This window comes from Nicotiana tomentosiformis, chromosome 6, assembly GCF_000390325.3.
Source record: "Nicotiana tomentosiformis chromosome 6, ASM39032v3, whole genome shotgun sequence".
NCBI lineage: Eukaryota > Viridiplantae > Streptophyta > Magnoliopsida > Solanales > Solanaceae > Nicotiana > Nicotiana tomentosiformis.
The window spans coordinates 132,659,446-132,731,534 of record NC_090817.1 but is presented as its reverse complement, the minus strand read 5'-3'; the positions used below and the strand labels follow the sequence as shown (position 1 = coordinate 132,731,534).

At 38.3% G+C, this 72,089-nt stretch overlaps 2 protein-coding genes and 1 pseudogene across 4 annotated transcripts; 1 reads left to right on the top strand and 2 right to left on the bottom strand.

Annotated features, from left to right (window-relative positions):
- Nucleotides 1–33,133: 33,133 nt before the first annotated feature.
- LOC104118997 (DEAD-box ATP-dependent RNA helicase 35-like) lies at nt 33,134–34,664 on the top strand. Of its 3 annotated transcripts, none has more exons than XM_009630385.4 (2): nt 33,134–33,580; nt 33,954–34,664. In XM_009630385.4, exon 2 carries the CDS (start codon nt 33,970–33,972, stop codon nt 34,552–34,554), a length of 585 nt encoding a protein of 194 aa, XP_009628680.1. In that variant the 5' UTR covers nt 33,134–33,580; nt 33,954–33,969; the 3' UTR covers nt 34,555–34,664. The 3 variants fall into 3 exon arrangements, with proteins under 3 accessions (XP_009628680.1, XP_070033935.1, XP_009628679.1); XM_070177834.1 differs by having other exon boundaries at nt 33,166–33,305; XM_009630384.4 differs by having other exon boundaries at nt 33,314–33,580; nt 33,940–34,664.
- Nucleotides 34,665–35,472: 808 nt separating this feature from the next.
- LOC104118998 (pyrophosphate-energized vacuolar membrane proton pump-like) lies at nt 35,473–39,994 on the bottom strand (annotated as a pseudogene).
- A 611-nt stretch (nt 39,995–40,605) lies between these two features.
- LOC104118999 (protein REDUCED CHLOROPLAST COVERAGE 3) lies at nt 40,606–53,083 on the bottom strand. Its single transcript, XM_009630386.4, has 23 exons — nt 52,593–53,083; nt 52,423–52,484; nt 52,197–52,289; nt 51,947–52,019; nt 50,181–50,510; nt 50,023–50,087; nt 49,819–49,950; nt 49,367–49,408; nt 48,749–49,273; nt 48,009–48,163; nt 47,080–47,581; nt 46,511–46,573; nt 46,327–46,428; nt 45,932–46,237; nt 45,771–45,863; nt 45,582–45,683; nt 45,349–45,453; nt 44,759–44,892; nt 44,301–44,484; nt 43,936–44,067; nt 43,334–43,446; nt 43,165–43,243; nt 40,606–42,764 (listed from the first exon to the last, which is right to left on the bottom strand). Exons 1-23 carry the CDS (start codon nt 52,660–52,662, stop codon nt 41,073–41,075), a joined length of 5,154 nt encoding a protein of 1,717 aa, XP_009628681.1. The 5' UTR covers nt 52,663–53,083; the 3' UTR covers nt 40,606–41,072.
- Nucleotides 53,084–72,089: the final 19,006 nt, after the last annotated feature.

Here is a 72,089-nt window from a genome sequence, read left to right as displayed (position 1 = left end):
TTGACTAAGTTTGTATGATATTTTAGGACTTTTGGTATAATTGGTTGAGGTCCCGAGGGGCTCGGGTGAGTTTCGGACGGTTAACGGGTCATTTTTGGCTTTTGGAACATTGTTGATAGCTGCTGGAAATTTTCTTCTGATTTCCTTATATGCGATCGCGTGGATTGGGTTGTGATCGCGTAGGCTTAATTTGGAAGCTAAGAATTTGTTCTATGTGATCGCGTGGGCAAGTCCGCGATCACGTAGGTTGGATTTAGTTGTGCTATACGAACGCGTGGCTAAGGCATCGTTCGCGAAGAGGAAACGAAGCAGAAGCTGACCACGCGCTTAATGCTTCGCGATCGCGTGAGGAGGCTCGCGATCGCGTAGGCTTGCGGAGACTGTGCTTCGCGATCACGTGGGATTTTCTGCGATCGCGTAGAGTTAATTTCTGGGCAGAAAAATTTGTGCTACGCGATCGCGTGAGGAAGTTCGCGGTCGCGTATAAGAAATCACTGGCCAGAGAGTATAAGTTTTCCATTTTTAACGATTTGGAGCTCGGATTTAGGCGACTTTTGGGAGATTTTTAGAGAAAACAACAGTGTAAGTGTTCTTAACTCAATATTGGTTAAATTACCCGAACCCATCACTGTTTTTTATCATTTAATTGATGAATTAAGTTGGAAAAGTTTGAAAACCCTCTTGGATAGATTTGAGGATTTGAGGGCCGAATTATTATCGGAATTTAGAAATTTTAGTATGGGTAGACTCGTAGTTGAATGGGCATTCATATTTTATAACTTTCGCCAGATTCCGAGATGTGGGCTCCACGGACGAATTTTTAATTAATTTAGGAATTTTTATTGAAAATGTAGTATTTTCTTATAGAATTGATTCCTATAATTTTTAGTGATTATATCGAATTATTTTGGCTAGATTCGAGCCAAACAGAGTTGGATAATCGTGGAAAAGGCCTTCTAGGGGATTAAATTGGAGCAAATTGAGGTAAGTCTCTTGTCTAATCTTGTGAGGGGGAAATTACCTCATAGGTGACTAAATTAAATAATTGTTACTAATTGTGGGGGCTACGTATGGACGAGGTGACGAGAGTCCGTGCGTAGCTACTATTAATGCTAAAGTCCGGGTAGTTTAGGACTCAAAGCATGAATTACTTGTGTAAATTATATTCTTTGTTTAATTAATATTAATTGATATATATATATATATGAATATATTGTGAATTCTTTTGATAAAATTATTAAAGGAAGGAAATCTCATATGCTTGATTTTCTGTTTAAATTAATTAATTGTTAAGAGAAATTATTCTTCCTCCCGAATTTAACTTATAATAAATATACTCTCCCTCCAGAGGTACATAAGAAAATGTCCTCCTTTCTTGTGGAGCGGGCCTAACGCAGTGGCAGGATAGATGCATCTATGGATCGTGTCGCATGTCGCTCGGCAGTGTACACGAAACTATGGATTGGGTCGTACGACCTCGGCAGAAATCGTGCTTAATAATAATTATTATATGATACTTTGATAGTTTATTTCAGCTTGCGAAGCTAATTGATAAATTGGAGAACCCTTGGAATTTAAAGAATTATTATTTCTGCTTGCTAAAAAATTATTGGTTATTCTGTAAATGAGATTAATTGATAAATTGGAAATTATTTGAATTGAAGGAATTTAATTAATATATTGAGAATTGTTGCATTTGAAGGAATTTGATTATTTCTACTGGTTAAATAAATTATTGTAAATTCTGTGAATCATGTTGATTTAGATATTCTAGTTTTATTTCAATTATTATTGTTGACCCATAGAGAGTGTCTAAGCCGGCCATCTCGTCTCTACCACTTCGAGATTAGGCTTGATACTTACTAGGTATACGTTGTTTACGTACTCATACTACACTTGCTACACTTTTTGTGCAGGACCTGAGGCAAGTACTAGTGGGGGACCTATTGTCTTACACCCATGTTATCCAGGGGACTAGTGGTGAGCTGTCTTTCTAAGCCATTCTGCAGCTACCAGTGTCTCTCCTTGTATTTTTTATTCTGTCTATTTATTTTTCAGACAGTAGTAGAGGTTTTGTAAAATCTACTAGATGCTCATACACTTGTGACACCAGGTCTTGGCACACACATTGGTAGAATTTGGTGTCTTATATTTTTTTCTTGGATTCAAATTTTAATGATGTATTTCTAATTTATTAGTTGCCTAGCTATGGTGTTGGGCGCAATCACGACCTACAGGCGAAATTGGGTAGTGACAACATGGTATCAGAGCACTAATACTTCGCGCTTAATGCTTCGCGATCGCGTGAGGAGGCTGGAGATCACGTAGGCTTGCGAAGACTGTGCTTCGCGATCGCGTGGGATTTTCCACGATCGCGTAGAGTTAATTTCTGGGCAGAAAAATATGTGCTATGCTGTAACGACCCAACCGGTTGTTTTGACTGTTAGAATCTCGTTCCCCTAAATAAAACTTCCAGTATGTGCTTTTAATGATTTATGACTTGCGGGGATGGTTGGTTCGGGATTTGGAAGTGTTTGGGTTTAAATCGGAACACTTGGTTCCTTAAGTTGGCTTTAAATGGCTAAGTTTGAGTACGGTCAATATTTTGAGAAAACGATCTCGAAATCGAGATTTGACGGCTCCAATAGGTTGGCATGATGATTTTGGACTTAGGCGTATGTCCGAATCGAGTTTTGGATGACCCGGGAGCGTTTCGGCACCTACTGTGGAAGTTGACATTTTGGAAGAATTTCATAAATTTGGGTTAAAGTATATTTCAATGTTATCGATGTCCGTTTGGGATTCCGAGCCTGGGAATAGCTCCGTATAATGATTTTGGTATTGGGAGCGCATCCGGAAGTGGATTCGGAGGTCTGTAGATCATTTTGGAGTCATTTGGCAAAAGTTGGAAATTTGGTTAATTTTGGAAGTTTGACCGGGGAGTTGACTTTTTGATACCGGAATCGAAACTCAGTTCAGAAAATTTTCATAGCTCTTTTATGTCAATTATGACTTGTGTGCAAAATTTGAGGACAATCGGACGTGATTTGATAGGTTTCGGCATCGATTGTAGAAGTTGAAGTTTCAAAGTTCATTAGTCTTGGAATAGGGTATGATTCATGAATTCGACGTTGTTTGATTTGATTTGAAGGCTCGACTAAGTTCATAATATGTTTTGGGATGTGTTGGTATAATTGATTAAGGTCCCGAGGGACCCCGGGTGGATTCCGGGTAGTTAACGGATCGAATTTGGAATTTGAAGAATAGTTGAGGCAGCTGATATCTGGTGTGATCGTGGGTGCGAAAAATCGATCGTGGGTGCGAAGACGCGGGTGTGAAAAATCCATCGCGGGTGTGAAGTCGCGGGGTGTGAAAAATCCATCGCGGGTGCTAAGCCGCAGGTGCGAAAAATTTTGCCACTGGCGCGATGATCGTTAGGCAGTGATTGTTTAAAGCGGGGATTTGAGCATTTTTGCTCATTTCTTCATTCTTGGACGATCTCGGGAGCTTCTTGAGAGGAGCATTCACCTAGCAACTTGGAGGTAAGTTAATTCACACCTAGTGCAAGTTAAATACATAGTTTATATATGAATTTAGACATGAAAATTTGTAGAAATTTGGAGTTTTGAAGAAAAACCTAGAAACTGATATTTTAGATTTTTCACCACGGAAATGGTTATGAAATTGGATGGAAATTATATATTTGAGTTCTTGAGATTATGGGTAATGATTCCCTTCGAAAATTTTCGAAATCCGGGCACGTGGGCCCGGGATAAATTTTAGGAATTTTACCATTTTGGATAGGATAATTTATTTAATAGATAAATGTCAAATTATTGAACGTGTATTAATTATTTTATATAACTTTTGGATAGTTCGGATTTTTCGGCATTAAATTGAGAATTTAACACGACGTGGTGATCGAAAAGTGGACTTAGAGATAAGGTAAGTCTCTTGTCTAATCTTGTGAAGGGAAATTTACCCCATAGGTGATTAAATTAATATTATGTGGGGGCTACGTACGCACGAGGTAATGAGAGTCCATGCGTAGCTACTATTAATGCTAAAGTCCGGGTAGTTTAGGACTCAAAGCATGAATTACTTATGTAAATTTTATCTTTTATTTAATTAAATTATTTGATATATATTGTGAATTGTTAGGGAAAGATAAAAGATAAAAGATATTAAAAGATAAAAATCTCATATGCTTAATTTATGTTTAAATTAATTAATTATTAAAAGAAAGTGTTCATCCTCTCGAATTTATCTTATAATAAACATACTCTCATTCCGGAGGTACATAAGAAAAATATCCTCCTTTCTTGTGGAGCGGGCCGAACGCCTCGGCAGGATAGATGCATCTATGGATCATGCCGCACGTCCCTCGGCAGTGTACACGACACTCTGGATCGGGCCGTACGTCTTCGGCAGAAATCATGCTTAATAATAATAATCGCACGATACCTTAATAGCGTATTTCAGCTTGCGAAGCTAATTGATAAATTGGAGAATCCTTGGAATTTAATGAATTATTATGCCTGCTTGTTAAAGAATTAATTGTTATTCCTGTAAATGATATTAATTGATAAATTAGAAATTATTTGAATTGATGAAATTTAATTAATATATTGAGAATTGTTGCATTTGAAGGAATTTAATTACTTCTGCTGGTTAAGTAAATTATTGTTAACTCTGCGAATCACGTTGATATAAATATTTCTATTTTCATGATTATTTAATATTATTGGCCCATAGTGAGTGTCAAAGTCGGCCATCTCATCTCTACCTCTTCGAGATTAGGCTTGATACTTACTAGGTACACGCTGTTTTCGTACTCATGTTGCACTTGCTGCATATTTTATTGTGCAGGTACATATTTGTCTAGCGGCCTTGTGGGCGCAGAGGTGTGGTTACTAATTGTGGGGACATAGGTGAGTTGCATTCTGTATTACGATCCACAGCCAACAGTCTCCTTCGGAAATATTATATTTTCCTGTATAATTTGTATTCTCGACAGATGTTGTATTTTATTTTTAATTCCCTAGTAAATGCTCATGCACTTGTGACACCGGGTTTTGGGATGATTATGGGTTGCACTGTATTGGAAATTTTTAAAGATATTATTACGTATTTTGTAAACTTCATCTTCTGCTATTTAATTGAGGGGAACAACTATGACTTCAAAAATATTAAAATGAGAATTTATTAAGTATTTATTGTTGGCTTGTCTGACAGCGGTGTCCGGCGCCATCACGACCTTTATGGATTTTGGGTCGTGACAACATGGTATCAGAGCACTAGGTTCACTTAGGTCTCACGAGTCATGAGCAAGTCTAGTAGAGTCTTGCGGATCGGTACGGAGACATCTGTGCTTATCTTAGAGAGGCTATATGGCTGTTAGGAATACTTCCATTTTTGATTCCACATCGTGCGATTTGATTTCCTTTAAGGCTTATGCCTTCATTTCTTTCCCATTAAATCTTATGCGACGTGAAACGCTTGTTATAGATCGAGAATTGATAAATTGTAATGACACTACAGATGTAGTGCAGGATGCTTCTCCCTGTATAATTAATTGGGCTATTGTCGTTGCCTTGCGGAAAGCCGCTCTGTCATTTCAAATTAAGTATCAGTGCTACCTAAGGTTTTTGATATTTGGCATTGATTGTTATAACGATCTGTGCGTTGTTATCACGCAATGTTTATGAAATGGTAAGATGCCTGTCTATGTGTCAGGGCAGTAAACGACTTGAAAGAAGCTTTTTTCCCAGTACATGATTCAGAGGTTCCATGTTTTATTTCCAGCAGAGAAAAGGCAATCGGAATATGAATGTTCAGGTTTGGGGTTGATGGAGTAACGAAGCTTGATAATTTCGAGCATGGTAGAGTTCTCAATTGTGATGTGGTGTCATCGCCGTGTTAAATACGATAAGGTTTGCCGGTGTTATAGTCTCATTCAACTCGCCTTCACGGCGGGGTGTTAGGAATTGGTGTAAGAGAAGTAGTTGTTAGAGGTCACGGTGTGCAGTGGTTCATGATCGAAGCGGTGTTCCTAGTATTGATGGCTCGAGAAGGATGATCCTCGGAAAGGTTTAAAGTTGGTAATGACCTATTGGTTCAAGTGCTCAGAAATGCATTTTGAGTTAAGGCAACAACTGAGCAACAAAAGATGAGGAAGGACATGTGGAAGGTTTCTTGTGGTGGTTAGGTTCCTAGGAGGCCAAGTGTGAGAAACATAAGTCGAGTAGCCACTTAAAGGAGGATGTTTGACCAAAGTGGGAGAGTGGCAAGGTAGCATATGGGTTACGGGGTAGGATAGCTACACGTCTTGAGGAAAGTTTAGAGTGATTTGGGATTTATAGTGGACAGTGACCAGGTCTACGGGCTTAATTTGGAATATTGGCTGCTATATTGAGGAAGATTGGGTATGACAGGAGGGAGTTTCTTGATATGAAGAAGGATACAACATGACTTTGGATAGGAATGTACTGTCGCACCTTTAGTTGACGTCCATGAGGAGTGAATGGACTGGTGCAACTGGTGAATGAGCTCGGAATCAAGATGATCTACTAATTTGGTAGTAATTGCACCCAGTCCAGTAGCGTTGGAATATGTCGGCATGTAATTCCCACAAGTGGATTATATCCTATGAGTATGATAGCGGTCGCGTGGTGTTGACGAAGCTTCTGCAAAGAATTCTACTGGCTACCTAGTAAGAGATTTAATATGTAAATGTGGCTAGTGGTTCGGAGTGTTTATTAAAGGTTAATAGAAGTATTTCGAGAAAAATTGGAGAGTTGCATGTGCATAATCATGTCAAAAATGAAGAAAGAATCTCGATGGATTCTAGAATTTTGTAATTGTAGCTTAAATCTAAGTGGGATAGCCCCACTGTCTATAATTAGATTGCATGGTTGTCTATTTGTGAGGTTTCTGGTTATCCATGTATTTAGTGGGTCATTTCAACTAAGGAAAGAAAATATCAGTGGTAATTATGCAAAGGATTTGGGGGAATGCGTGCCATATTTGGCCTTATCGATTCATGTCCAGGCTTTGGGAAGACTCAGAGTTTATGCTTTGTGTAGATGTAATGCACAGGAAAAGTGAGACAGTCGGGTGTTTCCTCGATAAAGTATTTATGTGCTAGCAGGGCCTTGGAGTTGATCATGTTTGGGAAAAAAATCAGAGCAAGTGACTCTCAATAACGGTCTTACCGGGTTCAAAAATAAATTTAAAGTGCGGTGTCTAAGGATCTCGAGTCCGTAGTATGGTTGAGTATCGAGCTTTTGCAGCCGATTATGAAACGGGGCTTGGAGTACTCTGCGTTATCTTCAGGTCATGGTGTAGCATTTGAGAAACGGAAGAAAATAACTTCGGATTCATAAAAGAAGTATCAGAATGGGTGTACCAGTTGAAGATGAAAAGGTGCGCACAAGGAGGGGTATGAGATGATTTGTGGATTTTGAAACAGCAAGGTCTCGTGAAATAAGGTCACTCAGGATGAGTGTGGATTTGAGTTCGTGACGTAATGAATGGAGCCATTATTATTTCTAAGGCAAGATGAGAATAAATTGAGAAAAAACGGGTCGGCTAACGATGATTGAATCGGCATGATGGTGGCAATGATCAGTGCATTGAGTTATGCCTGTGATTTGTGGCGGTACGTGCGAAGCTTGACGGCTGTCGAAATTGATTTTATTTAGAGGAATTCAAGTATCATGGCTTGTTATGTGTAGAGGGATCCCGGAAGAGTTATGGTGGTTTAGACCACTACTTAAGGCCGGTATTTTTCTGCGGATATGAGGATCCAGTCACGTATTGCAATGCTCTAGAAATAAGTTAAGTGGAAGGTTTCTATATGATGAAGTATTTACCCTATTAGTGGTTCTGGAGTTATGATGAAATTCTTGTACTCCTGCGCATTGGCGTGATGAAGTGCATTAAGTAGCATGGGATTCGAAAGTTGAGGATTGAAGATTTCGGTTCGGTGTTGACAAGGATGTCATGAGCTCGGATGAGCAGGAAAAGGATTTAGATGTTTAAAGTAAGATGATATTGTTTCGGCATCACCTAAGATCGATGTCAGGTGTAGAAGACCTTGTGTATTGATTTGTAGATTCTTGATATGCTTTACGGCATTAGTGTAACTAGTAGCATGAATGTGCAGACTTGTTACCTGGTGCGGAAGGTCGTGGGAGCGTGTCTCACAGAAAGATTGTGTAAGAGTGACATGTAGCCACTTGATTGAGTAAAGATTGAAACCAAGTATGAAGATTGTGGTAATATCATTGATTCGAGAATTTATGACTGGAGGGCGCTCGGTTTATTTGGTTGTGGACTGTGGAAGTTTGTTCCGGTTATGATGATTGTTCTTGTGTGTTATGGGAAAAAAGGTTATTATGGATCCTTGAAAGGTTATTAGCCTAGCACGATGCGATCAGAATCGGCTTGAGGTCTGTGGATGTATTTAAATATGAATATGGGCTCTATATCAGACCGGATGTGTTCCTTCAGTATAGCACTCCTTATGGAGGATTATTCGGACGTTGGAAGTTGTTTCGTCATCGGCTATTTCATGAAATACTATATAGTGCCATGTGACTTGTGAAACGGCTTGATAAATTTCTTAGGTGTTGAGGTTTTGTGTAGCGATGGTGCTATGTGAGAAGGATGAATCTCGAGATTAAGATCATATATCGCACCTTAGTCGTGCTTGAACTTTGTAGCGTATGGCATTGTCGGTCCTTCCAGGGACGATATTATGCACTGAGCGTGCTTGTGTCCGATATTCGGATATTTTGTAGTAATGAGCATTCTAGCTCGGTAAGTATATTCTTATAGATTCTTTTTGTGAAGATCGGGTGGCACGCCGCCACATGTATGTTGTTTGGATCGGGTTGCACGCCGCAATAGTATCATGTGTGGATCGGGTTGCACGCCGCAACGGTATCATGTGTGGATTGGGTTGCACGCCGCAACAGTGTGATGTTGAGTACAGTCCCCTATATTCTATTTTATGTGTTTTGTGTCCCATTTTCTGAGAAAGGTTCATAACTCCTTTCAGTTGTTTAATATGGGCTCATATGACTCCATATGAATATGGGCTCTATATCAGACCGGATCTTTCTATAGTCCATTTTCCTTATGTATCGCAATCGAGTCTGTAGCTTATTAGCTCATTGTGGTGTCATATGAGGCTTTTTGATCGTGTCTAAGGTGGCTTATTGCCTGAGTAGCTTATACTGGGTGAGACGAGATTATTGGATCCAGGATCAATACGATCGGATTATATGAAGCATAATAAAGAGCAACTACCATTATTTGGTCCATAATGAGGCAATGGTTCTTGTCAGAAGGAGAAACTCAATAATTGGTTAACTCGGCAGTTGTTTATGAATTTCTACACATTTCTTCCCTCGTGGAAGCATTGCATGAGTTGGAACAGGACTTATAGGTATCATGAGATGTGTTGTGGATATCAGATTCGTGGAATCTTGACTATTATTATCGGGGATGTTATTATGGGCATGTGAATAGTGTGGTACATGGTCTAGATTCAACAAAGGTATGCAATCTTGTACTTGTGCATCGTGTAGTGATTGATATGGTGTTCATAGGTTGGAAACAGGCATAGTGAAAAATTCTGGATGTTAGAATTTGGCTCTAAGGCTTAATATCCTAAATAAAGGGGAGAATCTTTAGATTTGCTAGAACTAATGTGCTTAATTGGGTGTGGTAGCACGAGTAGGTGCTCGAAGTGTTAAACTGTGATTTTGGACAAGTCCAGAACAGTCCTTAGCACGTTCGAGGACGAACGTATATTTAAGTGGGAGAGAATGTAACGACCCAACCGGTCGTTTTGACTGTTAGAACCCCGTTCCCCTAAATAAGACTTCCAGTATGTGCTTTTTAATGATTTATGACTTACGGGGATGGTTGGTTAGGGATTTGGAAGTGTTTGGGTTGAAATCGGAACACTTGGTTCCTTAAGTTGGCTTTAAATGGCCAAGTTTGACTTCGGTCAAAATTTTGAGAAAACGACCTCGGAATCGGGATTTGACGGTTCCAATAGGTTCGTATAATGATTTTGGACTTAGGCGTATGTCCGAATCGAGTTTTAGATGACCCGGGAGCGTTTCGGCGCCTATTGTAGAAGTTGACATTTTGGAAGAATTTCATAAATTTGGGTTAAAGTACATTTCAATGTTATCGATGTCCGTTTGGGATTCTGAGCCTGGGAATAGATCCGTATAATGATTCTGGTATTGGGAGCGCGTCCGGAAGTGGATTCGGAGGTCCGTAGATCATTTTGGAGTCATTTGGCGAAAGTTGGAAATTTGGTTAATTTTGAAAGTTTGACCGGGGAGTTGACTCTTTGATACCAGAGTCGGAATTCAGTTCTGAAAATTTTCATAGCTCTGTTATGTCAATTATGACTTGTGTGCAAAATTTGAGGACAATCGGACGTGATTTGATAGGTTTCGGCATCGATTGTAGAAGTTGAAGTTTCAAAGTTTATTAGGCTTGGAATGGGGTGTGATTCATGAATTCGACGTTGTTTGATGTGATTTAAAGGCTCGACTAAGTTCGTAATGTGTTTTGGGACGTGTTGGTATAATTGGTTAAGGTCCCGAGGGACCCCGGGTGGATTCCGGGTGGTTAACGGATCGAATTTGGAAATTGAAGAAAAGTTGAGAGGAGCATTCACCTAGCAACTTGGAGTTAAGTTAATTCACACCTATTGCAAGTTAAATACATGGTTTATATATGGATTTAGACATCAAAATTTGTAGAAATTTGGAGTTTTGAAGAAAAACCTAGAAATTGGTATTTTTGATTTTTCACCACGGAAATGGTTATGGAATTGGATGGAAATTATATATTTGAGTTCTTGAGATTATGGGTAACGATTCCCTCTAGAAATTTCCGAAATCCGGGCACGTGGGCCCGGGGTGAATTTTAGGAATTTTATCATTTTGGATAGGATAATTTATTTAATAGATAAATGTAGAATTATTGAACGGGTATTAATTATTTTATATAACTTTTGGATAGTTCGGATTTTTCGGCATTGAATTGAGAATTTAACACGACGTGGTGATCGAAAAGTGAACTTTGAGACAAGGTAAGTCTCTTGTCTAATCTTCTGAGGGAGAATTTACCCCATAGGTGATTAAATTAATATTTGTTGCTAAATGTGGGGAATACGTACGCACGAGGTGACGAGAGTCCGTGCGTAGCTACTATTAATGCTAAAGTCCGGGTAGTTTAGGACTCAAAGCATGAATTACTTGTGTAAATTTTATCTTTTATTTAATTTAATTATTTGATATATATTGTGAATTCTTAGGGAAAGATAAAAGATATTAAAAGATGAAAATCTCATATGCTTAATTTCTGTTTAAATTAATTAATTGTTAAAAGAAATTGTTCATCCTCTCGAATTTATCTTATAATAAACATACTCTCATTCCGGAGGTACATAAGAAAAATGTCATCCTTTCTTGTGGAGCAGGCCGAACGCCTCGGCAGGATAGATGCATCTATGGATCGTGTCGCACGTCCCTCGGCAGTGTACACGACACTCTGGATAGGGTCGTACGTCCTCGGCAGAAATCGTGCTTAATAACAATAATCACACGATACCTTAATAGCTTATTTCAGCTTGCGAAGCTAATAGATAAATTGGATAATCCTTGGAATTTAATGAATTATTATGCCTGCTTGTTAAGGAATTAATTGTTATTATGAGATTAATTAATAAATTGGAAATTATTTGAATTGATGGAATTTAATTAATATATTGAGAATTGTTGCATTTGAAGGAATTTAATTACTTCTGCTGGTTAAGTAAATTATTGTTAACTCTGTGAATCACGTTGATATAAATATTTCTATTTTCATGATTATTTAATATTATTGACCCATAGTGAGTGTCAAAGTCAGTCATCTCGTCTCTACCTCTTCGAGATTAGGCTTGATACTTACTGGGTACACGTTGTTTTCGTACTCATGCTGCACTTGCTGCACATTTTATTGTGCAGTACATATTTGTCTAGCGGCCTTATGGGCGCAGAGGTGTGGTTAATAATTGTGGGGACATAGGTGAGCTGCATTCTGTATTACGATCCGCAGCCAACAATCTCCTTCAGAAATATTATATTTTCCTGTATAATTTGTATTCTCGACAGATGCTGTATTTTATTTTTAATTCCTTAGTAAATGATCATGCACTTGTGACACTGGGTTTTGGGATGATTATGGGTTGCACTGTATTGGAAATTTTGAAAGATATTATTACGTATTTTGTAAACTTCATCTTCTGTTATTTAATTAAGGGGAACAACTATGACTTCAAAAATATTAAAATTAAAATTTATTTAGTATTTATTGTTGGCTTATCTGACAGCGGTGTCCGGCGCCATCACGACCTTTATGGATTTTGGGTCATGACATACGCGATTGCGAGAGGAAGTTTGCGATCGCATATAAGAAATCACTAGGCAGAGAGTTTAAGTTCTAAAAATGGGACTTCGTCCCATTTTCCATTTTTAATGATTTGGAGCTCGGATTTAGGCGATTTTTGGGAGATTTTCAGAGAAAACAACGGGGTAAGTGTTCTTAACTCAATATAGGTTAAATTACCCGAATCCATCATTGTTTTTATCATTTAATTGGTGAATTAAGTTGGGAAAGCTTGAAAACCCTCTTGGATAGATTTGAGGATTTGAGGGCCGAATTATTATCGGAATTTAGAAATTTTGATATGGGTAGACTCGTGGTTGAATGGGTGTTCATATTTCGTAACTTTTGCCGGATTCCGAGACGTGGGCCCCACAGACAAATTTTTAATTATCTTCAGATTTTTTATTGAAAATGTAGTATTTTCTTATAGAATTGATTCCTATAATTTTTAGTGATTATATCGAATTATTTGGCTAGATTCGAGCCAGACAGAGTTGGATAATAGTGGAAAAGGCCTTCTAGTGGATGAAATTGGAGAAAATTGGGGTAAGTCTCTTGTCTAATCTTGTGAGGGGGAAATTACCTCATAGGTGATTAAATTAAATAATTGTTGCTAATTGTGGGGGCTACGTACGTACGAGGTGACGAGAGTCTGTGCGTAGCTACTATTAATGCTAAAGTCCGGGTAGTTTAGGACTCAAAGCATGAATTACTTGTGTAAATTGTATTCTTTGTTTAATTAATATTAATTGATATATATGAATATATTGTGAATTTCTTTGATAAAAATATTAAAGGATGAAAATCGCATATGCTTGATTTTCTGTTTAAATTAATTAATTGTTAAGAGAAATTGTTCTTCCTCCCGAATTTAACTTATAATAAATATACTCTCCTTCCGGAGGTACATAAGAAAATGTCCTCCTTTCTTGTGGAGCGGGCCGAACGCCTCGGCAGGATAGATGCATCTATAGATCGTATCGCACGTCCCTCGGCAGTGTACACGAAACTCTGGATCGGGTCGTACGACCTCGGCAGAAATCATGCTTAATAATAATAATTACACGATACTGTCACGACCCAAAATCCCACCACAGGCATCGTGATGGCACCTAGTCTCTAAGACTAGGTAAGCCGATTTCTATTATATTTTGAAGCCATTTTTGTTTTGAATTAAAAACTAACAGCGAAAATAATTACAATATGCAACCTCCCAATACTGGTAGTACTGAGTCACGAACTCTAACTGAATACATAGAATAATCACGAGGACCGAATATACAATACTGTTTGATTACAAGTTAACAGTACAATGAAATGAAAAGACTCCAAGGGACTGCGACGACCAAGCAGCTTTACCGTGAATCCTTACGATCCCGCTTTAACTCTGCTCAAGTCTGTTATCTTCAATACCTGGCTCAGCACAAAAATGTGCAGAAGTGTAGTATGAGTATGCCACGGTCGGTACCCAGTAAGTATCAAGACTAACCTCAATGGAGTAGAGACGAGGTACAGTCAAGACACTCACTAGTCTAATAACCTATGCAATATAATATACAAAATAATAGGAACCAAATAACAATAGGGCAACATGAAACAACCAGTGATATGCACAACAGACAACAAGAATACCATTAATATCACTCAACAATTACAACAACAACGGCAATAACAACCCAGTAAAATCCCACCAGTGGGGTCTGGGGAGGGTAGAGTATACGCAGACCTTACCCCTACCCCAGCGGGGGTAGAGAGGCTGTTTCCGGGAGACCCTCGGATCAGAGACAATAGATCTGTGACAACAAAACTCAAAAGAATAATCAGCAACGTGAGAGACAGCAAATAAATGGAAAAGCAGTACCACAAATATTATGCAAAAGTGTGAAACACAACATAAATTGCTAGCAGTGCTAGACAAAACACTATCATACTCGTCGGTACAAAGAGGGAAACCGGGACAAATAGGAAAACCGCTCGACTACCCTTTAACCTACAACCCTAATGCTCGATCTCCACACCTTCCTATCAACCCTAATATCGCTCAACAATTAATATGTACAATTACACCCAATTAAATCAAGTCCTTCAAATAAAATTCTTTCACATATAATTCTTCCAGATAGCTCTCTTTCAAATATAATTTTCTCAAATAATTATTTTTCAAATATAATTCCTCAAATAAATATCTTTCAAATACAATTCTTTCATATAATACTTTCTAAGTAAAAATCCTTCCAAATAAATATTTTGAATATAATATTTTCAATTAAAAAGTCACCATGTGACACCTCATTTCATAATCATAAAAATACGGGTCTCAGCCCATTTTTATATTTTTCGTAAACGAGGGTCTCAGCCCATTTTCATATTTTCACGGCACCTAGTGCCCATAATTAAATCATCATATTTTTTCCGCACCCCGTGCCATCATTTTATCTCACAACTGCACGGATAATTCACGTACCAAATATCATTACCATTTCATCACAGCACCTCGTGCCCATATTTCATATCACAACTGCATAGACAATTCACGTGCCAAATATCATCATTATTTACTCACGGCATCTCGTTCCCACATTTTAATTTATAATCTGCCTGGCAATAGCCACAGGTTCTCAATTTCAACATAAAACAGATTGTTATCAATTTACTATCAACAAGACCAATTGCACAAGGCATAAAAATAAACACAAAAAAAATCACAACATCACATAAAAATCATCAACACCACAACCCCACATCATCACATATCGTCCCTGACAATAGCCATATTTATTGTTCCGCCCAGACAATATCAATACCTACCATTATCGCTCCTATTTCTACCCTTATCGCTCCTATAGCCACCCTTATCGCTCCGCCCAAAAAATATTCCAACAAACACAACAACAGTGAAATGCTACCCTTATAACCCCATAATATCAACGGTGAAATGCCACCCTTATCTCCCCAAAATAACAACTCACACAACACAACAATTTACACGCAAAATTATCACAGCAACATAACAAAAATTAATTCATATCACAATTTTTCCAATGGCCACAACCAAATTCCAAAGCTACAACCAAGTCAATTAATTTCACAACAAATAGCCAAAAGCTCCACACAATACGTACAACACCCAAAAACAATCAATAGAGATAGAAATTACTCAACATAAAGCAAAGTCTTCATAAAAATCAAATTTTCAATAATTATATTAACACTTCTTCTTAAGCTCATTTAATTAATTATTTGCAGAGGAAAAAATCCAAAATGAAATTAAATTCCAATAATTATCAAACCAGCAAATTCACAAATTGCACATAAGACTCGTCACCTCGCGTACATAGTTTTCAATTACACAAATTGCACATAAGACTCAATGCCTAAGGGAAAATTCCCCCACTCGAGGTTAAGCAAGACACTTACCTCTTTGAAGTTATGTTGATATTCCAAAATCGTCTTCTTGCTTGAATTGACCTCCGGACAGCTCAAATCTATCCAAATTAATTGTATAACTTCATTAAAATTCATCGAAAATAATTTCGGATAATAATACGTCGACTTAAAAATTTATTCCAAAAAGTCAACAAAAGTCAACCATACCAACTTTATTGAATTCCAATAACAACTCGACCTCCAAATCTTAAAGTTTCATTTTTGGAAGATTTTACAAAAATCTTGATTTCTTCCATTTAAATTTGAATTAAACGATGAATATAATCATAGATTCAAGAAATATAATCACTTTAGGATATAGAACACTTACCCAAGTCAAAGTCTTGAAGAACACCTCCAAAATTTCCCAAAACCCGAGCTCCAAAATCTCAATCGAAAAATGGCGAAATGACCATTTTTGGTCCTTAACATTCTACCTAGTTTCGCACCTGCGGACTAATTTCCGCACCTGCGTGCTCGCTTTTGCGAGTGAAATATCGCTTCTGCAAAAGCCACTGCCAACAAACACATCGCACATGCGGAAATCCTTTCCGCTTCTCCGCATTCGCTGGTGCGAGGCAACATGCGCATCTGCGCAAACAGCCGCTTTTACGCCTTCCTTTCCCGCTTCTGCGCTTCCACAGGTGCAGGATTTTATTCGCACCTACGACCACTGCCATGCCCTTCCATCTTCGCTTTTGCGATGACTTCTTCGCTTCTACGTGGTTGCACCTCCGCCCAAAATTTTGCAGGTTCGATTCCAACAGCTACTGCCATTTTCCAGCAGCTTATTCCAAGTCTGAATTGCTCCGTTAACCTTCCAAAATCCACCTGAGGCCCCCGGGACCTCAACAAATTATACCAACATGTCCCAAAATACAATACAAACTTAGTCGAGGCTTCAAACCACATCAAACAATGCCGGAATTACGAATCGCGCATCGAATCAAATTATAAGTTTTCAAATCTTCCAACTTCTATATTTGCGCCGAAACGTATCAAATCAATCCGGAATGACTTCAAATTTTTGCACACAGGTCATAAATGACGAAATGGAGCTATTCAAATTTCCGGAATCGAAATCCGACCTCGTTATAAAACATTTACCCTACGGTAGGATTTTTCAAAAAATCTTCTATTTTTCAACCTTCGCCAAATGTGTCGAATTGTCCTACGGACTTCCAAATACGAACATACGCCTAAGTCCGAAATCATCATACGAAGCTATCGCCATCATAGAAATTCCATTCCGGGGTCGTTTGCTTAAAAGTCAACTCCCTGGTCAACTCTTACCATTTAAGCTTCAAAATGAGAATTTTTCTTTAAATTAAATTCCGAATCTTCTGAAAACCAAAGTCGATCACACGCGCGGGTCATAATACATATTGTGAAGCTTCTCGAAACCTTAACTCACTGGACGGGGTGTAATTTCTTAAAATGACAAGTCTGGTCGTTACATTCTCCACCTCTTAAACAAACGTTCGTGATGATTTTACTTTCACGCATATACTCACGGTTGATTCCACGCTACCGCATTTGAGATAAGCGTGACAACATCATCTCATTTGAATTTATTTCTTTTATCTATATTTGTAAGCTTTAAGATCAAATTTCTTACACTCAAAACATTTCAAAAGGTCTAATTTTCACAACAACACATGGTATTAGTCTCAACTGGCTATGGAAACTCGTGCCTACGCACACATCAATTTTCTTGATAGTGTTGAAGTACTTCAAAAAAAATCTGGGGTGTTTCATTCTCCCCGCTTAGGATCATTCTCCCTCAATACATAACATAACTTATCTCTTCCTTTGCAAGTCTCAATCCTCCAAATTTTACTAACTCCCAAATTTTTCAGAAATTTCGGCAGAGTCTCCCCTGTAATTGGGCCTATCCACCTGTCATAGTAACACCAAAACAACTCCTAACAACACATCCACAATGTATATATCAATGACACAATCTCAGCGTTACAAACACTGCATTATCATAATGATATCATGACATGAAGCACATTAGATGTATGCTCATTACCACATCTCTGGTCTTAAAGGTTGTTCATAATTAATTCCAGCATCATCAATTTATCTCATATTAACCACTACCTCATTTCAAATTTTTACAATACTGACAACGGAATGTGAGGCATGAAGACCTCATGATTACTTACTCGGATTAATGAGTCATATATAATGCCACCTGGGCACTCATCTCATAGGTCAAAACTCAATGTTTACAGCACCAAAATGGTTGAATATGCATAGAAACATATACAAGAATTATCAAATAAGCCTAACAAGCATGACTCTCTATTAATACTATTGTACAATTAAATTTCACAAAGGGAAAACTTTAAACTCATAAATATTTCACCACAAGAACCTCGTCCTTATATAACTTCCATCGCGGCTTGCAGCCCGGTTTAATTATTTCACACCATATAAAAATACGAGGATCTCGTCCTCAACTCCGAATCACAAGTATTTTGCACATTGTGCCAACTGAAATTTTAATTTTCTTTATTTCTTCTTTTCAATAAATTTCATAAATGGTTTTCACAACACATAATGAACCCTCATACCGGTAGGGCATATAATTCATAAAAATTAGAATCAATTATTCCGAAACACATTAAACCCGCTATAATGAATAATAAAAATTACTTTTGGGCTTATAGCCCTCAATGGTGTACCAAAAATGAAATGATATACATGGGCTCACATCTTTAAATCTCCCCACAGGGATAAACATATAAGTAGATCACAAATTTACAAAGCTCGCCCAGAAGTGGAGCATAATAGGAGGACCCACCTCAATATTCAAAAACGAATCAAATTAAGGAAAATATCCATTTATAATGAAATCAGGATCGCACCTGTAACAACACCATCTGATGTTTTGTCCTCGGCTAAATCATAGTGATTAAATTAGCGGGTCGGGCCTCCACCTCTTAAGATCCCACTACCCGCCTGTCCTCCACCTCTAGCTGACTGTGGACGTGGAGTAACAGCTGGAATAAAGCTTGTAGCTGGAGTGTTCTGATGAAATCTACCCCTCCCAAGTCTGGGACAATCTCTCATGATATGCCTAGTATCACCACACTCATAACAACCCCTCTGAGGTCGTGGCTGCTCGTACTGATTCTGTGCCAGATAATTGGAATAACCACTTTAAGAATCTCGTGTCGGTGGTGCACTATAAGCTGGAGCACTCCGAGTAATCTGATGTGCGGACTGAGCTGACCAACTGCTCGAGCCTCCATAATAATGGGTTCTAGCTGAAGATTAAAATCCACTGAATCCTCCAGATCTTCGAGACCTTTTGGCCTCCTTAGACTCCTTTTCCTCGCCTAAAACACCCTCAATCTTTCTTGCAATCTCCACTACTTGTTGAAATGGAGCATCAGTTTGCAACTCTCTAGCCATGCATATTTTAATATCATAATCGAGCCCCTCAATGAATCTGCGGACCCGTTCTCTGATTGTAGGAACTAAGATAGGTGCATGACGGGCTAACTCACTGAACCTGATAGCATATTCGGACACTGTCATAGTGCCCTGCTGCAACCGCTCAAACTCTGTGCGCCACGCATCTCTGAGAGTCTGGGAACAAACTCTTTCAAGAACATTTCCGAAAATTGAGCCCAAGTTAGTGGTGTGGCATCGGCTGGTCTACCTTCTTCATAGATTTGCTACCACCGATACGCTGCGCCTGACAGTTGAAATGTAGTAAAGGAAACTCCGCTAACGTCCACAATACCCATGGTGCGGAGAATACTGTGACAATTTTCCAAAAATCCTTGGGCATCCTCTATAGATGTGCCACTGAAAGTTGGTGGATCATATTTCTTAAACTTTTCAAGTCTCTTTTGTTCTTCTTCTGATGCCTCGGGCCTGACCTCAGGCCGAACCGAAATAACATGTTGTACCGGTACAACACTCGGAACCTGACCAACGTGAACCTGTTGCTCTGGAGTTGTGATAGGAGTCTGAGCTACTCCCCCAATCTGCGGAATATTTGGTGCAGCAGAGATCAATCCCGCCTGAGTTAATGTACCAAACATACTCTGGAACTGTGCTAAAGTCTCCTGAAGTCCGGGGGTAACAACAGGTGCTTCTGGTACCTGTCCCCCAACTGGAGCTACTAGTGGCTCCTCAACTGTTGTTCTGACTGGTGCTCTAGTCGCAGCACGTGCCCTTCCTCGACCTCTACCACGGCCTCTTGCAGCCCTAGCAGTATGTGCGGATGACTGCTCAGCTAACCCAGTAGCATGTGTCCTCACCATCTGTGAGAGAATGGAGATACAAATGTTCAAATTCCAAATTCTACAAATTTCGCACGACAGAAATGAAAGAAATGGAAATTTCCTAACAGTTCTGTAGCCTCTCGAAGATAAGTACAGACATCTCCGTACCAATCCGCAAGACTCTACTAGACTCGTTCGTGAATCGTAGAACATATGAACCTAGCGCTCTGATACCAACTTGTCACGACCCAAAATCCCACCACAGGCATCGTGATGGCACCTAGTATCTAAGACTAGGTAAGCCGATTTCTATTACATTTTGAAGCCATTTATTTTTTAATTAAAAACTAACAGCAGAAATAATTACAATATACAACCTTCCAAGACTGGTAGTACTGAGTCACGAACTCTAACTGAATATATAGAATGATCACGAGGACCGAATATACAATACTATTTGATTACAAGTTAACAGTACAATGAAATGAAAAGACTCCAAGGGACTGCGACGACCAAGCAGCTCTACCTTGAATCCTTACGATCCCGCTTTAACTCTGCTCAAGTCCGTTATCTTCAATACCTGGGTCTGCACAAAAATGTGCAGAAGTGTAGTATGAGTACGACACCACGGTCGTTACCCAGTAAGTATCAAGACTAACCTCAATGGAGTAGAGACGAGGTACAGTCAAGACACTCACTAGTCTAATAACCAATGCAATATAATATACAAAATAATAGGAAGCAAATAACAATAGGGCAACATGAACAACCAGTGATATGCACAGCAGACAACAAGAATACCATTAATATTGTTCAACAATTAATATGTACAATTACACCCAATTACAGCAAGTCCTTCAAATAAAAGTCTTTCACATATAAGTCTCCTAGATAGCTCTCTTTCAAATATAATTTTCTCAATTAATTATTTTTCAAATATAATTCCTCAAATAAATATCTTTCAAATACAATTATTTCATATAATACTTTCTAAGTAAAAATCCTTCCAATTAAATATTTTGAATATAATTATTTCAATTAAAAAGTCACCATGTGACACCTCATTTCATAATCATAAAAATACGGGTCTCAGCCCATTTTCATATTTTTCGTAAACGAGGGTCTCAGCCCATTTTCATATTTCTACGGCACTTAGTGCCCATAATTAAATTATCATATTTCCCCGGAACCTCGTGCCCTCATTTCATCTCACAACTGCACGGATAATTCACGTACCAAATATCATTACCATTTCATCACAGCACCTCGTGCCCATATTTCATATCACAACTGCATGGACAATTCACGTGCCAGATATCATCATTATTTACTCACGGCATCTCGTGCCCATATTTCAATTTATAATCCGCCTGGCAATAGCCACAGGTTCTCAATTTCAACATAAAACAGATTGTTATCAATTTACTATCAACAAGAACAATTGCACAAGGCATAAAAATAAACACAAGAAAAATCACAACATCGCATAAAAATCATCAACACCACAATCCCCACATCATCACATATCGTCCCTGACAATAGCCACATTTATTGCTCCGCCCAGACAATATCAATACCCATTATTATCGCTCATATTTCCATAATTATCGCTCCTATAGCCACCCTTATCTCTCCGCCCAGATAATATTCCAACAAACACAACAACAGTGAAATGCTACCCTTATAACCCCATAATATCAACGGTGAAATGTCACCCTTATCTCCCGAAAATAACAACTCACACAACACAACAATTTATCACAGCAACATAACAAAAATCAATTCATATCATAATTTTCTCAATGGCCACAACCAAATTCCAAAGCTACAACCAAGTCAATTAATTTCACAACAAATAGCCAAAAGCTCCACACAATACGTACAACACCCAAAAACAATCAATAGATATAGAAATTACTCAACATAAAGCAAAGTCTTCATAAAAATCAAATTTTCAATAATTATATAAACACTTCTTCTTAAGCTCATTTAATTAATTATTTGCAGAGGGAAAAATCTAAAATGAAATTAAATTCCAATAATTATCAAACCAGCAAATTCACAAAATTTCATAAATAATCAAATAACAATCACATCAAATTGTCATATAACAACAGAGTCAACAACAAGGATTTAGGCACGACAATCAGATGATTAAATATATGCCAACAATTATCCAGTTTACTACACAATATGTTCAAGACTTTAACTCAATAAAATTTGCACATATAAACCAAGTACGTACTCGTCACCTCGCATACATGGTTTTCAATTACACAAATTGCACATAAGACTCAATGCCTAAGGGAAAATTCCCCCACTCGAGGTTAAGCAAGACACTTACCTCTTTGAAGTTATGCCGATATTCCAAAATCGCCTTCTTGCTTGAATTGACCTCCGGACAGCTCAAATCTATCCAAATTAATTGTATAACTTCATTAAAATTCATCGAAAATAATTCCAGATAATAATACGTCGACTTAAAAAACTATTCCAAAAAGTCAACAAAAAGTCAATGCGGGACCCGCCCCTCGGAACCCGACATAATTTTCATGAAACCCGAATACCCATTCCGATACGAGTTCAACCTTACCAATTTTATTGAATTCCAATAACAACTCGAACTCCAAATCTTAAATTTTCGTTTTTGGATGATTTCTTCCATTTAAATCCGAATTAAATGATGAATATAATCATAGATTCATGAAATATAATCACTTTAGGATATAGAACACTTACCCAAGTCAAAGTCTTGAAGAACTCCTCCAAAATTGCCCAAAAACCAAGCTCCAAAATCTCAATCGAAAAATGGCGAAATGACCATTTTTGGTCCTTAACATTCTGCCCAATTTTGCACCTGCGGACTAATTTTTGCACTTGCGTGCTTGATTTTGCGAGTGAAATCTCGCTTCTGCGAAGGCCACTACCAACAAACACATCGCACATGCGGAAATCATTTTCGCTTCTGTGTATTCAAAGGTGCGAGGCAACATGCGCATCTACGCAAACAACCGCTTTTGCGCCTTCCTTTCCCATTTTTGCGCTTCCGCAGGTGCGGGATTTTCTTCGCACCTATGACCACTGCCATGCCCTTCCATATTCGCTACTGCAATGGCTTCTTTGCTTCTGCGTGGTCGCACCTGCGCCCAAAATTTCGCAGGTTCGATTCCAACAGCTGCTGCCATTTTCCAGCAGCTTCTTCCAAGTCTGAATTGCTCTGTTAACCTTCCGAAATCCACCCGAGGTCCCTGGGACCTCAACCAATTATACCAACATGTCCCAAAATATAATACAAACTTAGTCGAGACTTCAAACCACATCAAACAATGCCGGAATTACGAATCGCGCATCGAATCGAATTATACGTTTTCAAATCTTCCAACTTCTATATTTGCGCCGAAACGTATCAAATCAATCCGGAATGACTTCAAATTTTGCACACAAGTAATAAATGATGAAATGGAGCTATTCAAATTTCCGGAATCAAAATCCGACCTCGTTATCAAACATTCACCCTTCGGTAGTATTTTTCCAAAAATCTTCTATTTTTCAACTTTCGCCAAATGTGTCGAATTGTCCTACGGACTTCCAAATCCAAATCCGAACATACGCCCAAGTCCGAAATCATCATACGAATCTATCGCCATCATTGAAATTTTATTCCAGGGTCGTTTGCTCAAAAGTCAACTCCCCGGTCAACTCTTTCCATTTAAGCTTTAAAATGAGAATGTTTCTTTAAATTAAATTCTGAATCTTCCGAAAACCAAACTCGACCACGCACGCAGGTCATAATACATATTGTGAAGCTTCTCCAGACCTTAAGTCATTGGACGGGGCGTAATTTCTTAAAACGACAAGTCAGGTCGTTACAGATACTTTGATAGTTTATTTCAGCTTGCGAAGCTAATTGATAAATTGGAGAATACTTGAAATTTAAAGAATTATTATTTCTACTTGCTAAGGAATTATTGGTTATTCCTGTAAATGAGATTAATTGATAAATTGGAAATTATTTGAATTGAAGGAATTTAATTAATATATTAAGAATTGTTGCATTTGAAGGAAATTGATTATTTCTGTTGGTTAAATAAATTATTGTAAATTCTGTGAATCATGTTGATTTAGATATTCTAGTTTTATTTCAATTATTATTATTATTGACCCATAGTGAGTGTCAAAGCCGGCCATCTCGCCTCTACCACTTCGAGATTAGGCTTGATATTTACTGGGTACACGTTGTTTACGTACTCATACTACACTTGCTGCACTTTTTGTGCAGGACCTGAGGCAAGTACTAGTGGGGGACCTATCGTCTTATACCCACGTTATCCAGGGGCATAGTGGTGAGCTGCCGTTCTGCAGCTACCAGTGTCTCTCCTTGTATTTTTCATTCTGTCTATTTTTATTTCAGACAGTAGTAGAGGTTTTGTATAATCTACTAGATACTCATACACTTGTGACACCAGGTCTTGGTACACACATTGGTAGAATTTGGTATCTTATATATTTTCTTGGATTCAAACTTTAACGATATATCTAATTTATTAGTTGACTTGCCTAGATATGGTGTTGGGCGCCATCACGACCTATAGGTGAAATTGGGTCATGACATCCGTACACACGCCTAACTTCGAAATCACCATACGAAGCTATTGACATCATCAAAATTTCATTCCGAGGTCGTTTGCTCAAAAGTCAACTCTCCGGTCAACTCTTTCCATTTAAGCTTCAAAATGAGAATTTTTCTTTAAATTTAATTTTGAATCTTCCGAAAATCAAACTCGACCACACACGCGGGTCATAATACATATTGCAAAGCTTCTCGAGGCCTTAAGTCACTGAATGGGGCGTTAATTCTTAAAACGACATGTCGGGTCGTTACATTTAGATCATTATTGTCACGACCCAATTTTTCCTCTATTGGTTATCGTGATGGCACCCAGTCTTAGGGACTAGGTAAGCCTAACAATAATTGAAACAAAAATATTATTTAAATAGAATCTCTTAAAATTCCCAAAATCGGTAGTACAAGTCATAAGCTCTGCAGAGTGTTTGCTAGAAAACTTCTAAATACAACTGTCCTAAAATAAGAATAAATAGTGCAAAACGAAAACTGGAAGGTGACTCCGAAGCCTGCGAACGCAGCAGCAGGTTTACCTTGAGTCTCCACAACAATAGTCCACACAGCTAGCTAACGAACAAGTACTTGGATCTGCACAAAAATGTGCAGAAGAGTAGCATGAGCACACCACAACGGTGCCTAGTAAGTATCAAGACAAACCTCGGTGGAGTAGTGACGAGGAACAATCAAGACACCCACTGGTCTAATAAACCGAACAGATATAAGTACATGAATAACAGAAGTATGATGTCTACATAAAGACTATGCAATATGGCTCACAATACAGTAATGGCATTAAAGCAAGAAACAACAATTATCAGCAGAATATCATGAAAATGACGCAGACAAAGTGAATGGAACACAACCTAAATCCGGAATCACGAATACACCAAGGACAAGTAATAACTCAGTAATTACAACCGCTTTTACATCAGGTTTTAGTCAACAACTCCATGAGGTACCGAACCTCGAACAATTCACAACTCACGGGTCTCAATACCCGAACCCTAACACTTGGCATCCTGTGCCCTCATAATACCTCATAACCACACTGACGACTCACGTGCCAATAGAGCCATTCTCACATAGAAGACAAGTAAACAAGGGTGAGCATCTATGCTTAACAATATCAAGAACACCTCTTATCCGATAAGAGTGCTTAACTACGTGTATGCTTGTGCAAGTGTCCTAACATAGTCCATACCAGCAAATAAGCATAAGGAAGAAGAAGAACGGACAACACGTAGAATATTTTCTCGCAGCTTTCACAAGATAAAGCTCACACAGGTACGTATATCACTACACAAATATCAACAACAAGAATGCCCCCAGGCCATAAATCATCACAAATCAATCCCTGACACAGCCCACCTTGTCTCGCCACGTGTGCAATAGTAACATAAATGCCCGCCTTGTCTCGCCACATGTGCATAATAATGTTCCCACCTTGTCTCGCCACATACGCAACCCACACACACACACACATATATATATATATATATATATATATATATATCCAACCTTGTCATGCCGCATGTGCAAATATCAATAGTAACAATAGCACGGCAGAAACCTCGTGCAACCCCATAACAACAACCGCTCGACAGAAACCTCGTGCATTACAATAACAAATACAAAAACAACAATGGAAATAATACAAAGTACGACAAGTAAATCAACTCAAGAACTTTTAAATCACAGGAAAATGTGGGACCAAATCACAAGGAATAACCACAGTCTGAAATGCTAGGCGTAAAGTGAACAGCTCAACAAAGGGAAAACTAAGGTGGAGCAACGAATCCCACAATATACACTTCAACAACAGGGAAGCTAAGACGAATCCAATAATGCCAAATAAAACAAGCCGACTAAGATATAGGCTATCTACTTCTTTTAAGGTTGAGGAAATTACGAAGGATATTCAACAATTCAATTAAGGATGACATCGAAAAAATAATCATAACCTCAATTAAGACTGAATAATTATAGGATGAAATAATATAAATTCCAAATAAAGATAAGCAGTTATGAAAAGATAGCATGACTATAAAAGAGATAACAGTTTCAATTAAGGCACATATGAATCAAGTAACAATAATAGTGGATCATGAAGTAATTTGTTCTAATTAAGCAGGTAGATGTGAATCTAGTAATTAAGATATATAATCATAACAAGAACAACTGCATATTCAATGAATACAAGGACCTAAGAACCCTAAAAGGCCAACTTTTCACAAATAAGTTCGTGCACGCACTCGTCACCTCGTGCACACGAGCTATAATCAACATAGAAGACTCAAATCCTAAGGGAAAATCCCCCCACACAAGGTTAGGCAAGATAATTACCTCGAACCAAGCTCAAACAGTCCGTAAGAATGACCTTTCCTCAATTATCCGACTCCGAATGGTCCAAATCTAACCAAACACAATTGCATATCATGAATACAAGGATAATAGACTCATCCAATTAATGAAATCAATATTTTAACAAAAATTTCGAAATTTTCCCTAAAAGGTCGACCCGGGCCCACGTATCGGAATCGGGTAAAAATCACAAAATATGAACACCCATTCACTCACGAGTCCAACCATATAAGAAATACTCAAATTCGACCACCAAATCCCCTTTCAAAACTCGAAATCTTTATTGAAGAAGTTCTTCCAATTTTTCTCAATTTCAACCCCAAAAATCCGAAACTAAATGGAGAAAACAACTATAGATTAATGCAATAAAACCAAATTCGAGTAAGAAATCGTTACCCACAAGATTCCTCTGAAAATACCTCAAAGAATGGCCTTCTCCCGAGCTCAAAATCAAAAATGGAGTGAAAATGAAATAACCTTCGATTCCAACCCCTTTCTGCCCAGCGATCCTCACACCTGCAATCATTTCTCGCACATGTGGTCTAACCAGTCACACCTGCAGAAGTCACTAACTCCCACAACCTCTGCACCTGCGAGTCTTCTGCACACATGTGGGCATCGCAGATGCGGAACTTCCTCGCACCTGCGACCCCAGGCCAACTCTCAAATTCTCGCATCTACACTTCCATCTCCGCACGTGCGAGTCCGCTGATGCGCACAAATTCTCCGCACCTGCGGAGACTGCCAAGTCCAGCTCTTCCCGCACCTGTGCCTCATTCTTCGCACCTCGACCATCGCACCTGCGCCCAGGGTCCGCAGGTGCGATTACACCATAACTCAGGCCTCCCCAAAACCATGGAAATCATCCGCAACTCGTCCGAAAAACACCCGGGGACCTCGGGACCCCGTCCAAATACACCAACAAGTTCTATACCCTAACACGGACCCGCTCGAGGTCTCAAATCACATCAAACAACGTCGAAACTATGAATCGCACCATGAATTGAACTTATAAATTTCAAATCTTTCAACTTCTAAAACCCGTGCCGAAACCTATCAAATCAACCCGGAATGACGTCAAATTTTGCAAGCAAGTCCCAAATAACATAACAAAGTTGTTCCAACTCTCGGAATCACATTCCGACCCCGATATCAAAAAGTCCACTTCCGGTCCAAATCTCCAAAAATTTGACTTTCGCCATTTCAAGCCTAAATCAGCTACAGACCTCGGATTTACAGTCCGGACACGCTCCTAAGTCCAAAATCACCCAACGAAGCTAATGGAACCGACGGAACTCCATTCCGGAGTCATCTTCACATAGTTCCGACTATAGTCAAAATCCTAAGACTTAAGCTTCCGTTTTAGGGACTAAGTGTCCCAAATCACTCTGAATCATCCGGTAACTGAAATCAACCACGCACGCAAGTCAAGGCACATAATACGAAGCTGTTTAGGGCCTTATGCCTCTGGATGGGACTTAAATTCTCAAAACGAACGGTCGGGTCGTTACAGTTATGTTTGTAGAATCATTAGTGGTATTGACTCTTAAGACCATTTTTTTCTCCTTCTCACACATTTATATTCTTACATATTTTCTTAGTTGTTATTTAATAATTGGCTATTTTTCAACATTACACGAAAAATTAATAAAAAAGTATTATTTGAGTGGGAAAATAGTTTAAATATAAATAAAAAATATATTAACGTGGGGTATCTTTTTCTCAATTTCAACTCTTTATGCAGTCTATTTAATATTATTTTTATTTTTTCTTGGTATTGGACCTATTTTTTCTTATGAAGTTAAATTTATTAAACCTTCCTACATATTTTTAATAAGAATTTAATAGACAATTTTTTTTAATTTTAAAACTTTAAATATTAAAAATTAAGCATAAAAGGTATTGTAGTCCAAAAAATAGGATATTACAGTTATGTCCTTTCTCTATGAGTTCTTCCGCTTAATATTTTAGGGTTATTTTGCTATATTAATATTGTATTTATACTTTTATAATAATATAGGCTATCATTTTTTTAAATAAATTTGGACAATATAATACATTCTCAAATTAAATTAGTAATAGGTCATTATAATATATTTTTAAATTAAATTAGTAATAGAAATTTTTAAGAAGTATATCCTAAAAGTAATAGGATTACATGACTAAAGATATTTACTTGTTCAATTTTATATGAATTTGATATCCCGAAAGTAATTATACTAATAGGATTCCTAAAGGTGATCATGTAGGATTTCTAACGTATAGTATTATGTCCTAATACTAATAGGATTATAAGGTTAATATCTAGAATTACGGTTATGTCCTTTTATTATTAGTTATTATGTTTAATATTATAAGGTTATTTTTATAAAATGACATTGTATTCGCGCTTTAATAATAATATATATTTTATATATTTATAGTTTTCTTCAATTTTTTGCAATTTTACCTTTTTATAAATATTTACTGTCATTAAATTATTTTATAAAATATTAAAAATTAAATACCTATGGGGCTTACGCCCCGTGCCTCGAGGCTTACGCCTCGTTGAGGCATATGTAAGACGTCTCGCCTTACGCACATACCTTTTAAAGCACTGATCAAGCGTTTGATCCTTTTTTTACTCGCCAAATCTGATGCTTTATGTTTACTTATTGGAAATTAGGGGGTGTGGATAAATGAGTTTTAATTTTAGGTAAAATTTTAAAAAGGGGAACCGGGTCGGATGGGTCATATTTTACGCCTTTTTCTTTTTTGGGATTAGTTCATTCAATTAGACGATCCACATGTCATGTCCGTTAAAATTAGGGTAAATATAGAACTTTGTTGGATGGCAGGGGTATGTATGAACGGAAAGTATAACGGGGGATAAGATTCAACAATAAACGAAAGTAGAGGGATATATTTGGCCCTTTTCCGTTACATAAATAATTGACTCCAACTAATTTTGAGATTGAGATATAATTGGATTGTTGTTGCACTATTATTTTGTTATATTGACACTTAGTCAAATTAATTCTTGAGAAATGAAAAGTATCATAAATTGAGATAAAAGAAGTATTTGATTTTGACGTTAAATAAGAGACATTACAAGAAGACAAAATACATCGACAACTTCTTAAAATTGTCCACACTTTTCACATTGATATTTTATCTTAAGTTTGTTCTATTTGAACATTTTAACCAGGCCTTTTGTTTTTATAGCAACTATACCACTCTGCAGCACTTGCCTGGTGGCTAATATATAAATAAAATCCCAAAATGGGTCCAAAGCTTATAAGATGTCCAAACCAAAATAGAAGTTGCATGAAGCTACTAGTTATTAAAAAGATAGAAAAGCTAAAATCTAATGAACTAGCTATTACAACATGATAAGTTGAATGTTTCCTTCTCCTATTAGTGTATGTAAATCCAATTGTCATTGGCAAATACCAAGCAGCACCTATCAAGCTCTCACCAGGTGCTAGGGTATACTGTCCATAGACTAAAATGAATTCCAAACATCTCCACCACATAGTTGAAGCCAGCATAGTCTTCCAAGTGTATCTACTATATGATCTCCATAGACAGTGGACTGATTTTGTCCAAGTATTAATCATGTGCTCACTCATCAAAATTAATGTGTAGAAGAGGAGCCTACCTTTAGGCAGGCTTTTCAAGACAAAAGCCAGGCTTGAGCTGGCTTTAGGCAAGCTTTGCAAGGCAAAAGCCAAGCTTGATCTGGCTTTAGGCAGGCTTTGCAAGGTAAAAGCCAGGCATGAGCTGGCTTTAGGCTGGCTTTGCAAGGCAAAAGCCAGGAATGAGCTGGCTTTAAGCAGGCTTTGCAATGCAAAGGCCAGGCTTTGAAATTGTGTCTTTTTGTGATCATGTAAACTCAGATCCTTCTCTACTAGAACCTTTAATGTGGACATCATTCTAAACATTGCTAAACCATCCTCAGATTGAGCATGAAAGCATGCTAATACCACTGAGAAATGATCCAAAAATCTCCAAAAATACCATATGATGGGTTCAGCATTTTCCTTAGCATTTGGACATATCAGAAGTAGGATAAATTATACCATCCCACACCTTCTTATCGCATTTTTCTGTACACTATCAAAGCACCCTCATAATGAGCATGTGACCACGCTAATACCATTGGAAAGTACCTTAATAGCATACTGAATGAAACAAAGAAACATGCAGGTTTGTGGAGAGTCCAATCCTGTGAAGCCATCAGTCTGGGGTTCTTCTCTTTGCTATCCTAAACCTAAGGTTAGGTGATTAAAATTTGTCTAGATTGATCAACCTCCTCCCTGCACTAGGCTGTTCAGACAATGAATGAAACTTAGATGTACCTGCAAAAGAGAACACAATGTTAGCTATAAAATCCGTCACTGAGTTGCCTTCTCTGAACACATGTTGAAAGATCACATTGAAGTTGTCCTTCATCTCTATAATTTTCTTCACATCCTGTGCAATTATCCAAGGAGGATCTCATTCCCCTTCTATCGCCTTCTTCATCACCAATGAATCAGTCTCCAGTATGAGAGGGTAAAGATCATGCTCCACACAATATTTCAACCCATGAAGAATAGCCTTAGCTTCAGCTACCACATTAGTTGTCACTCCCAGGTCTACTGCCCTAGACAGTCAAAGGCAATGTCGAAATTGACAGTGGAAGTGCTACGATCGTGCATATCCGGGAGAAGTTGATTTCTACGATCGTGCAATTCAGTTGGTCCCGTTTATCCTTTCCTTTAATGCTCTTTTTTTAAGTGGTGAAGCATGATGTTTCGGTGGATAAACTGGTGGAGAAATGAAGTGAAAAGAAGTTGTTTTAGAGGCTATTTTGGAGTGGTATCATGGTAGTTTTAGGGGTGGTTCAGTTGGGTTTGATGGCTATTTTAATGGTGTTTGTTACTAGTTTTTTGAAAGAAAAATGAGGTGTATCTAATGGAGGTTTTCATGGTGTTTCATGGAGGAGTTTCGGTGGTTTCATGGTGCAATACGACTGAATTTTTATTTATTTTTTTAAATTTGGTTTTAGATGAGCCGGTGGGTATGTGATGGAAGTTGGCCGCACAGTTGTGGTAGTATCTCATTTAGAAGATGAAAAGCGAAAAAGATTTTTTTTAAAAAGAATGTCTTTTGTTTCCACCTGTAGTTCGGGCCCACATCAATGGCCTCATATATGCAGTTCACGCTCTTAAAAGAGGTGTGATATACGCGCAATGACATGTTAGTATTTTATGTCTAATTGACACTGACTTAAGATAAAGTGTTAAAATGAAAAGTGTGAACAACTCTAAGGGACTGCCGATATATTTTGCCTTACAAGAATTGAAGTGACAAAGAAGTGGTAAAGACTATTTTTCCTAGTTAGCTAAACATAAATTACAAGCTAAAGGTTACAGTATCTTGCTCTATACTTTCGCTTACAAGTTACAACCAAGGAAATATATGTGAAAATTTCAAGGAAAATTATCTTAAAGAAAATGATTAATATGAGGACATTTATAATTTTGCTTACCGTTGTGGAAATAATCTATTTACTTCTTTGAAGAACGACTTCCTTCTTAACCAAACAAATAATCGATCATATTCACTATTTACTTTTTCTAGTCAATATACATAGATTATATGTTGATTATACATAATTATACACATATTATGCATGAATTATACATATATTATACATCTACTGCTATTTTTAGTTTATAGAATTAGATGGGCGGCTATTTGGGTTAATATGTTTATATTTCTAAATAGATTTCGAGCCAAAGGCCCTTGATAACCGATATCCCTAAACTATTGGTAATTTTGCATTATTTGGAAAGAAAAAACGGGGGTGGGGTTATTTGCGCAAGTAGCCTTTATGTGGCTATTCTTTTATGAAAAATTATGTCCTTGTCCGTTCAATGAGCTGAAGTGATGTGTGAGAAAATTCATCTAACTACTTCTAAGGCGAACTTTTTAATGTTTAGTGGTTATCTAACTTCAAACATTTGGGTGAAACTTCAAACAAAAGTTTCAGGCAAAAAGTAAAACTTCAGATAAAATTTTCAAACACTCGAGTCTGAAGTTGATTTGAAGCCATTATATTTGCTTAGTTTTATATACCTTAAATAGGGGTCCTCAAAGTGGCTATTCCTGCACTTCCCCCAACTTTGGGTCAAAATAGCCCAAACCAAAATAAGGTCGGCTTCTTCGTCCTTTTTAGCTTTCAGATGTTCGGCTTATTTATCTTTTGCTTCGTAAATTCAGTCACATACTATAAATAACTGGAATTGATTCATCCTCCATCTCATATTACGAAGACCGGACCTCGTAGTATCTTAAACACAGCAACATACCTGTTTTCCCCGTCCGGTCGCTGGAATTTAGATCCCTGCAATTACCGAATCTGAAATTAGTTTCTCTGCAATTAGTCACTTTTTTTGCTATTGCTCAGATGGTAGACCACTTAAATATGGTATGCAGCTTCTTTCTCTCTCATCTTTTTAGTGAAAGATTGTATTTTTACCAGTTGGGATACCTGAAATTTGGGGATTTTACTGAATATTTGATTTTGATTGCTTTAAACGCTGTATGGGGTTTTGCACATTTTATTTTGTATTATATTGTATGTACTATGTTGTTTGTTCTGATTTTGGGTCCTCTGCAGATACTGTTCTTTGGTAGGTTGTATTTTTTTTAGCTTTTCAAACAAATTTTCACGCTTTTCTGATTCTGTATGTTAAGGATTGCGCCCATTTTGTTGCATCCGCTTTGGTGCGTTGTACTAGGAAGGAAGATTTGATTTTTTTTATTTCTGTTGTTCTTATTATACAGTATTGTGCTTGTAGGAGATGGAGGAGGAAGATGATTATGTTGATTATATACCAGTGGCAAAGCGCAGGGCAATTGAGGCGCAAAAGATCCTTCAACGCAAGGGGAAATCTGAAACATTTGAAGAGGAAGAAGAGATGTCCTGATAGAGAATATGCAATTGCGGCATTCAAAGCATGCAAGAAAGATGTCTTAGTTGCCACTGATGTTGCCTCAAAGGGGTTGGATTTTCCTGATATTCAGCATGTGATTAACTATGACATGCCTGCCGAAATTGAAAACTATGTGCACAGGATTGGACGAACAGGACGATGTGGAAAAACAGGAATTGCCACCACATTTATCAACAAGAACCAGAGCGAAACAACATTGCTTTATCTAAAACACTTGTTGCAAGAAGCAAAGCAGAGGATCCCTCCAGTCCTCGCAGAGCTCAATGATCCCATGGAAGACGTAGAAGAAATCACAAATGCAAGTGGAGTAAAGGGTTGTGCATATTGTGGTGGGCTTGGTCATCGTATCCGTCACTGTCCCAAGCTAGACCACCAAAGAAGCCAGCAAATTGCAAATTCAAGGAGGGACTACTTTGGGTCTGGAGGTTATCGTGGAGAAATTTGATTCACATTTTCATTTGTTTACTGTAACATGCAAAATGTATTCGCTTGTCTCTGTACTTTATGAACAAATTCAGTAATTTTGCCATAAATGTTGTTCTACTTCGTACTCAACAGTCATTCCATATAGGTTTTATAAGGCTCTTGAATGTAAGACATGGCATAATGTTTGCAGCATGCATGTTAACTTTGTGCCTCAACCGTATCTACTAAACACTAAGCAGGTGAACACAATTCTTAAATGACCAAAAAATTGTGTGTTTGGATTTTCATTATCTGGTTGTGGATTCATCAAGGGAAATAAACATTCCTATTTGTCTGGATCTTTATTCACACGGGATTTTAGATATCAAAAGTGTACTACACATTTTTTGCATTTCCTTTGACTTCTAAATCTGGATTCAGTCTCCCAGAAAAGATGCCCAAACCCTACTGGAAACAAAGTAGCAGTCTAAAATATCAAATTCACGAGGCCTTTGACGTTAAATCTTCGCAGATGCACGCATAATAAGCACATTTAAAGGGGAAAAGAACACATAAGTAGCCCAGAAATTGCACCTTCCGTGTAAATGTTCAATGCCGGCGAGCTGCTTAGGTTGCAGTATTAACATTTTCTTGTTTTCTTTCTTTAGTTTATCTCAACTTCCAAGCTCAAATATCCTTAACTACGGCATCATGAGTACATATTTCGGGATTACTCATAAAATTGTCAAGTATCAGGAAAGCCCCGGTCATCCGGATTCCAGAACTTTGCCTGTTTTCTTATGTTACCCTTTTCCTGTGTTATCCTTTTCTTGTTTCTTTCTCGTTGCATGTTACCATGTCAAAGTTCTTGATTTCTCTTTAAGAATTCTTTCTTCTTGGGTTGTTTTCAGGTTTAGGACGTAGTACTAAACGTGAGTAATGACATTACAGACAAAACTGGAAAACTGAACATTTAGAAACCTGTCTTTCATTACTTACACATGAAAGGCACAAAATTGGAAACCTGCCTTGTGTAACAGAATAAAGGTAGAACGTCGTACTAAACGTGAATAATGATATTACAGAAAAAAACTGAAAAACTAGGTCTACTGACGTATGAGGAAAACTAATAGACTCTCTATCTCAAGACTAGCACAAATTAACTAGTCGTGTTGTCGTAAGTATCTTCTCATCAAAAGTTAAACCTGTGACTAGCTAAGAACTAACTCAAAAATCCCATGCTTGGGGTAATCAGAGTAGAAAGGTTGGTGACAAAAGGAATAACTAATAGAGCTCCGTAAGTCTCCCAACTCTTTACTTAAAAACTCTTGAAAAGTATACCACCATGAGTGGCAAAGAATGGAGCAAAGACAAGCAACTCTACTGCCATCAGCTTGATTAGGATATTGAGTGATGGACCTGAATTGTCCTTCAAAGGGTCACCAAAGGTGTCACCCAATAACCGTAGCTTTGTGGGGTTCCGAACCCTTTGGGCCAAGGGTCCTTGCATGCTCTGAAGTACCAGCCTGGCACAGACTCAATAGTTAAAAGACAGTGTCTCACAAAAAATCAAAAAAAAAATCAGTGCATAGATATGAGCTCTTTACCTCAATATACTTCTTGGCATTGTCCCATGCACCACCGGTGTTTGATGCAGATATTGCAATCTACAAAATGAGACAGATAGAAGCAGATTTAGGCCCAATTCTTCCAAAAGATAGTATCTCAAAGAAAGGCAAACAGCACACTCAAACAGAAAATGAAATCAACAATCATACCTGAACACCACAAACCAAAGCACCAGAAAGAGTCTCCACTCCAAAGAAAATCCCAACTATGAGAGGTGTAAGCATGACAAGAGCACCTGGGGGAATCATTTCCTTAATAGATGCATCAGTCGAGATCTTAACACAAGTAGCATAATCAGGCTTGGCATGGCCCTTCATGAGACCAGGAATGGTATTAAATTGTCGGCGAACTTCCTCAACCATCTTCAGAGCTGCACTACCAACGCTTTTCATGGTCATGGCAGAGAACCAGTAGGGAAGCATGGCACCAACAATCAAACCAATGAAGACCTTGAGGATCAAGACATCGACTGTTGAAATTGCAGCCCGACTCACAAAAGCACCAAACAGGGCCAAGGACACAAGTGCAGCGGTACCAATGGCAAATCCCTAGAAAGAAGGAGCCCATACTGGGTTAGCAAAAAGGAGAAATGTTGAATAAACTTCCATTATGAGAATGCAAAAGATGAAATTCTAATCACAAATCCGATTAACGAAAAAGAAATCGAATACAACATGCATCATTGTGACAAGATTCTGATTTCCAAACAAATTTATTGCCACGCTTTTGCGTAAATATGGACAAGCATCATGTGTAGGAAGGAGAGGAAAACAAATAAAAAAGATACAAACCTTTCCAATAGCAACAGTGGTGTTTCCAGCTGCATCAAGAGCATCAGGAATTTCACGGATCCGGTGGCTCATGCCAGCCATCTCAGCTATACCTCCAGCATTATCACTGATAGGTCCATATGCATCAATGGCCAATCCAGTAGCAATGGTGCTCAACATTCCAAGAGCAGCAACAGCGATACCATACATAGCAACGAAAGTAAAACTGACAAAGATAGCTATTGCAATGGCAAAAATAGGAATTATGACAGATTTGTAGCCAAGATCAAGGCCAAAAATAACATTGGTTGCAACTCCCGTCCTGCAAGAGTCAACTGCATCTTGGACAGGGCTGCAATAGAAACAACGGGAAAAAAACATAAGATGAAGCGATCAATAAAGTACATCTTCGAAACAAGAATAGAAAATCGCAGTATGAAGACAAACTACTAATTTTCACCTGTAAGCATTGCTAGTGTAGTATTATGTGACAAATCCAATGATAAGTCCAGCCCAAAGACCAATAGCCACGCATAGAAACAGTTGCATGTGCAATAACAACATACGATAATTGTTCAATACTGATTCTACTGAAAAAAGACAACCATACTGCGCAAATTCAGAAACCAAATGAAAAAAGGTCAAAACATAAGGAAAAAAAATGGAAATTGAAATGCATAACATAACATGATTGATTAGAAAATGCCAGGCCTGATCCAGCCACATTGGGAGATTGGTGTCTAATCAAAAAGCTAAAAAGTTTCAAAACAAGAACTTGATACTTACCAGTTCTTTACAACCTTTTGAGTTCCAAAATTGAAGATAGTAAAGGAAGATGGAAGGCAAGTCCAGGTAACAATTGCAATTCCTACTGTCATAAGAGCAGTTGAGATAATAAGCTGGTTCTTCAGGGCTGGTTCAATTTCCTTGACAGCCATAATTTCAAAGAAGTCAGTAGCAAAAAGGGTGGTTATCAAGCAAAAAAGAATTCCCATAGAACTTATGAGCAGGGGATAACACATTGCAGTGAATTCATGATTAATTCCAAAAGACTAGATGGAAGCGACAACAAGAACAGCATAAGATGATTCCGCATACGAGCCAAACAGATCAAAACCCATTCCAGCAATGTCCCCAACATTATCGCCAACATTGTCAGCAATCACCTGCAAAGACATGAAGGGTAAAATTATCAGATGAGTACTCGTCTGGAAAGCAGAGTTTACACATGAAGAAATCGTGTAGCTTACAGCAGGATTTCTGGGATCATCTTCTGGGATGTTCCTTTCGACCTTCCCAACGAGGTCAGCACCAACATCAGCAGCCTTGGTGTAAACGCCACTACTAACTCTACCAAAAAGAGCCATGGAAGATCCACCAAGACCATAACCAGTAATTGCCTCAAAAAGGCCCTCCCATTCATCACCATAGCGTAGCTTAAAGAGATTAATTGTAATATAAACCACCAAGAGGCCATTGACGGCAAGGAGAAAACCCACTACTGCACCAGATCTGAATGCAGTAATAAAGGCTTTGCCAACATCTTTTCTCGCTTCCAAAGTTGTCCTTGCGTTTGCATACGTTGCTATTTTCATCCCAAGGAAACCAGAAACAACTGAAGTGACAGCACCAAGCAAGAAGGATATTGTGCTGAAGATGGCCGTTGCAAGGGCTGGCTTGCACATCTTCTCCTTGTTGTAAGTGCATGGCTGGCTCTTGGTGCTGAAGCCTTCAACAGAGCCGAGGAAAAGGAAGATCAAGATTGCAAAAGCAATCATAAAGATACCTACATATTGATATTCAGTGAAAAGAAAGGATGTTGCCCCTGCCACAATAAGCAAATCACATTAGTATTAGATACTAGTAAACTCAAAAGATATTATGTCCAAACAAGAGGATGTCATCTACACCAATGCTTATATGTGCGAGTAAAGAGTGAAAACAGGAGATAATGGAAGCTACTTCAAAAAAAAAAAGGGAGACAAGGAAAGACATTGGAAACAGAAACATGATAAAGGCGAGTCAGCAGTAAATGATACATAGAACACCCCCTGGGCTGCACTACACATAGCACTAGCATGACAATTCCTAAAAATGCTTCTCCTCAGATGATCACAAGGGTTTGCTTAATTAAAACAAGTATTATTGACGAGGGCATAAATATACTATAAGAACTGGCCATTTCATTTCTTTTACTTTTTAAAGTGGCCGATTACAAATGACATGGAGTTGCCAGGAAATCATCAATGCGAGTGGCTAGCATATCATTAATCATTAACCACAACCATACAATATTTCATCATTATGTTCACTTGTGTGATGGATACACAGATAGCAGTACTGAGGCTGCACCAACTATAAAAAAAGAATGAACTCTGCCTATATTATGATCTAAACAAAAGATACGATAAAGGCATCTGATTTCAATCATAGTGAAAGTCAGAGTCCCTGAACTAAGACAAAAGAAGCACACAGCGAATATTTAGCACTTCCTTTTTCATTTTACTCCACTTTACCAGCTAACACGCTAAGCTCCATAAAAAACCTATTGAATAGGAAAAGAACAGCTATAGACAACAACTATGAGTACAACTAGGTCTTTCACGAATAAAAATTGATCTAAAAGAGAGTACATTTTTACCTTCGGAGATGGCGTTTTGTATGTCGGCGCACTTAACGACGACATTTTTGTCGTTGATACCTTCCTCTTCTTCAATCAAGCTGTCATTGTACCCATTCTTCTTCGGTGAAGAACCTCCGTGTTGGGTTGACAGTTTCACGAGCGATACGAGGTACCATTGTACTAGCGAGGACACAGACGGCGCAAATCGGAATTACAATCTCTGTATTGAGATCCGACAACAAAGCCGACCCCATACTTAGCACTACTGAACTCGCCGGAAACCACCAACAGAAAAATAAAAATGGAAAGTGAAGAACGAGTTTCACGGCGAGGAACAGAGTGGACCGTGAGTGAAGCTTTTATAGTGACAGGAGACAACATCCGAGGATGCGGAGGAAAGTTAATATGTGACTTTCCTTATTATAGTTATAGTTATTGTAGGGCTGCGTTCTTTTAACAGTATATTTTAATGGAGGGGATAATGAAAAGTTCTACTCCCTCAGTTTCGATTTATTTATGTGAAGCCATTTGACTGGGCACAGAGTTTAAGAAAAGAGAGAAACTTTTAAACTTGTGGTGTAAAATGAGGCACATATATTTTGTGTGGCTATAAATCAGTGCATAAAGGTAAATTATTTCCAAATACGAAAAGAGGTCATTCTTTTTTGCACGGACTAAAAAGAAAATAGGTTCAGGTAAATTGAAACGAAGGGAGTAGTATATGCTTGAAGTGGGACGTAAATAGTATAGGGGAATTCTTACACGATAATAAATACATAAAATAAAAGTACGTTTTATCCCAGGCCCCGGCATCTTGGAATCAATCTTTTTCTATTCTACCTTTCTTAGTAATGATGATTATTGACTTTTTATCTTGGATATGGAATCTATTTCCAATCATCTTGGCTATTGTTGAATTAATAAACACTATGGCATTGTACTATACAAAGTTGCATTTTAGTTTAAATATCTTTGTTTATTTAATCTAACGACTCCTAGCTGAAAAAAATCAACTTATTATATCAGCAGAATCTTAAAACAACAATTCAAAAAGACTGAACGAGATCCATTATCCAGAAGCAAGAACTATTATGGTATTTACTCAACAAAATATCATTTGTTTTATAGTTATTTTCCTAAGTAACAATAGCATGAGGAAGCTAATTAAGAAAGGGCACCTTATCCACATAAAGCTGGATAAATTTTAATGGTTCACAAGAACAAAAAAAAAATGGAGAAAGAAACAACCAGCAAGGACTGCACAAAATTGAATAAAACTGCTGGTTATCAAAAATTGCATCTCCAGATCTGCTATCAGCTTGATCCACTCTCTATCCTCGTCTCATTTTCTTCCTCCTTTATTTTAGGTGAACGAGATAAGCAACCTCCCTCAGGGTAGTAAATTATAAGAAATTATTACTGGTCCTACTGCAGTTTATCTTCCACATTTCTACAGTGTCAAATTATGAAGAAGTTGCCTATGGAGGTTGTCCGAAGTTGAAGCATTCGTAGTTGAGATCACCTTCCTCAATGTACTTAAGCACAGATTGACTGCTGACTGTACAACCCATTTATTCCATGGGCAAATTGTCGCCTGTTTCTTCTACGCTTTATCACAGGCAAAAAACCGTCTCCATCCTCGTGCTTATTTTTATTTACATCAACTGTCTTTGCCCCGCTATATTTATTTGCTTCTGTCAAAAGTTCTTTTTTCCCTTCACTTCCACATTGCAATTTAGTTGCACTATCATCTGCACTTGCTTTAGCAGCGCTAACTAAGAACTCAGACTTCTTTGTACTAACTGGAAATTCACTTGGGCCATCTGAAGTGTTCTGTTTTGACTTCACAATGAAGCTATTTTGTATTTGCCTAGCTAGCTCTTCCCTCTCAGCATGTAGTCTGCTTTTTGTTGATCTAGCATTTCTGACGTCAATTGTAGCCTTTTTATCAATCTTCTCCTCTGCTGAAACTATTGTGACCGACTTATTCAACCCTGTCGAAGAATCAGCATCAATAGCTACTCTTGAATCTTCAGTTGCAGCACTCGTCGGCCGTGCTTTACTTGGAACAAATTCAGGTGCATGTGGATTCATGATTCTTGGAAAATCATAACTGCTTATTTCAGCAACAGGACTTTGGTAATTCACATATCCATTTTTCATGTGAGAATGGCTTGTCCTGTGGTACAAAGATGATCTGGGACCACAAGGAACTCTCTCAGCAATTGATGGAAAGCCCACTGGTTCAGTAAGCATGCCTTGGTTGGCTCTAACATCATAGACGTTGGTCACAGCAGCAGAAATCAGCATATTGGTCAAATGGTAGGCACCTGGATTGAATGGTTCAGCAGCCGCAGATAGCTTGCTCCCATTTGATCGTAAAGATATTTCCTCATTACTTGAACATGAAACACCTTCAGGCTCCAGGGAAGATTTCTCTGACTCAGATCCACTTATCTGGCCTTCGTCTTCATGGATTCCTTGTCCGTCTCGATCATTGGCAGGTGTAGCCTCTATGGTCACCGACTGCTTTCCATCTTCTTCTGATGTTTCAGTTGGACTAACGCAGATCTGGGAATCAGTTTTATCCTCATTTAATTCTTCTACTTTCTCCAATAAAGGCTTTAGAACCGTACCTGGTGGCGACACTGCTACTTCTTTGTATGATAAGGATTTGGAAGCCATGGTAGCAAGAGAGGCAGGAGGAGAGAGAACAGTGATATTTGATGTGCGAGAAACTTCGGCAACAGTCATTTTAGCTGAGAGTTTGGTTGACTTTTCAGAAGAACTGAAACTAGCAGCTTTTAGTTGCTTTACAGGTGAAAATTCACCTAAACCAATCTTAGATGCCACTTTTTGTCCCTGTGAAGTAACTTCTTTCCTGGAACTGCTGTCCCGGGGGAAAAAGTATTCCAAGTTTGTATTGATCTTGGCAAGACCTGGTTGCCTTCGGTTGAACATCTTGCCACTACCATGCCCCGTCCGTGTTTTCGAATTCGCTTCCTGCCACCCTTCATCAGAGCTAGTTTCTTCATTTATTTCCACTGATTCCTCATTTTTAGTGCTATTGCTGCCTTCAAGTTCTTGAGTAGCAACCCCCTCTGAGTCGTCTTCTTTCTTGTTAACTTCTACTACAGTCACAGGATTTTTTGTAACATCATGATCCAAGGGGTTGTTACTTCTTCCATCATGCTGTCCTTTTTGAGATTGATCATCTACTGGCAACACCTAAGAGGCCATAAAGAAGGAAAGAGTAACAGAATTAATTGGCAGCTTGAGAAAGAAATGATAATCGGTAACTCAAAATGACCACAGCCAAAATTATCCCTTCCCTCCCCAAAAAGGAGGTTTTCCCAGGATCTGTGTTCGTAGAGTCACCTAATTATGAGGTTAAGGATCGTGTGCTGAAGTATCAGGACTAGATTTTCCCCATTAAGTCGAGCTCCAATATCATTTCACTTTTTGATGCCTAAATAACTTACAGTTGAGATTATGGGATTAAGACTAACTTCTAAGTTAAATGTACAGAAAAAGTTTGCAGCTCTATCTGAATTACTCTCAATGTAAGAAGTTTCAGTGAATTAAAAAGTAAGAAGAGCATATACTACTATACTGAGTGATGAACTACCTTTGAACGTCGCTTCCTCTGTGCTTCAATGGTCTTTGAACCCTGGCCAGGACTAATGTAATCCAATAGATCTGACACGCTACATCAGAAAGTAAGAGTTTTGGTTCCTTAGACGCAAGCATATAGTTCAAGCCCGAGTAACACCAATTCAAAGGTAAAGTTTCAATACCTGAGGTGACCTTTGCTAGCAATGGTTGCATCTAATCTTGGAGCTCCAGTTCTTGCAGCTTCCTGCTGCTCTAGGGCTTTTGATTCAAAGTATTCAAGCCATGCAGCAGCATCCTACATATATATAATGCACATGTAACTCTCCAACTTTAAAATGCAGCAGCAGATTGGTGATTTAATAAGAGTCAAGTCGCTTATTATCTTCTACTAAGAAAAGACCTCATTCTTACTGGGAAATGCCCAACATAACAAAAAGATAAGGCAAGTATGTTATTTGCTGAATACGTTTACAAAGAAAGCACCACAATGCAGAGAGAGAGAGAGAGAGAGTTCTATCTGGAGCATCATTATTTTTTAGCCTCTCAGAATTTGTAGATGGATTCTTTCCATTCCAAAGAAGTTCCAGTTTTTTTCTGAGAGAAAAATACATAGTTTATCTTGATATAGTGATATCAACAAGCTCTGGGGAAAAATTCAATGGGCCAACCCAAACATCTAACTCATGTTGAAGCATTCCGGAAACAACTGAGAAATGAAATACTCTGTAGAGCCATAGTAGTAACTATTAGTAAAGAGGGAGTCAGTAGCTAAATTTGCACACACCTGAGTACGGAGATCCTCTGCTCCTAGTTTTGCTTGAAGAATCTGCAATGTAGTTTGCTCATGTTGCACACTCAGTGAATATGCTTCCATGAGAGAAAGAGCTATAGCTATGGCATGATAGCTGGCAGCAGTCTGTCCGAGGCAACAACAGAGTTAACAAAACTATAGCTGCTAAAAGGTGTCAAAAAGCAAAGAATATTTTCACAAGCACCTAACCTAGTAAAAGGATATCGTAGTATGATTATCGGTATCACATGCACATTCTGATAATGACTTTATATGTCTGATGTTCAATATGAGAACTGAGAGAGAGAGAGAGAGAGAGAGAGAGAGAGAGAGAGAGAGAGAGAGAGAGAGAGAATAACCTGTATATGATCTACTCCCAGTAATCTTTGGTTGCACTTAAGGGCTTCATGTAGATATCTAAGAGCAATATGCACATTTCCCATGCCCTCTTCCATCATAGCCACATTTATGTATGTAGCAGCTGTGTTTGGGTGAGATAGTCCACATGTAAAGTGAAGAAGAAATAAGGCTCGGTTGACATACCTGAAAATCAATTATGAACTTGCTCCAGTTATCAAAGTAAATAAGCAAAATGAATGAACAGCTAAACATAGTAAGACCAGTCAAGACTTCAACAAGAATGAAAAATGAATGAATGAGTGAGACAAGACGGAGGAATCTTCTGCATCCTAAAATTACAATATTTATAACAATTTTTATAGTTTAACAGATTTGGAATCAAAAGGTTGAGCAAGACATGAAAGTCTTGGTTTCAAAATATGACCAACTAGAAAAGAGAGGATCTTTTCTCACTCACTTTAGAGCCAACTCAATGTGCTGGAGACGATAGTAGAATACAGAAAGATCCCCGTAACTTTTCATTGTATCTGGATGGTCAAGTCCTAGCTCCCTCTCATTGATATCCAATGCCTTCTGTTGATAGATTGTTGCCTAAATAACAATAATAATCATTCAGACAGATTATAATCATATATTCTGCAATTCTGTATATCCGGGGAGTCTGCATTTCTTCTTTTTGTCAGTAAATGCAAATGCATACGGAATACACAAGTGAACGAAAGGTAAAAAAGAAAGTAAATTTTTTTCATGAATTGGAGAAATCCAAAAAGCTGACTGTGGGAGCTCGCACAATTGGAAAAACAAAACAGATGATTCGGAGTACTTCCGAAATCGTCTGTCAAACATCGATATTTGATAATTCTTCCTTGAATTACCTTTGCTAAACTTGAAAACTTTTCATCAGCTACATACTTGGATTAAATTTTAAGAACTTAGTTCTGGAATAAGATAATTAACGAGCAAGATATGAAAATAAGGAGGAAAAATCATACTTTTATGCTACATGCCACTTAATTCATCAAAGCCAAGCGCCGAACTTTATGTTACCTGATTGAAGTCTCCAGTGTGATAAAGGACAACGGCCAGGAGGCTATATGCACTTGCAGTGGCACGGTGATAGGGTCCACATACAGCTATCAATTTTGCCAGGGCCTTCAAGTAAATACACAAGCAACAAAAGTAAATCTGTGTCCGATAAGGTCAAAGAAAATCTGTGCGCTTTGAGGGATGGACTTCAGAGACTTCTGAGTAAGCATATACTGTTATTTTATAATTTGTACCTTTGTTCCATACATTACAGCATCTTCCAACTTCCCTTTGTCAAGGGCAACCTTAGATGATTCTAGTAAAGTCCGTCCATCAGCAGAAGAGCATCCAACATGCTGAAAAGAAGATAATAATTAAATCAAGCCACATTTCAGGTCATTTCATGAAGTTCAAAAGGAACGGGTAGAAGCAGAAAGGCTTACTTTACACAAAGGCACTACGCTGATAACATCAGTTTTACTGAAGGGATATGGGCTTTCCATATCATAATCTTTTGGAATCAACTCTAATCCAACCTGAAATAAAACTAAAGTTATTTACTTTGAATGGTAAATTTTAATAAATGCAGCCACGCTTATAGTACCTTATGACAAAGTCCGCGGAGGACCGACAATTTCCTCAACTGTTGGAATTCATCTTTTAATCTCCAACTGAATCTTTCAAAAAGAAATTCCCTTAACCATTGCATCTTGAGAATGTGGTTTTCATCACTGTCTTGTGTGGTAGAGGACCCAAACAAGAAATTTAAGGATGATGCTATAGCAGCTGATAAGTTGGCTACATTGTCAATGGAGGCAATGACAGCTCTAAGTACATGCTTGAAAGCTCGAGTAACCATCTCATGAATACAAAGCGACTGTATGTGAGGAAGCTTCTCTGCAAGTTCAACCTACATTATGCAATGGCATCAGGTTCATCAGAAGACATCAACATTTTTCATTTCCTGAAGCTCGAGATAGATGAGGAAATGAATCTTACCACACGACCCAAAGAACGCATTTGTAAACCCCTAAGATGCATGAAGTCAGTAAGGGTGCGTCCATCAACTGGAGAAAGTTCCAACGATGCAAAGTCTGTAACCTAAATAGAATTAGAGATTAGTTTTTCTCTTCACGTATTTCAAAGATTTCACTACCGAAATACATTCAATATTTAGCATTACCAGCTTCGGGATAGCAACTTCATCATAATACTTGTGTGCCATTTCGACAAGTTCATCCACTGACTGTAACAAGAAGCATATTTGTCAGTTAACTCTGAGTGATAATGTTTTTTTATAAGTACTGTGAGTGATAATATTAAAGAATGCTACTGACAAAATCTTTCTATTTCCTCAACAATTATTCCTATTACTCTTTCTCCCTTTCACTCAAAAGATGGCAATTGAACAGCTTAGCTTGAGAATTCAATGACATGTTGAATTCTGGCCGAGTCAGAACTTCTTAAGTAATATCATGAACGATTTGAAGTAAGAAGATACAAGATGTGCGGAGGTCATATAAGGAAGGCTATTGTTTGAAGGGGAGATGACTAAACACTTCTGTGGCAATTAGCAAAGTACTTGAGAAAGAACAATAGGTGCACATTTTAGCATAATTATGTGCCGAGGAAAACAGTCTTATTTATTCACTATTTCTCTTTTCCTTCTTCTCCTCTCCTCTCCCTTTGCACATCAATTTTTCATCACATTATAGCATAAGGATGTTCCATATAAAAGCTGTGCTATTATACCTTCAGATGAAGATCCATTCCACTTTCTTTCAAACGAAGGTAAGCTTCTTGCGAGACAAATCTCCTCCATTCAGTTTCACACTTTGGTTTGCCATTGCTAAGTTCCGTCGAGCCACTTTCTGCGTTCAGAGTGCTGGCTGTCACATCATCTGCTTCATTGTCATCCATGGAACTTACAGTACTTGGTCTTGTTTCCCTCTTTTTGAGCATTTTAAACTGTCTTCCAAGTCCCTTAACTATGGGTTCAGCCTTACCATCATTCCCAATTGTGTCCTCTGATGGTGTTTCTTGCTTTTGTAGATGCTGAACCCAACAAGAACCAAGTTCCCATCTGATGGACCCTTTGGATTTATCATCCATTCCCTTTAGCTTACTCAAATCATCCTTAATGATTTTATGGACCAAAGACATTGAATTTGCATGGTCGTCCAAATCAGACTGGGGCAATTGACCACCTCCAGAAAAACCAGCAGTCATTGGCTTGTTGAGCAGAAGGCGTAAGCTGGAAAAGGTTAAAACAGAGAATTAGAAGCAAGCACAAAGAAAACCATTAACATAGTCCTAAAGAAGAGTGAATCCTCAATAAAAAAACCGTTAGATTTAAACATTGACATCAATTGGCCAATGTGACTTATCTTTCACAACCTCAATTTTGAATTTTGATATTATTACCCATGTAACTTGTCATCTCCAATCAAACTCTTAACATGGTGTTGGTTCCCAACTATATGAATTGTCCTCTTCATAAAAGCACGAAAAGTTAATTAAATAAAGAAAGGAAAAAAAAATGATACACGTATAACTGCTTGACTGTGGTAACATGATAAATTAATGATCCTATACTTAAGTATATTCTTAACGATAAAATTCTTAGTCTTCCATCACCCGCCATATAAAAGTTCATATAGGTTTATTGCTTTTTCTCAAACCTGTTGATGTTGAGTGCATTGGCTCCCCCATCTGGTTGATCATCGATTTCGATATCCAGAGGCAGACTCTTATCCACTTTAATGTCACCAACAACTTTCACAATTGCAGTGTAGCCACAATGTCGCACTGACACCATGCCCAATGAGGATGTATCCTGTCCAATTAAACATATCCTTTCAACTTCCTGAAATGAAATAATTGGTGACAGCAAAAAGATAGGACAGTTTCTTCTTTTTCCTTTTTTTTTTTTGAAAAAAAAAAAAAATTTATACATAGGGGCAGGAGAAGGGGAAGGGGCTTATAAGATGGGAAATCCAACCCCACCAACAAGGTAGAAGTTCAGGACCTACGGGCAGCCAACCAATTGGGATACCATGATTATTGATCCCCCAGGACAGGAGAGTTGACAGATAACTTTTACATCAATCCTATGCACGTCATATGAAACCAGAAAAGTAAAATAAGAGGGTGCTTGAAAGAGAAGAGTTGGAAGTTAAAGATGTTACCCAACTCATAAATAACATCATGGAAACAGCAGGGAAGGGGGGGGGGGGGGGTCTCCAGGAGGTGAAAAGAGTATGTTCACACTGAAATAAATAATGCAATGCCTACTTATACCCACTTCCCCCTGGGTGGACCATGTCCCTGCTTATAAATAAAGGAGAAAGGAGGAAAGGAAAATCATACTACAACTATATAAGGGTTTTCCAAATCTCTCATAAGTCAGCTTGTAACTTACATGTATGACAACACTTTCATCGGCAGTTACCCCTTTAGCTAAGTTTCTTTGAGCGACATCCTCAGCAGATTCATTAAAATCTCTACTGCCGATAACTTTGGCTTCTTTCAGGCTAGCATCGCCGAAATCTCTCTTAACTGTAATAGACAAATCACCAATGCAGTCCTCAGAGAGTACTGAACCCAAAGCACAATTTGAGGTACCCCTAGAAGTAGAATCCATGACTTTGTATATGGCTGAGACAGCTTTAAAAATAGAGACGTCAAGGAAAAGATTATGAAGCAAAAAAGCCTTTCGGTCTCGAACCACCCTCTCCTCTTCAGTCTTGCAAGGAAGCTTTGCCAGTACTGCAAAATCTGTAGCCCATGATCTATGATCATGCTCTCCGTTCCCTCCCTGACCTCCGCCGTTGCCACCCCAACTCTCATCTTCCACTGGAAGGGGAGTGAAGTTTGACGCAGAATCAACGACTGATGGAGGGACAAGCCATGTGTTGGCGCGGAAACCATATGGAAGATTACCAAACTGAAAACAAGCAACATAGAAAAAAATTTGCGCACACAGTTAAATACCACTTCATTTACCCTTGAAGCTTATTCACAATAAACAAGATGTCACCTTGTTATGTTCTGTAAAGGCCTTCATCAAGGATTCATATGCCTGCAAAGGAAAACCAATCTTTTATTCAAAAAAAGATTAATGTACGCTAACAGAAGAGACGTCACAAATTCAAAGCAATTTAGTGAAATAGCAAGTGATATCAATTTTCTGAGTTAAGACTGTTAGTACTGATTAATCAAGCCGATAAAAAGATGAATGCAATTGTTCTTATATCCTCTTTCTTATGTATGTCCCAACATGCTATCATTATCAATCAAATAGGTACTGACCTAATGACAGTGGTGTCCCGCCATTAGATACCATTGATGAATCACGTGTAAATGGCAAATGCGATTGATAATTAGGACAATTTAATTTCATTAGTGAAAAGAGAACTTGATGCACAAGAAAAAATTGCAAATTATACGAGTGATGTAAGCAACGCATAGTAAGGCTATGAAGGTACTTGCATTAGCAAAAGCTTGGCTGAGCTGTTGCAGAAGATCAACCAAGCAATGGCTTCGCATAAGTGGCTTCCCCAATGTATAGAAACCTTTTGCTGCTGCAACCACTTGTAATGTCTTCCCATTGCATATCTTAATCTGCACAGAGTTTTGGCATCATCAAATTCCGAACAAATGCAAGACCGGAAGAAAAGAAAGAAAATAAGGTACCTGTAATTCGAAATAATCGCCATCTCGCCTTGTTTTAGCATCGTTACAATCAACTCTTTTCAAACCTGAAATAGCGCATTTAGAAGAAATGCACGATAATATTCTAGAAGTTTCAGATTGAAGTGAGAAGAATATCGAAAGGGAGAAATAAACCGTACTTAGTATAGGCGGAGAGAGGTTAGAGAAAGAGAAGAACTCGTAGAAATCAGAGAGCTTAGGAATTGGATGAATCGCCACCATTTCATTCTCTTCCTGCGCCGCCGAGGCTGACGGCGATGAAGGTGCCACTCCATCGGACGGCGAGGCTGGCCGGCCTGAAGCATTTCGCTGCGCCTTGTGTTTCTTGGCCCGAGATTCCGTACCTGAGCTGGCGGCGGAGGGAGTGGTGACTTTTCCGGCCTTGGCCTTGGCGAAGCGTGTTATGCACGCGACGATGTCGAGTAACCTCCGGACATGATCCACTGCCTGAGACTCCTCCGTGTAGTCCTCTGAGAAGTCAGTGGCATTTTTGTTAATAAAGTAGGAATTTCGGGCAATGCTCAAAGGATTTTTGTTAATCAAACTTTTTTGGATTATTTGATGTTTGGCTGCATGTGTGACTTCCCTATTCTATTTGATCAACAAAAAAAATGTGATTTCATAGAAGAAAACAAAAAGAGTAGTAATGGGTATAGTGACATTTTATTCTCACAACAAAACTAATCTATATTCAGTTTAACTACAATATTTACATAATCGGTATGATCTTACATTTGAGGAGGTAGGAGTGTACGCACATATTATCCTTATATTCTGTTAGATAAAAAATTTATTTTCGATATACTTTCGACCGAATAAAAACGATTACAAAATATTTGAGAAATATAAGAGTAAAAAATTTAATATTCAGTTACTACATTTTAACTAAACGACACGTACCTGGCCTATAAACTTTGTTACATGATTAAATTAAATTAAATGTATTTTGATTATGTTAAATTATTTAATTTGGCGAATAATTAATCACTTTTTCTTTACACCCTATGTTCTGCTATAAGCTCAAACATTTTGCAGGAAATGCAAGTATATCTGGACGGACACAGATGGAGTTGTTGATTAAATGTATGGTACTGATTACTGTGAATACTCGGTTGAGATTTCCTGATTGTGCTCAGACGTACTGGTCGACAGAAAATCACAAGTAGTACAACAGCATTTAATATATACTATATATTAGTATTATTTATTAACGGGGAGTAGGTGAAGTTTTTCACTTTGAAGTTGATGGTGATTGTGAAGATTCATTTTTCCTTATCAATTTTGATGATATATTTTGTTTATCTCTATTTAATAGTAAAATTTTAAAGTTAAATTAAATTAGTTCACCTTAATATTTTAAAATTTAAATTTAAATATTTAAAAATTATACAAAAAACACCGTAAGTTATAACTTTTCTCGTATTAATACAATAGACTTTCGATAAACTAAATATTTAATCTAAATTGAAAAGGAGGAGGTACTTACTTTTTATTGAAATACACGCCATTAATTTAACTATAACCTATCTACACTTCTTGCCTTAGGCGAATAAGGTTGGTGGGCTCTAATTTAATCATTCTTGTAAGTAGGACAAATGATAATAACAAATATACTACGTAACAGGAAAAGTATATCTGAATGGAATCTGCTGCTCCCTCAAATTTCAAAGTGAGAACAATATTTATTTATTAATTAAATTTTGTCTTGCACAAAAGTTGGAAGTCATGCAACATTGGAATTCCCTAAACATGCCTGGAGGCTGAAAATATAGCGTCAAATTTGAGGTATTTTCTTTTTCTTCTCTAGAGTAAAAGTTCAAACCCCTTTTTAATACTTACTCATTAAAATAGTAAAACCCAACACGTGAACCTATATACACAGGGAGGAAATTTAATAAACACCTACCTTCAACCATCCTCAGCAAACATGGCTTCAGAGTCGCAGCATCTAACCTGTCATTTAGTTTTGGTCCCTTCACCTGTTCAAACCACCATCACTTTTCCAAATTAATACACTTTCTTGTTTTGAATATAAAGATTTTTAAAAAGAACAAAACAAAGATTAACCAACTGGCTAACTTCCACAAAAAAATAAAAATACAAAGAGACAGAGAAATAGTCAATTTGTAATTTAACGCAATTAAGAGTGAACTCACCTCATGAGACAAAGAATAGTTTGTGAAATGACATGTTTCAACATTGGCAGCTAATAGCTTCCTCACATCCAGTATCTTGTCCGTTGAGATGCCCTTCAATAAGTAAATTTGATTTCAATTAATCAGCCAATTAGTTATTACTAATTATTTTCTCCATATACAAGTGAGAAATATTAATGCCAGTGTTTGTTTGAATTTTCATTATAAATAAATGAATCATCAATACCTTGAGAATAACTTCAGTTTCATAGGGAGTGACGACACTTATGTCAAGAATACTGGGAATCACTGTAAAGAAAGAAAAATGAAATGTAAAGAGCAAAGTCAAATGAATTTTTAAAAAAAATAAATTAAGTATACATATACTAAGAAATATATATGAGATATGTATTGAACCTTTCTCTTCTTTCTTCTTTTTGTCTGTCTTAGCTTTGTTTCCCTTTCCCCTGCCTGATCTTGGTGCCATGAACCTTCTCCTTTTCCACTCTAATTACGCTTTTCAGCTTCAACAAAGAGCTGACCAATTGCCAAAAGTACTGAAATTGCACGAACAAAAAGTCTAAAACTTTAATTCATTTGGTGCATATCAAGAAATGGTATAAAACAGTAGTGAGAAAAAGCAGAAGCGTTGAAAAGTGGAGAAGAGAATGAAAGAGGATGAGGAAGCTAAATAGTAGTGAGAGAGTTGGAGATAGCTTTAGGAGATAGATAAAGTAGTGAAAGGAAATCTAGTGAAGGGTTTTGAAAGAAGATGATAGGATAAGGTGTGGGGGTTTTTGATTTTACACAAAATTACACTACTACTCCTTATTTCTTTTTCTTTCTTGTATTTCAATACTTAGTTGTTTTCTAAGAAAATCTTGACCTCACCTTTGTTGGTGCTTAAATGGACATGAATTATTGTGATATTAGACAGAGCATTTTAAACTCTTCACGAGGAGGTAATGTGGGGGATGATGTCCTTTTCTAATAGGAAGAAGGGAGGCTAATAACCATGATTTTTAAGATACAAACAAAATTGGTGGGGAAAATAAATAAAAAAAATGGTGGGGTTAAGGAAGCTCAGGCCAACCGTTGGTTTCGCGACACGTGTCACCCTCTTGATGGGTTTTTCTTCCATTTTGCCGTTTTTCTTGTTTTTTTCATGTATTGGCACCTTTTAATTATATTTTCGCCAACCTCTTGGAGCAATTTCTGAGACCACAATTTCGTCATTCTTTCACTATTTTCCCACTAATTCCATTTTATATGCTTAATGATATACTTAATGGATTTAAATTTCAGGCACTGATAATATAAAAATATATTTTTTATTTTACATCAATATAATTTCATTGTGTCGGTAAATTATCTATCCTTTTTAACATAACATAAGCAAAATCATTATAACTAATTTGTATTTATTGAATTAATGTAAAATTAGATGGTCTATGCTGCATGTGATTAAGAGAGTGAGACGAAAAACACACTAAGCAAAGTAATTATTTTGAAATTTCAACTTAAAGATTCACACAGTGTGTCCACAAGTTTCACGTTTCATTCTAATTATTATAAGTAGGGTTCGTTTCTGTAGTCGTCACTGTACTTTTTATTTTCATCAAAAAATCCAGCTAGGGCACTCAAGAAACACATGTTGATACCTAAAAATATTTGGCAAGATTAAACTTTCAAATGGAGCGTGGGAGAACGGTGTGAATTTTAAGTAGAAGAATTAATCTAAATAATCACTCATCCAATCGGTTAAATTAAAAATAGCTTATGGATATTTAATATATGTATAATCATATATAATATGTGTATAATTTGTGTATATTAGTTAGAAAAAATAAACAGTGAATTCGACCGGCTATTTTGATAAAAATCCCATTTCAGTAAGCTGCTAATTTCATATTTAGATCTTCCCCATTTTTTCCAACGTTTCTAAGAATTATTTGGGAATTTGCCGTTCGAATATTTCATATTGATTGAAGGAATATGTTGTTATTTCATCATATTATCTTGGACGACGTTCATATTATGAACTAACTTTTGAGTTTGAGTTAAGTTTTCTTAACATAGTATCTAGTCATACTTATCCTAATTTTTCGTTATTCAATATAGGGTCCCCCATATTAAGGTTTTTCGTTACCTAATATTGGACTTTCATATTAAATTATTTACGCTTCATATGTCCAGCTCTAGACAGTTTATACTAAAAAATGAAAATGTTGCAGCGTGTGCACAATATGTCAATCAAAAAAGAATTTAAATCAATTAACTAAACTATAGAATCACTCATTAACTAGTTGTCTCAAGGATTCTCAAAGTATCTACTGCTCAAATGGCAAAGGGTGAGGTTTTTCCAAAGGATTCTTCGGACAGGTAATGGCACTAAGAACAGCTACTATAGACAACAACGTCATTGTAATCGAAGCACGACAGAGCAGGCTCTGTTGTTATTACGGTTTTGGGCGGGGTTTGTAATTGTCTTCATCGCTTTTTCCAAATCCGCAAATTCGTCTTAAGAAGCCTGACTTGTTTGTACTTATGGTTAAATACACTTCAAAGAGCATTTAAATTGTCCAACAATTTTCCTCCGATTTATATTTTCAGATTTTAAAATTTGAAAACGAAAACAAAAAAATGAAAATTAGCGCTATCACTTTTATTTGTGATATTTTTTGGAATAGTTGAGGTGCGAAATTTGTAGAGTAACACTATTATAGAAGAAGAAGAAAAAAACATTAGTACTTTTATTCATGTGGAACTCCTTTAGCATTTCGAGCTACTCGACCTGCTCTCATTTTATTATTTTTCTAGCCAAGCGCTATATAACTTGAGGAGAACTTTTGCTCGTTATAAACAATGTAGCGAATACTAATTGTAATCTAAAAAAAAAATTGTAAGAGCAATAATTACTTCAAATAAGATTCCTTTGTTGTCCGACTATCGATATCTCGTCCTTTGGCTTCAAATTTGTCACCTTATGGTTTGAGTGGAAAAGAATTAGATGAAATCTGAAACTCTAACCATTATACTTCTGTACGGGTAAAAACTGAGCTCATAATACACTCCGACCTCCAATAGAATAAAACGAACTCGAGATATGATTGCGAAGGATCGGAATCGAAGCAAAGGTCCCATCGAGTCAGGATCTGGGAATACAATGCCTGCCCTCGAGAATATCGGGATTATGATTCGAGATCGATCCAAATCCTGAAAAACTTCGGAGAACATCGTCAGGCAATCAAGCATGACAATATTCGCGGCCGGCCGGATATCACGGCGTGGATCTCAGCACGTATCGATGAAGAACCGGCAATCAGCTAAACAGAAGATTTTTTACCTTTTATGGAATTATACGTAGAGTAGGATTTCTCTACTATATAGAGGGGGTCTGATAATTCATTAGACACATTGTAACACGCATTCCAAAATAATATACTACCATTTTTACTGTTATTGTAAGTTTTTCTCTCGTTCATCAAAATTGTCCACTGTGAGCCCGGACCAAGCGTGAATACTTCACTAAGGCTGGAATCATCCTCCTTGCGTGGTTTGAATTTACTGTATCTTTACTTGTTCATTCTAACTCAATTTATCATTTTGTATGAAATTAATCTACATATCCTTAAAATCACTTACAAATTTAATTGTTATCCAATTTTGAGGGTAAACAGTTTGATGCCCACCGTGGGGCTAAGGATAATAGTAAAAATTTGATACAAATTTCCATAACACACCTTACTTTACACTTGTCCTTTGAAGTGTCTTTGATTTCAGGTCTAAGTTTAAAATGTCGAACTCCCAATCTGCCCATCTAATCACGGATGTTGAGTCTGGCCACCATGGCAAGAACAACAATATGGTGTCCGAAAATGAGGTGCCCCCTACCGATCCCAACGGAATTCCGGCTGCAGACCCGATTGACGCCAACTCACATGTGGCCATTAACGCGAATTTGCCTACCGATCTTGAGAACAGCGTCCGCGGGGGAGTTCGGTCGGTAGCCCAAAATACAAGTAACGGTGAAAGAGATGGGATTAACTTACGGGTGATCCTCGAAATATTGCAGGCTCAGCAGGCAGTGATAGCCCAACTGCATAACCAAAGTCGCGCTCCCAGTAGAGTTGAGTCCGAACCATCCCGGAAAAACACTCATGAATCATCTATAGATAGGCCAAATGAAGTTGAACCCAGGACCAATCCTGAGATAATAAAATGCTCGAGGAATTGACAAAACGGGTAGAAATGGGGAAAAAAATCGAAGCAAACGACAAGAAGGTGGAGACATACAACTCCAAGGTCGACCAAATCCCTAGAGCACCACCGATACTGAAAGGCCTAGATTCAAAAAAGTATGTTCAAAAACCTTTTCCTCCGGGCGCAGCTCCGAAGCCGATCCCAAAAAAGTTCTGCATACCTGAAATTCCTAAGTACAACAGAATAACTTATCTAAATGAACATGTGACCCCATACACGTGCGCCATCAAGGGGAACGACTTGGAAGATGATGAGATCGAATATGTCTTGCTAAAAAGGTTCGGAGAGACCTTGTCGAAAGGAGCTATGATATGGTATCACAACTTACCTCCCAATTCTGTTGACTCATTTTCTATGCTTGCATATGCTTTTGTAAAAGCACACGCCGGATCCATTAAGGTTGAAACTAGGAAGTCGGACCTTTTCAAGGTAAAGCAAAGAGATAACGAGATGCTCAGGGAGTTCGTGTCAAGGTTTCAAATGGAACGAATAGACCTGTCATCGGTGGCAGACAATTGGGCCATTCAGGCCTTCACCCAAGGACTCAATACTCGAAGCTCATTGGCTTTGCAATAGTTAAAGCAAAATCTGATACGGCTATAACTTGGGTCGATGTGCATAACCAGTATCAATCAAAAATTGGGGTCGAAGATGATCAACTTGGGGGCCCTTCCAGGGTCTGTTTATCCCGTACGAGCTAGTGACAAATCCAAAAGAGACATTGACTGTGAACCAAGGTCAAGTAGAGATTGGTATCAGCCATACAATGGTGATCGTAGGGGTAACGAGTCTGGATGAAACCCTGTGAGGAGTGAAATGAGAAGCGATCAAGGTCTATATAACTGAGGACTCATGACCAAAAATGGTTTCGATGAGCCCATCGGGCCTAAGGAAGCACCGAGGTTATCAGAGCATAACTTCAACGTCGATGTCGCTGCCATCGTATCTGCCATCGGACACATCAAATCCACCAAGTAGCCTCGACCTCTATAGTTCGATCCATCCCAAAGGGATCCCAACTTAATGTGTAAATATCATGGCACTCATGGCCACAAAACAGAAGATTACCGAGAATTAAGAGAGGAAATAGCCCGGTTGTTCAACAACGGGCATCTCCGGGAGTTCCTGAACGATCGAGCCAAAAACCATTTCAGGAATAGAGATTCTAGTAAGCAGATCGAGTAGGAGGAGTCCTAGCTCGTCATTATCATGATCATCAGTGGGGTCGACATTCCTCGTGGGTCGATGTTAAAGTGCACCAAAGTATCCATCACGAGGAAAAACTGGAATCGAGATTACATACCAGAAGGAACCTTGTCTTTCAACGACGAGGACGCTGAATGCATCGTGCAGCCCCACAATGATGCACTAGTAATATTTGTACTCATAAATAAATCTCAAATTAAGAGTGTGTTAATTGATCCAGGTAGATTGGCTAATATCATTAGATCGAGGGTTGTGGAACAACTAGGTCTACAAGACCAAATTGTGCTTGCAATCAGAGTTCTTAACGGATTCAACATGGCATGTGAAACCACTAAAGGGGAGATAACATTACCGATGAATACAACCGGAACCATTTAGGAAATAAAGTTCTACATGATTGAAGAAGACATGAGGTATAATGCTCTATTCGGGAGACCATGGATTCACAACATGAGAGCGGTACCCTCGACGCTGCACCAGGTGCTGAAATTCCCGACACCGGGAGGGATTAAAACAGTTTACGGAGAACAATCGTCCGCAAAGGAGATGTTCGTGATCGACGAGGTGATCTCGGTATCTGCACTTTTGACATCAAAGGGTATAAGTCTGGTTTCCAGAGAGGAAACCAAATAGTAATTACCGACACCAGCCTCGATCGAACCGGAGAATCAAGGGACGGGCGACGACGATGACTACGAAGTTCCTAGGTCTTTTATAGTTCCTGATGATTCCGACGCCACCAAATCAACAGTCTAAGAATTGGAGCAAGTCATATTGATCGAACACCTGCCCAATCGTAAGATATACCTGGGCACAGGGTTAAGTCTCGAGCTCAGGAAAAAACTCATTCAATTCCTTATAGCTAACATAGATTGTTTCGCTTGGTCCCAACTCGATATGACAGGGATTCCGACGGAGATAACTACTCATAAGCTGAGCCTAGATCTAAAGTTCCATTCAGTCAAGCAGAAAAGGAGGCCTCAGTCCAAAGTCAAGCATGCATTCATCAAGGATGATGTATCTAAACTCCTTAAAATATGGTCCATCCGGGAGGTTAAGTACCCAGATTGGTTATCAAACGTAGTAGTAGTCCCTAAAAAGGGGAATAAATTAATAATGCGTGTAGACTATAAAGACTTAAACAAGGCATGCCCCAAGGACTCTTTCCCTCTGCCAAACATCGATCGCATGATCGATATAACGACCGGCCACGAGATCCTCAGTTTTCTCGACGCCTACTCCAGGTACAACCAAATTCGGATGGACCTTGACGACCATGAAAAAATGTCTTTCATCACTAAATACGGTACCTACTGTTATAACTTAATGTCATTCGGGCTAAAAAACGTCGGTGTCACTTACCAACGCCTAGTAAATCGGATGTTCAAAGAGCAAATAGGAAAATCAATAGAGGTTTACATTGACAATATGTTAGTTAAGTCCATGCGAGCAGAGGACCATTTGAAGCATTTGCAGAAAACCTTTAACATATTGAAGAAATATAATATGAAATTGAACCCGGAGAAATACGAATTCGGGGTCGGGTCCGGGAAATTCCTCGGATTCATGGTGTCTAACCGGGGAATCTAGATTAATCCCGATAAGATCAAAGTCATCGAAGACATCATCGTTGTGGACAATGTCAAGGTCGTTCAAAGGTTAAGCGGGCGCATAGCCGCTTTGGGTCGATTCATCTCGAGGTCCTCTGACAAGAGCCATCGGTTCTACTCACTGTTGAAGAAGAAGAATAACTTCTCATGGACCATGTAGTGCCAACAAGCCTTGGAGGAACTCAAGCGGTACCTCTCGAGCCCATATTTGCTTCATACTTTGAAGGCAGATGAATAGTTGTACCTATATTTAGCGGTATTCAAGGTAGCGGTAAGTGGAGTCCTGGTTCGGGAAGAGGAAGGTATGCAATTTCCTATCTATTATGTTAGCAGAACTCTAGGCGAGGCCGAAACTAGGTATCCTCACCTAAGAAAATTGGCGCTCGTTTTACTAAGCGCCTCTAGGAAGTTAAAATCTTACTTTCAATGTTATCTCATATGTATTGTGACTACTTGCTCACTAAGAAACATAATGCATAAACCCGAGATTTTGGGACGACTGGCCAAATGGGCCGTGGAGATCAGCGGGTATGATATCAAATATTGACCCCGAACCGCCAACAAATCTCAATTTTTGGCGGACTTCGTGGTCGACTTCACGCTAGCCCTAATTCCCGAGGTCGATAAGGAGTTGTTGTTGAACCCGGGGACCTCTTCCGGAATCTGGACCCTCTTTACGGACGGTGGCTCGAACGCAAAGGGGTCCGGGCTTGGCATCGTGTTGAAGCCACCGACAGGTAATGTAGTTAGGCAATCTATTAGAACTGTAAAGTTGACTAACAACGAGGCCGAGTATGAGGCCATAATTGCAGGTCTTGAATTGGCTAAAATCCTAAGGGCCAAAATGATCAAAGCTAAGTGTGATTCCATCATCGTGGTGAACCATGTCAATGGAACATTCTAAGTCAGAGAGGAACGAATGCGAAGATACCTAGGTAAGCTACAAGTGGCGTTACATCGGTTCAGGGAATGAACATTACATGTACGTCGGGATCAAAATAGTGAGGCCGATGCTCTTGCTAACTTGGGATCGTCAGTCGACGACGTCGAATTCAACTCGGTAACAGTCGTACAACTCATAAAATCGATAGTGAGAAAGGCCATGCCTAGATAAACTCGACAACCTTAACCTGGGACTGGAGAAACAAATACGTAGATTACCTGAAGACCAGAAAACTTTCCTCGGATCCTAAAGAATCGAGAGCTCTGCATACGAAGGTGGCCCGATTTAACTTGTCTGAAGACGGTACCCTATTCAGAAAAATATTCGATGGCCCAATCGCCATATGTCTAGGACTGGGAGACACCGAGTATGTTTTGAGGGAAGTCCACGAGGGCACTAGCGAGAATCATTCGGGCGTCAAGTCATTGGTTCAAAAGATAATCAGAGCTGGCTACTACTGGATCGACATGGAAAAAGACACAAAGGAGTTCATGCGAAAATGCGACGAATGTTAGAGGCATGATCTGATGATCCATCAGCGCGGGGATGTGATGACCCAAAATGTTATCTTTAAATTTAATAATTAATTCTGTGTTCTAAGACCTCGAAAAGTACTATTTATCATTCCTCGACATGCGTGTGCAGTCCGTAAAATTTTTCGGATATTTTTTATGTGAAAAATGGATTAAAGTATGAATTAGAGCTTTAAAACTCAATTGAGTTGACTTTGGTCAATATTTTGAGCAAACGGATTCGGATTAGTGTTTTGACAGTTTCGGTAGGTCCGTATCGTGATTTGGGACTTGAGCGTATGCCCGGAATTAAATTTTGCGGTCCCTAGCCCGAGATATGGAATTTTGATAAAAAATTAAAAGTTTAAGTTCAAATAGTGACCTGATGTCGAATTATGTACAAACGACCCCGGAATAGAATTTTAATGATTCCAACAGCTCCGTATGATAATTTTGGACCTAGGAGCGTGATCGGAATTTTTATTGGAAGTCCGTAGTGAAATTAGGCTTGAAATGGCTAAAATAGGAATTTAAGTTTGGAAGTTTGACCGGGGAGTTGACTTTTTGATATCGGGGTCGGAATCCAGTTCTTAAACTTTTTACAGCTCTGTTATGTCATTTATGCCTTGTGTGCAAAATTTGAGGTCAATCGGACTTAATTTGATAGGTTTCGACATCGAATGTAGAAGTTGGAAATTCTTAAGTTTCATTAAGCTTGAATTGGGGTGTGATTTGTGATTTTATCGTTGTTTGATGTGATTTAAAGTTTCGACTAAGTTTGTATAATATTTTAGGACATGTTGGTATATTTGGTTAAGGTCCCGAGGGTCTCGGGTGAATTTCGAATGGTTAACGGATCAAATTCGGACTTAGAAGAAATCTGGGAAAATTTATGTCTTCTGGTGTAATCGCACCTGCGAGAAATTGGTCGCAGGTGCGATGTCGCAGATGCGGCTCATGTTGTGCTGAAGCGAGAGGAAGGGCGCAGGTGCGGGCAGGCCCGCAGGTGCGATGGAATTTTACGCACCTGTGAAGGCACAGATGCAGTCCAAAGCTCGCAGAAGCGAAGGCAGCTGGGCTGAGCAATTTCCACAGATGCGGGACCGCAGGTGCGAGAATTTTGTCCGCAGGTGTGAAAGCACTGGGCAGTGTATAAAACAGAAGGGTCCGAGAAATTTTGTCATTTTTGACATTTCCAAAAGCGGGTGAGGCGAGAAATCACGAGAAATCTTGAGGTAAGTCACATGTGATCATTGCTCGTCAATTCTATTGGATTATCATTGAATATTTCGAATAGATTACGTATTTTTGGGGTGAAATTAGAGGATTTGGGCCTAGGGATTTCAAAATGAGAATTTGAGATTTGGAGGTCAAGTTGATGTCGGATTTTAGTAAAAATAGTATGGTTGGACTCGTGGTTGAATGGACGTTCGTATTTCGTAACTTCCGCTAGTTTCCGAGACGTGGGCCCCACGTGCTATTTTTGAGTTATTTCGAATTTTATTGAAAAATATAGTATTTTCTTATAGAATTGATTCTATAATTTTTGTTGACTGTATCAAATTAATTATGACTAGATATGAGTCGGTCGGTGTCGAAAAATCGAGGAAAAGGCATACTACATGATTAAATTGGAGCAAGTCGAGGTAAATGACTTGTCTAACCTTGTGTGGGGGAAATCTCCCCTATGATTGGTATTAATTGTAATGTGATGAAAGTCGTGTACACGAGGTGACGAGCGTGTGCACGGGCTAAATGTGAAAGTTTATGTTTTAAATTGTGGAGATCACTGTTGCATATTAATTAAATTATTAAATCTTGTTATATTCTCCATCATTGTTTTGATTTATATACTTTAAATTTGCTTGACCTTTTTCCTGCTAATTGGTTTACTTGTTTAGCTGGAACTTGATTTTTTTTTATTCTGTGCATTATTTGCAGGTTGATTTTCTTTAAATTAAATATTAGTAATATGAAGTATTTGACATTTTTAAAATTAGTATTGAAGTAACGTATTAAAGATTTTGAAATATCATTTTGCTGAATTAATTATTCCTGAATATTATTGATGATTTATTTTGGCATGAGCCGTGAGCTCTTTATTGTGAAAAAATATTATTGTTGATTTATTTTGGCATGAGCCATGAGCTCTTTATTGTGGAAAAACATTATTATTGAATTATTTTTGCAAGTTAAATTATTTGAGCACTTGAGGTACAAATTGTGATATATTATGATATTGATACGTAGGCGTTGGTATAAGGTCTGGGTATTGAAATGCATGCGGTAAGATAAAGGTGGCTTGATACGCATGGCTAGTAGGGGCAACTACTAGAAGTCATGCGGTGTGATAAGGATGGCTAAAACGCGGGATGCTATTTCGAAAAAAATATTTTCTTTAAAATGAATTGTGAAGGCTCCCGCGGTGAGATAAGAAAATGAGATATTGTGAATTTATTTATGATTTGGGACTAGGAGGCGGTACCTCGAGAGTGCCCTTGTTGATATTGATTTATAGTCGTAGTTGCCTTTGATTTCTGTTGTGATTTTTTTTAAAGTTGAAAAGAAATTCTGTTTTGTTTCCACAAGGTATTTATTTTTTATTATTTGGTTTAATTAAATGTGACATACTACTTGATTCATTTTCATTGTCATTTTATCTTATTATATTATTTAAATATTTTACAATGTCATTATTTATTATCGAGTAGGGCCTGACCTGATCTCGTCACTACTCTACTGAGGTTAGGCTTGACACTTACTGGGTACCGTTGTGGTGTACTCATACTACGCTTCTGCACATCTTTTTGTGCAGATCCAGATACATCATATCTGACCAGGTATCAGTAAACTAGCTGTACAAGAAGACTTCGAGGTATATCTGTCAGCGCCCGCAGACTCCGAAGTCCCCTTCTATCATTATTATGTTGCTTCCTTATTTTTCTTAGACCTTTATATATAGAGACATTGAGAAATTTTTTTTTAGAAGCTTGTGACTTATTTCTACCGGGTTTTGGGAGTTGAAATTGTTTGAATTGTAGTTTATTTATTTTAGATATTTATTATTTTTCCGCATTGATAGGTTTACCTAGTCTTAGAGACTATGTGCTATCACTACATCCTATAGAGGGAATTTGGGGTCGTGATAGGGGAACTGCTGCATTCAGTTTTGTCACCCTGGCCATTCATGAAATGGGGAATGAACATCGTTGGTCCCCTGCCCTGGACGCCCGATAAGGCTCTTTATCTTATTTATTACTGATTATTTTTCTAAGTGGGTGGAAGCCTAGGCACTTGAGAAAGTCGAGGAGAAGAAAGTTATTGATTTCATATGGGACCACATAATATGCCGATTCGGAATGTCAGTCGAAATCGTGTGAGACAATGGGAAGCAGTTCATCGGTAGCAAAGTGACCAAGTTTTTCGAGGACCATAAGATCAAAAGGATCTTATCAAAATGCCCTATCACCCTATTGGAAATGGGCAAGTAGAGTCCACGAACAAAACCGTACTCCAAAACCTCAAAAAGAGGTTGACCGACGCCAAAGGGAAATGGAAGAAAATCTTGCCCAAAGTCCTATGGGCATACCGTACGACCTCAAAATCCAGTACCAGGGCCACCCCGTTCTCGTTGGTCTATAGTGCCAAAGCTCTTATATCGGGTGAAGTAGGAGAACCGAGTCTCAGGTTCTGATATGCGACCGAAGAGTCAAACAACGAGGCCATGAGTACGAACCTGGAACTGTTAGACGAAAGGCGCGAGGTCACCCTCGTCCGGTTGGCCGCCCAAAAGCAACAGATCAAAAGATATTACAATTGGAGAGCCAACCTTCGACACTTCAATATCGAGGACTTGGTGTTAAGAAATGTGAAATTGAGCACCCGAAATCCGAACGAAGGGAAGTTGGGACCGAATTGGAAAGATCCATATCGAATTATGGAGATCACCAACAAAGGATCGTACAAACTCGAAATGATGAACGGTGAGCGGCTACCGAAAAACTGGAACATAATCAACTTAAAACAATATTACTGCTAAGATACGACCCCATTCATTACTCTCCTTTAAACATATTACGAATTATACTAATGCTTGCAGTTAACAGCCAAGGAATGATTCAACTATTAGGCCTGAAAGCACGCGTTGCACTCTTTTTTGCCTTGAACCGATTTTGTCCCAAATGGATTTTCCGGCATGGATTTTAACAAGGCAACAGTAGATCGTGCTAACTTAGAATTGAAGACCGTCTATGAACTAGAGTCAAGGTTTGCATAAACAGTATCCGAGCCCTCTCTAAGATCAGACTCGAATACTAGGGGCCATTACCCCCGGGTAATGATTTTAGCAATGAAGGAAACTTCGTGCTCAAACAAGTCTGGACTTGGTGGATAGGATTTGTTGTAAGGGCCAAACAGTCAAATGAATCGTGCCCACATAGACCACTTAAGCCATAACATGAAGTTTGTACACATTTGCAATCTTGTATGTTGCACATAAATAAAAGAAAGTTTCTACATTGCAGATACATATTTTGACTCTTAAAAACTATTGTATTTTGTTCCTTAAGGACATCGGTCCCAAGGCCACCTTTGTCCAAATCCAAGAAGATCACCCCCGCTCGTAGACTATCGTTATGGGCAAGCCCGGACAGTTCAGGCTACGAAGCTCGGGGACACAAAACTTATTGGGCAGTTCCCGAACTTCAAAGGCTATGGCCATCCCCATTCGGGGACTGTGGTCTCGGGCGAGCCCGGATGACTCGGATTAATAAGTCCATTGGACAACACCCGAACTTAAAAGGCTATGGCTGTCCTAGAACGGCTCAGAGACGTCCGAGATCCGTAACCAAAACATAAGGCCTTCAAAATTTCTAAACCGGTTCAAAGGCTACTCTCGACAAATTTATAATCTAAAAATTCTAAGTAAACACTTCAGAGAAAGCTTCTAGTCATACCAAGTCTCCACAAGTCTTAAACAAAATAATATCGAGAACGAGCATTATTTGAACCTCCGAACAAGACCTAATTATTACGTGCTAAGGCAATTCGGCATCTTTACAATCGTAAAGAAAAAAGCAAAAAAGAACAAACTTGAAAATTATCGAAGGGAAAAAAAAGAGTCTTGTATATATACACAAATTTTTACAAAGGCCAAACAACCTCAACAAAAACTATAAAAGTACAAAAGAGAAGAAAAATCTACAAGGTACCTAAGAAGCCTGATCTTCGTCGGATCCTGCCTCATCACCAGGGTGATCGAGGTCTTCCCCGTCTTCGGATCTGCCTGAGCCCTCAAAAACTTCCTCATACTTGGGGTATGCCAACTTCTTGTCCTCGACCTCGAGCCTCTTAACATTTTCGATCTTGGCTGATAAATTAAATCCCTGGACATGAACTTTCTCGAGAGCCTCCCTCCGGGACTGCCACCTCACATATTCGACAATGGCCTTCAGGCGTTCCTAGGTTGCCTTAGCATCAACTTTGTATTGGGCCACCATCTCTTCAGCGTCGGCCCTGGTTATTTCCACCACTGACTTGGCTGTTTCAATCTCCTTGGCATGGATATCCCGTGTGGTAACGGCCGAGCCCAGTTGAGACTAGAGGTCTTCAATATTTTGGGATCGGGTTTTAGCTTTTTCCTTCGTCGATTGAAGTTGGGCCTCCGCCGAGGCCAACTGCTCCTGGGCAGTCTTCTTTTCTAAAGCCAATCGGTCCATCTTACCCTTCCACTCTTCGGCCATGGCCTTGACCTCGTCCATCTCAGCCTAGAGTTGGTCAACCCGATCAACCTTCTGCTGAACTTGCGGATTCTGAATGTTAGACACCGTGTCTAGCTCATCATTACTAACTTTAAAGATTTTTACATGTTCCACTAGGTCGGCGTGTTCTTTCTGAGCTACATCCAACTCGGTTCTAAGGCTCTCGACTTCTCCTTCACGTTGCTCGTTGAGAAGCTTATACATGCCTCTCTTCTCAGCAAGCTCTTTGACTTCGGCCTTGAATTGGATCAACTCATACCGGTACCGGAGGAAGGTTTCATGGTGAAGCACTGAGGCCTGCAAATATGAGAAGAGATATTAGAATTAACAAGAACTAAAATTGAAAAATAAAAAGGTTTGGTAACACCTTACCCGGTTCAGCGCATGTTGTGCTTCGTTGAATAGGCATGGTGCATATACCTCATTCATTTTTGCATGGTCTTCTTTGGTTACAAAGCACCGGAGGTAACTAGCTATCCCTATGGGGACGGAAAGAATCTTGGCATCCTACAGAACTGTGATAACGACAGATCGCCCGACCAGGATCCGCGCTCGGAGCGGGGAACCTTTTGATCAATCTCGGGCTCAAGCTCGACCCGCCAACCTCCGAGAGTGGAATTTTTCTTGGCACCTCTAATTCACCCAATCCGGTGAAATCCTCCAGTGCAGATGGGTCTACACCATCAAAAAAAGCCACGGAGGGGATCGCCCCCTCCATGGACCCCCTCGTGGGATCGCTCCTCCGTCGTTCAAATTTCATTGATTCTGTGAACGAAAGCGATCTCGAAATATCTATAACGCCGGACGGGGCAGAGCCGGCGTCTCGAGAATTCTCGGCCATCACTTCGACATTAGCCTCGCGAACCTGGAAGGATTAGCTTCCATCGTTTCCCCCTCGGCTGCCACTCGTTCCTCGGGGACAGATGGCTCGTAGGACACAAAGATTTCATCCTCCTCGGGCTCGTCGTTGAGTCTGAAGGAGTGATTCCGAGTCAAGCACTCGGGAGCTGGAGGTTTCCTTTGGCTTACGAAGTAGCCTCCCTCTCGTTTTATTTTTCTCCGAGCTCGGGGAACTCGGGGCCCTTTTCCTTTTCTCCTCCCCTTCTTTGGCTCTGGGCTGTCCAGAAGCAAAAGAATCAGCACGTAAGTCCTAGTCCCCAACCGGGGGCCTAAGCTCGACGGCCTTAGGCAAACCTACAAAAGAGAATTAAAGGAAAAATAATAAGAACGTGATGCTAGAAGAAGAAGCTTAGCACCACTTATTCGGGAAAAAGATCTTACCATGAGAACGGGTCTCCCAACGTCCCTTCAAAAGTTTGTGCCACGAGTGCTCGGAATAGGGCATCTGCGAGATAATGCCTTAGATCCATTCCTTTAACCGAGGAATGGCATTCGGGACTTGAGCGACAACTGCACCACCATAAACACCACTGAGGAAAAAGGGAGATAAGCATGAAATTAAAATTCAAAGAGAAGTTGTACTTACGTGATGCATTCCACTTCTCGGGGAATGGCCTAGATTCGGTCGGAATCAAGTATGAGGTCCTCACCCGGACAAAACGTCCCTGCCAACCTCAATCACGGTCTTCATCGATGCTTGAAAATGGGGCCTTACTAGCCCGACGCACGAGCTTTATCAGTCTCCCACGAAAATTCGGGGAATGTACAGATGGAGCAGATGATTTACGGTGAACCGACAGGAGTCGATCTTGTTCACAAAAAATCGAAGGAGGATTACGATTCTCCATAACAATGGGTGGACCTAGTCGAGACATACCCCGTACCTCTTAGAGAGGTATATAATGACCGGATCCACCGGGCCCATCGTAAAGGGATAAGTGTAGACACTTAAGTATCCCTCAACGTGGGTGGTAATGGCCTCCTCAGAGTCGGGGACCACTATGTCATTTTCGGCCCAGTTGCAATCCTTTCGGGCTAAGGGGAGATCATCTTCGGTGATCGAGAAAATATATCTCGATGCCTCCTTACGCAGACCCCGCACCGAAGAGGGCTTCTCGACCTTGAAGTCGTCAGCGATTGAATAATCCCCGGGAATGAACATATTCAAAGGAGGTTCAGGAGTCGGTTCATCGGTAACCACGTTAGCAGCGGATCTCCCGAGGTCGACCATATCAGAAGTGGTTTCGTTGGTTCCGGCAATCGTTTGGGAGGTAGAAGCGACCTTTTGGGGAACAAATTTGGAGGTTTTGGCCATTGTTGTATGGAAAAACTTGAAATAGATAGAGAAAGGGTGAAAGTTGACAGCTCAGATGTGTTGGCTTGAGTAGAAGACAGGTAAAACTTCTGCAACGTACTTGATAATGGAGGTTAAAATGTTAGAGTGTAAAAAAGGGTACTGGATTTCTAAAGGCACGAGGGTAGAAGTTTGAACGTAAAGTAAAAAATGAACAAATAAGGAGGTATTTATAGGGGCCTCGCGATGCTTCGCGTCCAAGAACAGCCAACCGACGGCTGACGTGCATTTAAGGCCATCATGACATGACTGGTGAGACATTCCGGGCGTTTTGTCGTTTCTGTCATGACGTATTGAAGAAGGAATCGGGGTACTCATGTCGTTTCTCGTCAGCTTGCTCTCCGAGAAACGAGGGGAGTATCTGTATACGAGTAAAAACCGAGCTCATGATACACTCCGGACTCCAATAGGATAAAGCGAGCTCGAGATATGATTGCGAATGATCATAATCGAAGCAAAGGTCCCATCGAGTCAGGATCCGGGGACACGATGCTTGCCCTCGAGAATATCGGGGTTATGATTCGAGATCGATCCAAATCGTGAAAAACTTCGGAGAACATCGTCTCGCAATCAAGCACGACCAACAGAAGGCCGTAATATCCACAACCGGCCAGATATCATGGCGTGGATCTCGGCACGTATTGATGAAGAACCGGTAATCAGTTAAACAGAAGATTTTTTTACCTTTTATGGGATTGTACTTAGAGTAGGATTCCCCTACTATATAAAGGGGGGTCTGATAATTCATTAGACACATTATAACACGCATTCGAAAGCAACATACTACTATTTATTGTAAGCTTTTTCTCTCGTTCATCAAAATTGTCCACTGTGAGCTCGGATCGAGGGTGAATATTTCACTAAAGCTGGAATCATCCTCCTCACGTGGTTTGAATTTACTGTATCTTTACTTGTTCATTCTAACTCAATTTATCATTTTGTATCAAATTTATCCGCATATCCTTAAATCACTTACAAATTTAACTGTTATCGGATTTTGAGGGTAAACAATACTAGTACTTAAATCATCGAATTTCATCTATTTAATTTCTTCGTTTGGGGCTTGGGCCCAAGTGTAGTAAATGGAAGGGACAAATACAAATTTGGTCGGTTGATCAAATTAATTGTATTTGCTAGCCAAAAAATATATAATATATAAGTTATGTGTAAATAATATGCATATATACAGAAATATACATTTCTATAAATGAAACTGAATTCTTAATTAATTCTCAGTACGGTGAATTAATAACATGACAAATTGGGAGAAGGGAAAAAGAATTTAGGAGTGAAAGCAAAGTTGACTTATCAGATAAGGAAGTCATTAAATAGACTACCTAACTCCATTTACAGTATCAAAAATACCTATATTTGGGCAAGGGAAGTGCAGAATATCGTTAGGTTCGATTTGATAGTGAATGCAAACCAAAGTATATAAATGTTATAGGCTGCAACTTTTTCAAACCAAACCATACAATAATATTTGAGTAAATTTCATGGATGATCATTTAACTTTTTGTTCATTACGCAAAAGTTATATTTTTTCTTTTTGTTACCTAAAAATCAATTAACTTTGTGTTCATTACTCAAAAGTTACTTTTCTTTCTTTTGTTACACAAAAGTTATTTTACTTTGCTCTATTTATCACAAAAGTCACCTTGGCCAGATTTTATAATACTTTTACTTTAAAAGTCTATTATGTCCTTGACAATATAAATCTTCTCATTTATGTAATACCTTCTACATTATATATTGCATGATATATTTTTATCTAGATATTTTATTTATAATTAAAATAATTTAAATTATTTTATTTATTATTTTTATAATATATTCATACATTTAATTTTTTCATGGCACTCAATTTGTTTAACTATATTCAAACATGAATATATTTTAAATATAAAAATGATAAAAAATATTTATTTTTTAATATTTATTTAAAATAATAAAAACAGATTTGTTTAACAAATGATAGTTTTTTATAGTCAATAAAAAATTTTAAAAAAGTTTCAAAGATATTTGTATTTAATATTAAGTTTTTTAAAGTTTTATTTGTTAATATTATTTATTTGAAAGTATTAATCTGATGTGTTATTTTGCTAAATGTGAATATTTTATTTATTAAATTAATGTGTATGGCTTGACTGATAAATCAATGAGCTTTGGTTTTTTAATTTTCATTAAGTATGATTAAGAATGTGGACTTGAGATTTGTTCACGGTAATGTTACTGATAAATTTAATAATGCTACTTATATATCTTGAAAATTAATATTAAGAAAAAAAATTAAATGTACGAATATATTATAAAAATAATAAATAAAATAATATTAAGTTATTTTAATTATAAGCAAAATACCTGGGTAAAATTATATAGCATATAATATAGAAGGTATTACATAAATGTGAGAATTTATAATGTCAAGGGCATAATAGATTTTTCAAGTGAAAGATTTGTAAAATCTGATCAAAATGATTATTGTGATAACTAGAGCATAGTAAAATAATTTTTGTATAACAAAAGAAAGATAAATGACTTTTGGGTAATGAACACAAAATTAAATGACTTTTGCGTAACAAAAGAAAGAAAAATGACTTTTGAGTGATGAACACAAAATTGAATGACTACCCATAAAATTTACTCTAATGTCTGTAAGTTAGTACCGAAGAGTTAAAATTGATAGATTAATTGCAGCTATTAAGACTTCAACGCTAAGAAATATTAACGGTTCAATGTGAAACTTCGTACTTTTATATATTTACAAAACGAACTGTAAGCTTAAAAGAGTTGCAAAGATTAAAGCAAACTTTATCTTTTCAATTAGTAAACTAAATTACGATTTGATTTTATTTTATTTACATTTTGAGTTGTACAGTATATTCTCTTTCGTGTAGGGAGTTGATAACTCTGTCACATCACATTTTCCTCATCTTCAAGCAGCACTTACGGTTGTTTTAGGCAAGCAGGTTCAACTGAAACCGCTTCGTCAAAAAATAATATTGTGTATATGTATAAATTATGATTATAGCTGCGTAAATTTTGTATAAATATTTTATTTGAACCCACTTGACAACTACTATTTTACGACTAAAATTATGTACTTCTAAGATTGAACCTGCTTGCACAAAATTCTGGATCCGTCACTATTTATACGTAGTAAGTAAGTAATTTTAATGTCAGCAATGAAAACAATTCTTAAAACTTCATACGTGAATAGTACTTCTCATTTGGAAAGGTGAATGAGAGAAGCAAAAGAAAAGAAAATATGTTAGTGCTTCTGAATGAATGACCAACAAACATGAAACAACAGTACATACTATTCAATGTGCTGTTTCTAATAGTTGTGGGGGTGGGGGTGGGGGTG

Coding starts and splice junctions, on each gene's coding strand:
- LOC104118999 (XM_009630386.4), bottom strand. CDS start 52,662: ATGGCACCAAGATCAGGCAGGGGAAAGGGAAACAAAGCTAAGACAGAC. Junction 45,454..45,581: donor CTGTAATGTATGGAACAAAG/GTACAAATTATA, acceptor ATTTACTTGAAG/GCCCTGGCAAAATTGATAGC. Junction 44,893..45,348: donor ACACTGGAGACTTCAATCAG/GTAACATAAAGT, acceptor ATTGTTATTTAG/GCAACAATCTATCAACAGAA.
- LOC104118997 (XM_009630384.4), top strand. CDS start 33,560: ATGGTAGACCACTTAAATATG. Junction 33,581..33,939: donor TGGTAGACCACTTAAATATG/GTATGCAGCTTC, acceptor CTTATTATACAG/TATTGTGCTTGTAGGAGATG.